Below are 72,089 nucleotides of genomic sequence, written 5' to 3'. Positions count from 1 at the left end.
ATTCCAGGTATTGTTAAAGCTCCTGAAACCACTTCCCCTGGTGACGTGTGTGCACAAAAAGATGCACACACGCCTCTGAGTCCCTTTCCCGTACCTGCTGACCTAGATAAGCGTATGTGCCTCCTCTTCCTGCCAAGCGCTATTTCCGAGTGATAGAGCCAGACGTCGCATGCAGCCATGCTTGACCAATGAATGCCACAAATGGCTCATCCAACTCATTCACCTTTACACCTGTTTCAAAACATGATGCGCCTATCATTTGCAAATGAGTTTCCATTTTTCTGGTAAATTCTGTTAATGTTTAAACGCTTTCACCTCCCAGTTTAATATATAGACGACTAAAAGTAAGCCATTTTTAGGTTGATTTCTGAAAAAGGTAAAGATTGGCTCTGTTTCTTTTTTCCTGACCAGCTCAATGTAGCAACACTGGCTCAACCAATGGAGTGAGTCTAGGGGCAGGACTATATGTTTGTCCAACCAGTGGCAGAAGGGGGAGTGTTTAGGAAACTTGTTTGAAATTATCATTATTTTTGCAATTCTATTTGATACAGTGGAACAAAAAGTCTTTAAGCGATGTATATTTAATCAATGTATATTATTATTATACACTAAATAATATGGGTATTTAACAAATAACATTTTTGTATTGTTAAAAGTATAATTTTGAATTACATAGTTTCGTTCATTTAACAAAAAATAGTCCTGCACTGTGACAAATACATTCTGATATAAGTAGAGGAAAACTACTTGGAAAAAACACAATGTGAGAAAAAAACAACAATTACAAGAGTACCTACAGATATACAATAAGTTATAATTAGGTTTAAGCATTAACAACATTAACTAACCATTATCAATATGTTTTTAAAGTCTTATTTTTAAGTATTTATTTACCTTTGTCAGCGTTAGCTAATAAAAAAACAACTGCTCATTGTTAGTTCATGTTAGCTGAGGTCAATTAAACAATATTAACAGATACAACTTTTTAATAATGTATTAGTAAATGTTATAATTACGATGTTAATATTCTTATCTATAAGAATAAAACGGAGTATGTTCTATATCTACTGCACATAAAGGCCTATTGTTTCCATAACCAAAATAGTCATTTCATTTCAGTTCTTGAACTTACTTCCTTCTGTACACCTCAACACAGTATTATGAAACCATTCTGTTAAATGCAAAACTGCTGTGAAACAAAACTGCTGATAACAACGACTGTACACAAAAGCCAATGCTGAGTTGAGCCATCAGGAGAAATGTGATCTTGACTACTGAATTAACAGTCGGATCCATTTCATTCTGCTGATGTCATGACAACAGTGCTTTTATGCCAAATCACTTAGCTTTGTAAATGAACACGCATAAAGGTGCAATAAGCAAACAAGTAAAGGTGATACAGACACAAACTTGGCATGAATGGGAAGGTGGTGTCTGTCAGTGAAAATGCCAGTTTTCTTAAGTCTTTTGACTTTATGACAGTTAAGTAACCAGCCAGAACATAGCTTTGCACAAATACAAGTGACATTTGGAAAATGGAAAAATCTAGTATACATAAATAGTTGTATGTGAATTTTTTTTTTTTACAAGTCACAATTTTTAATACAGTCTGAAGTAATACATTGTTTATCATGTGTGATCAAGAATATAAGGCTTGTTCAGAAGGGAATGACATCGCTCAATCTTCATATAGGAATTTATTTCTTAAAAATGGCCTGTTTGTTTAGTTCACAGTAACAAGCCTGTTCCACTACTGGCAACAATATGGGCAACATTCAGTAGTAACCTTTCTCCCTGACCATTTGAGCTGGTTTTACTTTAAATCTAACACATCTTTAAACGTTAACAGACTTGGATGTGACCTATATCACATAGAATTCCACAGTTCTTCTTACAAATGAACCACTTGGATATAGCTAATGACTCGTTTCAATTCAACAAAGGGCCTCTCACACATGCGTTTCCATAAAACAAGGGCCTGGTCACCTCTTGACCCCAAACTTGTCAGCGTGTTGGATTTTCCATGCTCTCACTGAGAAAAGCCCTTTCAGTTGACTTCACCGAATACTCCAATTCCAGCCAATCTACGTCAGAAGACAAGTCTTGCACAATATGCTTCATTTTTTCAATATGATATCACTTAAAGAGAAACTCCAGCTGAAACGAGAGATTACTGTTTGTCATATGTGAGATTGCAATGATCAATCTGACCCTTCATGTCATTCCAAACCTGTTTGAGTTTATTCCACATAACACAAAAGGAAACATTTGAAATATAGTCCCTGAAAATACAATAAATGGGGACTGGAACTCAAAAAGGCAATTTGAAAGTTAAGATTTAATTGAAAGTTCAATTAAAGTGGTCAGTTTGATTTGAAGCCTTTACAGCTTTGAAGTAGTATTGATGTCTGTATAATGAATGACTCTGTGGAGTCTGATCGTTTAATTAATCAGTTAATCCTAAATACCTGTTTCAATGATTCAGTCCCCTTTCATTGAAAGTGGATTTAAAATAGAGACCAGAACAATCATTCATTACAAAGAAGAAATAGTCATATTATAGTCATAATTCTGAAAGTAAAGTTTAAAGTTATGTTGTCATTTCTGTGCCATTAGTATACTTTTTAGTAGCATGCTTGTAATATGCCACACATGCGAGCTGTAAAAATACCACCATTTCTTTTTAGCACCATTAAAGATCTGACTAACCCACAAACCTTAAAAAATGTCACACATCTGACCGCAAAACAGTCAGGAGCCACAAACACCAGGAATGATAAATAAAACTAATTACTGTTTTAGTAAGCAGTGCCCTTTAGAAACTGTATCCTCAATGGCAGATGTGTGATTTGTCCTGAGCATTAATGAACAGCTGGCTATCAGAGCATGTAAGGTCAACAGTGAGGTGTTTTGCCAAACCCCTACTGTTGTGCCTAAACCCAGTTATGATCGTTCAAGCATTCACTCCGAAAGTAGCATGTGTATATTTTGGCATTTCCCTCTCAAGAATATTCCTATCGTTGTTGAAATTTGACTAAAATTTATTTCTCCTCATTTTCCTGCATCCCATTTTTGGGTTTCTAGCATACTCTTACTAACATGGACATGATTTTTAGTCTCCACTAGACTCATGTAGGACGACCCCACAAACTAAACACTCTGAATCTGAATTCAACATATCTTCAGTGACAGAAACATACTAAATAATAAATGTAATGACTTTCTTTTGTAAAATATAAATTAAGATCAAATCTGTATGCATGCATGTTTTGATATCATAGCAGCAAGCTCAGGTATTTTTAAAACATGACCCAAATGCATAACAATCTGACGTTCAGTTGTTTAGAAGGTTTTGTTTATGGCACGATTTTGGTTCGCAGTTGATGATGAGCTACCTGGAAAACAAAGCCTAGTGAGTTAAGCCTTGAGGTTTATTTTTAACCATCATCATTCGAGTCTAAGCTTCTATTGTGATCATTTTGTCTTTGACGTTTATAGTGTTTGAATATCACTGACACTGATGCCTGTGTTTTGACGTTCATGATAATCCTTGCGTTGTTATAAGCAAATGAGCAGCAATATCAAAATGAGAGTAAGCCTCCCATAACGGCCATCATATCAGACGACAACACAGGATATACAAATATTAGCTGGTACTTAGCTGATGTTGCACAATCATCCTGCAGTTTGGTCAGTTTGTGGGTTGTAGGGGGGTGGAGCGCTGGCGGTTTCTGCTCATCTTTGCATAGTCTGTGTTTTCCTGTCTTTATGAGTACCAAAGCATCTTTACTGTATTAGCACTCTATTGAGCAACACCGGTGCCACTGTGCTGTAATGATGTGAACTTAGCTAGCATAACTGTTCGCCAACCTTCCCAGAGGAAAATTATACTGCTCTGTAATAGCACAGGAGTTCTCAGCTGTTTTACTGAAGAATCAACTTTGTCTCAGATGTTTCTCCTAAAATGCCTTTGGAAAAACAAAAATACACTCTTAAAAATAAAGGTTCTTTACTGGCATCTGTGGTTCCATGGAAACTTACCATTGCATAAAGGTTTGTTAAAGTGGAAAAATGTTCTTGGAATAAAATGTTCTAATACTAAGAAAAAATCTTTTAGGAACTGTTCACTGAAAGGTTCTTTGGGGAACCCAAAATGCTTCTTGTATGGAATCAGTGTAACATTTTCCTGTTTTAAGAGTGTAGACAAATGTGACTATTGTTAAGGTAGAGTAAGCGTAAAAGCAATAATATCAACGTGGACGATGTATTTCAAATTAATTGGCATTAAAAGAATGTGATGAGAAATAATTGAGTTTATACTGAAACTTCAGACTTTAGCATTTAGGCAAATCGGAGCACAGTCCAAGACGCTGCTGAGATATGGTATAAGCGCAGGATTATCGGAGTCTTTTACTCTAGAGAAGTAAACTCTCTTTAGTCAAGAGAGGCAATTTGCTTTCCCTTTAATCTCTTTGCCATCTAGGAGAAACCATTGAGACTTTAATGAGATTTCATTTGTAATGGGTCCGTGGGCCTTCCCGTGCATCCATTCCTTTGCTTGTGGCGGGTTCACGCAGGATATATTTTATCTTTCTCTCTCCTTTCATTCTGTGTACCGCATCAACCTCCGCCCCTCTGCCCCTACTATCTCTCTACCATTATATCCTCCCACTCCAGCCACCTAAACCCCTCCCAGTGCAGGTTCCCTCACACACATGCACGCACAACCCTGTCACCAGGCTATGCCGCCCTCGTTGCCCTAATAACAATCCTAGGAATTTTAGTTAGGGCAAAAATGCTTCAAATGACACATTCTGGGGAAGGGAAAGGAAGGGGGCCTGCCTTCAGGGAGCAAATGTGTCGTTGGTTAACATGGAGCAGTGGGAGTCAAAGATCAGCAGGAGTATGTCCGAAAGGAGAATATCGACATGGGGCTTGCCATCAGAAACAGTAGCCCTGTCTCTCCATGGGGTGTGCACCTTATTCAACTCCTTCTATATTCACCAGCCAGCAGAGCGTAGCATGAACACACTATACCTAGTGTACTGCCCCATATGAGATTCAATAATATGTCACTGTTAAACATTGCACAAGCCACATCACAAGGTACGGTACATGGGCAAGGCATCAAAGATGTTTAATCCTCAATCATGCATTCGTTAGCCAATCCAGGGCTCAGGAGGGCTGCTTCAGCATCATCCCTGGGCATCACCTCACCGAGATGGAGGAAAAGACCATTCTGCAACCCGAGGTGCTAAACACGTTTATGTTCACCTTCCCAAGCCAAAAACAAACCCAAGGACACTACCAGAGAAGCTACCCTTGGTGTAACAATAGGAATAAGGGTGTGTGGAAAGAAGACTGAAAAAAAAGGAAAAAGCTTCCTCACCGTTTCACTGCTTGCCGTCCATTCACCAGCAACACTGCAGACAAACATTCGCTTGGGAGGCAGAGGGAGCGCGCAATCCGTCCCCTTAGTCCCGAATCGCCAACATCCTCAGATCCGCCTGAATCTCCTCTCACACATGCACTCATTCACTGGCACTCTTTTGTTGTGTCGTGCTCTCTCCTCCTCTTATAATTGTCGGTGTGCTATTTCTCCTCTTGTTAGCTTCAAGGCAGTTAAGAGACACTGCAGCGATGGGGGAGGAGGAGGATGTGTGTGCGCGCATGTATGTGTGCTTGTGTTCAAGTGTGTTCATGAGTGAGTGAGGGAGTATGAGAGCAACGGAGGGAGGAGTCAGTGGGGATAGAGGAGAAGAGAGGGGAAAAACAGCTAGTAGTCTTAAATCCTGAGGAAAAAGAGAAAGCAGAACGGGGTGCCGAGAGATCTCTGAAGGAGACAATACAAGGCGTATCGCCAAGAATGACGGGTATGAATAGAGAATAAGGAGGGTTATCTGTGTGATTGCAAGATATGGCAGATGTTCTGCAGCCCTGCTGATTCGCTCAGCCAGCTGCAGGAGTCGGTCCACAGCAGGGTTGGTTGCGATTTCATTGATGGCTGAAAGAGCTTGCAGGAAAATGATACAGAATGAGAGATAGAGGGAGTTGAAGGGGAGGGAGGAGATGACGGCAAGGGACCAGGAGGGGGTTGGATAATGCTGTAATTTGTTGCTTCTGTGCCAACTGTTTCTGTGACAGAAGGACCACTTCCTCTGCAGCCATTGGTCCCCTGCTTGTACAGATAGATGTGCTGACAAATAAAATATCCAGAAGTGGCTCGTGGGTGATTGGAGCATGCTCCCCTCCCGCCCCCTGCTGAGGCAACAAGATTCTGCCTCACCCCAGGCAGCTGAGGACCATATGCAGTGCGTTTGCACCTTGCATCCCAAACAACACTTCACAAATACTAACATCTACATGTCTTGTTGTACGTTTTTGGGAAATTTCGGTAGTCCATAGGCTTAGTGTGACTTAATAAGTGACAATTGATTATCCGCATTCAAGATGAATCTTATACTCCAACAAAGACCTGTTTGGTCTTTCACAAAAGATCTTACCAAGCTCACACACTCTTGGAAAAAAGTGCAAAAATTGTACCATTAGGAGTATAACAGCTTGTCACTGGGGCAGTACCCTTAATGGGTCTTCTTTGTACCTCTAAAAGGTTCATTGAAGTACCATATTTTAAGGTGCTAATATGCACCTTTTAAGGGGATAAGGTACAGGTTTGTCCCTTTAGGGGTACTGTCCCAGAGACAGGCTGTTGTACCCCTAAAGGTCTTTTTTTCTGTCAGTCTGACAAGTGACAATTGGGTGCACATGTAACTATTCTCAAATGTTCTCTACCTACATGGTGTTTTTTTTGTAGGTATCTGTGGCAAGGACTGACCTGTGGTCTATGGTCATGTGTGGGCATCAGTGGATGATTGATGAACAAACTCTCACACCTTATCCTATCAGATTGTGCCACTGCCCTGTTACATTACACAACATGGAGAAAAAAAAGACCATTAAGCTGTCAAATATATCATTGCAACGCCAGACGACAGCACCATGATTTCAATGGATAATTCACTTCAAGGAAACAGGAAATAAAAATAATAAATATCATTGAGACTAATTTGCCTAAAAATTGGTCAAAATAAACACAGTACATAATTTGTTTAGTTTTTTTTCAGTTCCCCTGACTCCTACATTTCGTCCTCCCCAATTACCTAATTTTTGGTCCAACTCTAAGGCTTTGCATGTATTATTTATGCAAAATGCAATCCCATTGCCAAAAAAATTAATTCATAAAAAAAATAAAAAATTTAAATTGAGAAATACTGATTAGAGATATTGTTCATTTTAAAATATCAACGTCAATGTGTCAACTCATCAGTATCAATGCTTGAAACATTAAGGTGCAGATAACGGAAATGATAAATTCTATAAGGTGCAACGTAAACATAAAGATATCAGTTTTATAAGAAAAAAACAGTTACTGAAACAATTTTTGAATGCACATGAACATCTCATGATCAACTTGTGTGGGATTAAAATTACTTCTGTGAAACCATAATGATCACACCACAGGGCCTCTTAAATTAGCCTAGTGTGAATGGATTTTAAGTGCTCTATGAAGTAAGAATAGGGAGCTATAATGTTTTAAGTAAGCCAAATACATGTTGTTGGTTATGCTTACTTGCATTCTGGGTGAGATGTGATGGTACATTTCTATAAACAGCTTTCCTGTGGGAGGAGTGATGTATGTGCAGTCTGTCCATGCAGGCAAAGGAAAAGTTTGGCACTTGAAAAATGCTTGGCAAACATGCAAACATTTTTTTCATGTCACACAACAGTGTCAGATTGGCCCTTGCATCTCCATGAAATAGCAGGTAACATGAGTTTATGTATAACTTAAGTGTTTTGAATCCAGCATTTTATCTGATCTCGCAATGCATAAATATTCATGGGGGCCACATTTTCATATATTTTGTTTTCTTCAATCACATATAAATAGAAACTGCATGTCTAAGCTTCTTATGCACGCTGGGATGCAGTTCACAATTGCACGAATATTGTTAAAGGTTCAATTCCGATTGGTTCAGCAGTTTATTTAAAGCTGCAGTCCGTAAGTTTTGCCTCTATGTCGCCATCTCTGCTTGAAAACGTGGAATTGCAGCTGCTTGTAGAATTATCTTCCTTGCGTGGGATGTGCTCCGGCACGGCTGCAGCGCAGATGAATCTAATGTATGATTACTACCTCCTTGTATATGGGTCTTGTGTATTGTATACTGTTTTATGCATGCTTACGATAGATCTCTAGTTAATGTAACCTCACCTACACCACACAGAATGTTATACATTACCCAGCATTCCCCATCATCCATTGCACTGACGACACACACACAGCTGATTGCACTAATCACGCTCACACCTGAGAATTATCACACAATCACACACCCTACTTAAACAATGGACTTCTTCTTCCTCTCTGCCAAGTATTGTCCTGCGTATAACACTCTCCTAGTGTTAGCTACTCTACCGAGCCTTTCTGTGTTTATGTTTAGCGCCGAGTCTGGTTCTTCGTTTAGCACTCTCCAGGTGTTAGCTGCCTTACCGAGCCAATCTGTGTTCTCTAAGTCTAAGTTTAGTTTATTTTGTGTACCGTCTCGTTTCCTGTTTCCTGCCCTTGTATTGTGGATTACCCTTGTCTCACCTTTTCAGACTCTGTGTATACCTCGTTTAGAGTTTTGCTCAGGTTATCGGACTACCCCTCTTCTCAAGCCCTCTGGATATCGTTCGCCGATCTAAGACCCACGCTTGCCCTAAGGATTACTCCGTGTCTTGCCCCTGCCATACCTGTTTGCTGTTTATTGAACTATGCCTGTTTAGATTAGATTATGGCAATTTAATTCTGCTACAGTTACTTCTGGCAGCTGATATAAATAATTGTAATTATTAGAGCTGCCCCCTAATAGTCGACTAATCGCTAGTCGACCAGAAGAGGCTTGGTCTATGGTAATACAGTAGATATAGTGCATCAGGCAGGACATCCAAAAGCTCGCCTATCATTCATCGACCTCAAATATGGCTTATCAGAATCTAAATCAGTTTTATTCGCCAAGTGTGCGCAAACACACGAGGAATTTGTTGTGGTTTTTAAGAAGCTCTTGGTACATACATGCATATATATATACACATACGTACATATATTTAAATAAGACTTAACAATAAATAATGTGTCTGAATCTGGAACAGAAGATTTATGTACATATTTGTGCATTATTTACTCTATATATACAGCTGTATAGAAAATATGCATATGTATTTACATAGTACTAGAGCGAGAGGCAATAATTAGAGATGGAGAATTAATTACAGGCATCTGAAATATGTAAGTATTAGCAACTTTACATGGCCATTCAATCTAATGTTAACCTAGAGAAATGTGCACTATTTAAGTGTTTGTGCGGAGAGTGGAAGCTGAACAGCGCTCACTGTAGGACAGATAGAGGCGCCGGTGTGGTTTAGATAAGAGTAATACACCTTTGGAATCTGTAAAGATACGTTTATTTGTGTGCACTCACAGTAAAAACAAATCACGCTTTTGTAAAATAATGAAAGCAAACAGGATGCGCTTTCTGCCTTCTTGGTCTGTGAACTTGAGCGCGAACCCTTACAGACATTAAAAATATAGGCCATCTATAGAGAGTGAAATGTCTAATTTCAAATGAACCAAATTGAAAACAAATATTCTCAGATTATATAATCCATATGAAACATGCATACAGGCGCTTCACTACAGCGGAGATGACGAGTCAGTGTTGCCGACTTCATCTCTTAAACCGAAAACAAAGAGAACACTAGTTTATCAAATTATTAAAATGTTAATGCAGTCTCCTTACTGTTTTTCACTGACACATTCATAATCATTACTTCTGCCGTGTGCTCTGGCAAGCTTTATGCGTGTGCTTGAGCGCTTATTAGGCTATGAAGGGAATTAAAGGCTCATAATAATGATTTAAATGGTTTATTAATAAATGTGCGATTAGTCGACTAATGCTTAAAATGAACGACTACTAGTCGACAAGAAAAATCCTTAAGTCGAGGGAAGCCCTAGTAAATATTTATAAACATTTCCCTTTTGAGCTAATTTGCTACAAGAGCTATTCAAGACCCATGTGTTCAGTTGCTTGCACCATGTTTAATAGTTACAAGCTTTCAATGCTCTACACAGCCACACAACCCTAATGAAATTGTGGTTGTGCTGTGTGCATGACAGATACAGGGCCCCACTGCAAGGGTTTCAGGGGAAATAGATGTCACAGATGCAAGACATGACCTCAGGCTTATGTGTGTCTTATCAGATCATAGCAAGCAAAGAATAACATTGAAAAATATTATACAAATACGGCATTAGAGTCACTTTTTTAGATATGTTTTACAGATATGTTTAGTCTCAAACTAGGCAGCGACTACTCAGTAATACTTTCATTTATTTTAATTATTTTATTTTAATTTACCCTTATTTGTTTGTTTATATTTATTAATTTATGTATTTATTTAATTTTGATGCTCATTTAATGCTTGCTGCAAGAATAATTTTTAAATAATTTAAAAAAAAACAGACATCAGGGTTTTAAGTGGACATTTTGGTACCAAAATGTTGATTGCCAAAATGTGCAAACCTCATATAAAGTGAATAGAAAGCAAAAATCTCTTACAATTTCAGTCTTGTTTAATACATTTCACCGTTATTGTACTAAACATTTCTGCATTCAGTATGTGACTCCATATCATTATTGCGGTCTCTAGCCCTCTGTTTGTCTGTCTCTCTTATTCTCCATCTTCCCCCTCTCTCTTTCTGTCTGTCTCCGTGCCTCTCTCGCTGCTTCCTGTCTCCCTAATCCATAATCCTGTGAAAATCGGTCAGGCGAAACAGGGTGGCTTTGATCAGGCTCTTATATCAACGGTGGATTCGGTGTCAGCTCACCCGGATTCCACAGAACCCTGGAGCCCTAGAGCAGGAGCTCCTGAAAGCAGCTCATCAACGCCCAGACACCATCATCCTAAAGGCCTTATGATGCATAACAACTACTGCATTTGTGTCATTTGCCATTGGATTTCTCGTTGTTATACAGACTAATTTAGAGATACTGTAATGTTTAAAGACCCCCTAAAATCACTTGATGAGTACAGATCAAGACCCTTGCTAGTGCCAAATTCATGTTCTCGGTATACTTATTCACATCATAGGGAACTGCAGAGTATGAAACACCCAAGCCTAGCATATATTGGGTACATCTAGGGCCTCTGTGTTAAATTGATTTGACTTCATTTTAAAAGAAGCTCAATGAACAGCACTTTCCTTTAAAAATAAATATATGGGTTGCAGTCAGGAACTTACAGATGGAACTGAATGCAGCCAAACAATAAACAATAAAGCATTCACTGTTTTAATAGTCACAAGATCAGATGTAAACAACATGAACGTTAACATGACTTTAAGTGTGGGGTAAATACTTACTAACCTTTTCAACATAAAGTTCAATCCAATTCCAGTTCTTCACCATGACAATGTAATACCTAAAACCTTAAAACCACGATAAAATGACGAGAACAACTTTACAACTCAAATAAGTTTCGATAATATAATGCAATTAATCTTTTCATGAAATGATAATCTTCACATTTCTGATTTAAAGCAACTCTATGTACGTTTTTTTTACCTTGAAATATTAGCTTCAAAATCATTCTGAGTCACTTTTCCCTCCAGTAGCCTATGCAAGTTTGGTGAACAGGTAAGAAATTTCGCGGATTGCTTTATGGCAGCAACAAATGCACGTGTATATGAATACACTGTAATTACGACAGTGAATTCCACTCACTTAACTGCAGGGGGCTTCAATGTCGCAAAAATACACAAAACTACATCTTCTCTCAAACCTTTAAAACTTTCAATGTTTTTTGTTTTTGTTTTTTCCATTGAAAACAAGGATCAGTCGAAATTAGGCCTATGTTTGCGATAATCTAAATTATGAGTTGATTTAGTTAAACTGTTCTTGAACCCAGAATATTCATCTGCTGGAGCAGCCAGGTGCTCTGTTTGTGTTTTGCACTGGTCTCAAACCCTTTGTGCGTCTGGTGTTGAGTAGCTTTGCTCACCCAGGGGGTGCAGACTTTCCACTTCCTGCGCAGTGATATCTCACACCCTGACGGGTAACCACGGTGCCCATTTGACATGGACAGTAACTTTATACTCACGGGACATGAAGTTAGCAAAGTCATCTTATCTCGTGAGTTAAGCACAGTATTGGGTTTGTTGTGTGTTTAAAATGGATCTGTTTTATATCAACAGTACAGTAAGGTTTTACCAAGCCACATTTATGGGCCAAATTTTTCCTGTCACAGCTTAACTGACCAGAATATTATATAATAAATATATATTCTCAGCACTAACTTCACTTTTCTGAGCCACAAACTGTTCCCAAGGTGATTTTTAGTGTATCATTTCCCCTCATTTTCACACAGGTGTTTTAGCAGAAGTAGCAAATTTTTGGAGAAATTATTTTCTTGCATATGCTCTTGTTTTTTTTTTACATAGATGCCTCTTGGTTTTGCAGGTGCATGAGAACTGTAATCATGTTCTTTGAATCAGTATAGCATGAGCATAGGTGTACCACGGCTATGCACAGGAAATACAGCATCTGATAGTCAACGACCTAGACGAGCCTCTATCTCCTCCATCTCTTTCTGATATTTCAGCAACTAATAGCTATCGGTTCCCATCAACACTGTTTTCTTAAATCAGATTGACAGCGAGCGGTGCAAGTGTACTAATGGGTATGGATGTCCAGTGATGCCTGTTGATTCAGATGAGGTCCATTAGTTCTCGTATTGTCGGCTGGTTATAAAGAAATTCATTATTTAAGTCATGACATAAAAAAGCACTCTTTCACTTTCATTTATGACCTAGATAGCATGCCACACAGTAAACACATTACCCTTCTTTTCTTCTTAATCACCTACTTGCTTTCACTTTGTCACAGTTGTACCAATGTGTCCATAGTATTGTTGCATTACAAAGTGCAAAAAAAAGGATATTAATAATATTTTTTTTAAAGCTGGTATGCAATGAATATTCACCCGATTTGTCAATGCATATTATAAATCATATTGTGAACAATTAATGAGTGTGTGTGTGTGTTTGGACGAATGCTGGACTTTTCTAGTCATTAAGTCAACTTAAAGGACCAGTTCACCCAAAAATGAAAATTTGCTGAAAATGCCTTTCCTATATCTTATAAATATCTTTTCTCACCCTCAGGCCATCCAATATGTAGATGAGTTTGTTTCTTCATCAGAACAGATTTGGATAAATTTAGCATTACATCACTTGCCAACCAATGAATCCTCTGCAGTGAATGGGTGCCGTCAGAATGAGAGTCCAAACAGCTGATAAAAATATTGTTTTGTTTCTTACAAACACAGCTTTTCACTTCACAAGACATTCATTGATGGACTGGAGTGTTGTGGATTATTGTGATGTTTTTATCAGCTGTTTGGACTCTCATATATAGGTTGTATATATTTAGGACAATGATGAACATTGCATTCACCCACACTTCTTAATCATTCACTGGCCGGATTCTCAGTGAAGCTCGATTTTTTTCTTTCACTGGCACGCCATCTAGTGGTTATAAATTATACTTAAAAGGCGCAAGAGGAAATGGTCATGTTCTTTATACACAATAAATGTCTCAAAAGATGTCCTAAGCATCTTAAATAAAGAATATTAAACTATTATGGTCGTGTCATACATTGTCTTGCATGCACTCATTCAAACATGTAAAAATGCTTCCCAAACAAAAACATCTGAGACAAGAGGTTTGAAAATTAATTTTTATAGTTCTTGAAACAATATTATTGTAACTGTAATACTTCGGATTTGAGGTTTGATGTGTAACTGTTTGTGCTACAATCAATGATTTGACGGTTTGTAGAGGATTTATTTTCAGCAGGTGGATGATAAAACAGCTTAAATAAAAAATCCCATAGACTCATACTGTATTATGTTCATGTTTTCAGTTCTTGGTAATATAAAAAGGGCAGGGGGAGTTCAAGACCATATGCAAAGCAGGACTAGATGAGACACACCTAAGAATCAATAGTCCACTGACTCTGGGCAGCGTCTCTCTCTAAGCATCTGTTGTGGTTACAAGGACAGGTTGGGAATAATCTCTGGGAACAACAGCTCCTTGCAGATTTTTGTAATCCCAGGCTGAAGCCCCCCCCCCCCCCCCCACCCCCACCCCGGGGGGATTTATCCAACTCCTCTCTATACCTTACATACAAAGACCCTGTCGTTGAGCTCTTTTACTCTGATTTGAGCTTCTGGACTGAGGAAAAAAATAACAATGGTGTGCCCTTTCCTGTAGTTTTGGCTTTGGAATTAGCAGGAGATTGCCATTGTATCCTCTTATTGACTTATTGACTGAATCACTGATGATTTACACAATGCACAAAATTTTTTCAGGAAAGGACAGCCGTAATTGGTCTATCATCTGTTTAATATAACCTCTGCCATACAGGCAAAAACAGTGGCCCATAACTAAACCTAAAACAACTGAAGCCAAAAATTTCCCGTGACCCGTGCCAAAATTGCTATTCGAATGAATTAACTCAATTGTGTTGCAGATGAAATGGCGATAATATTACTTTTGACCAACAGAACAAATAAACAAAATTACTGTTAAAAGTTTTAATAAATAAGCATGACATTTCAAATAGATTCTGCAACAAAATGAATGTAAAAAAAATATATATTTGGAACAAAACCAAACAGTCTTGTACACTAAAATAAAAAAAATAAAAAAAATTGTTTCTGGTATCTTTTGTGTGATCAATAAAAATGTGGAGCTTGCAATTGACCTTCTTATTAAAAATACAATAAAAATAACATTTAACATTACCTATATGTAAATATATAAAATAGTAAAAAATTATAATAATAATAATAATAAAGAAAAAATGTATATAATTCCCCATATGTGTAAATAAAAGCGTATATCTGGATGAATATCCATTTTAAAAATAAAATATAAACCATATTTATAAAATGAAATGCAAAAACAATAATTTCACAAAGACATGCACACCTTACAGGAACACAAAATATAAGGCTAAATATATTTGGACAATTAGGATAATTTATGTGAATTCTGCTCTCCAAATAAATTTGTCATCATAATGATTATATAAATCATTTATATAAATAATGTATTTGTCCAAATATATTTGGATAATAAAGATAATTTATGTGAATTCTGCCCTCCAAATAAATTTACCATCATAGAGTAATAAATTGTGTGTGTGTGTGTGTGTGTGTGTGTGTGCGTGTACAGGCTGTTCAATAGCGGTTTCCATTGTGACAACATGCGCTATTGGTATCAACGTGTTCAGTGAACTGGATCTTTTATATCATATCCAATAATGGTATAAATATGCAATAGTGTTCTAGTCAAGAAACTGACTTCCCTGTTCACTAAAGAAAAATTGTGACAACTAGCCCCTGTCTGCCCTGGAAAAATAGCAACAAAAAACATTAGGCCTAGATGATGCCCTAGGACAGTGGTCGGCAACACAATATTATTCTTTAGGGACTTAATGAAAAGTCTGTAATATAGCTTGGTTAAATTTTTTCATTGGTCGTGTAAAAAACAAATTTTTTACTGTCAAAAACAGCTCTTGTCAGAGCAAGCCGTATTGTGTCATTCTCCTTTAAATGTTAATGAGCTCTGCTGACTCCGCCCCTCTCTTCTGAGCTGCTCTCTGAGGGACTGTTTACTTTAGCCGCATTCATCTGAAACTTGCTAATTAGCACATTATTAGGAAAGGCGATTTGCAAAGATTCATTTAAAAAAACGTGTACTCACTTCTTCTGTAGGTGAAGCTGGATCATGAATTATTCACATGAATATTTAAATAGATCGAGGGCGTATTCCCTTCAGAACCAAACATAATCCTCTTCAGGGGCTCAGATGACGGGAGTAAATGACGACTGCCATGTTCATTATTACATCCAACAACAAAACACCTCAGTCATTCTTGTCTACATCTGCTCCGGCGGTGAAACAACTGACAACAGCTCACTCAGGGCGGGTCTGAGGTAAGACACCAGTGCAGTCTGTGCTAAAACGCTACTGTCAATCAAACTATTGTGGGCGGGGCCTCCATCCATGTGACGTCACACAGACAGGCATCTGAGATCGGCTCGATTTGAGAAAGGGGTAAAGATTTTAGTAGATTTAAAAAAAAAAAAAACACTGGGTGGATTTTTATCATTATAGGGTGGCTGTGTACACACACTGCCAACACACATTTCAGTTCAAACAACTTGTAAAAGTGCATTTAGCATTATATGACCTCTTTAAGCTAAGAGTAAGGGCAGGGTTGACCTCGTTGCTATGGATCGTCAGCATGCTTACTAACTCTGCACACAGTGATTGGCTGATAGGAGAGGTGAGGGGTCTCTGTCAGAGATTTAGAGTGGGGGTTCAATCTTCAACTGGCTCGCTGGTGGCAGCTGCCAGTCTGAGTCCGGCAGGTCACATGACCTGCCAGTGGCTGGCTGGCAGCTTGAGGCATTTAGATCTGCGAGTGTAACGCCTACCCTGTCACTCTCGCTGCAAGGAAATAGTGACACTAGTTGTGACGATATTATGATTTATGTTATGTAATTGTAACGGGGCGAACAAGACGTGAGACATGCAGATCCATTTGCAAGGCTTTATTCAAAGGCGAGGTCACAAAACAAGCAAGGTTCATGCAATGCCAAACAGGAACATCGCAGGCAAGACAAAGAGTAATCCTAGGGCAAGCATGGGTCGACGATCGGCGAACAATATCCAACAGGGCAAGGCAAAGAGATAATCCAGGAAACACGGGCAAGAATCAAAACACTAGAAAACACACAAGACAAGGCAAGACTATGACAACTAAGTGGGCTCAGTAGAGTAGCTATCGCTAGGAGAGTGATATACGCTATACAGTACTCGACCCAGAGGAACAGCAAGTCCATGGTTTATGTAGGGTGTGTGATCAGTGCAATCAGCTGTGTGTGTCGTCAGTGCAATGGATGATGGGAATTGTAGTCTGAGGTGGCGTGCAACAGTTAGTGTGGTGCAAGAGTCCATGTGGTGAGCTAGTGACCTCTGGTGGTGAGTTAACGGAAGTTCATAGACCAGATTCATGACAGTAATAACACTTGTTATGCAATAATGTAAAGCATAAAAAATACCTATTTAAAAAAGTGAATTATCCCAATAACATGAATCTTTCTCATAGAGTAATTTCAGCGACAACAGGACAAACTGCAATGCTTTTTAATAATTCAATAAAAGAAAGACAACTTAAAATGGTAAAATCACGGAGCACAGACAGTATCAGTATTTTACAAAGATAAAGACTATTTACAAATAAAAACAAGAAAAAACTATTTACAAAAGTACAAAAATTATATATTTATTAAATTATAATAAAGCCACTAAAAAGTCTCTCTATAGATATACCCACACAAAAGTACAAACAACATATCTTTATTCAATTAAACCGAGGAAAAAAAAAAGTATTACATGACAGTTGGTTTAAAGATAAAACATGAAAGACTCAGCACAAATTCGTTAAAGTTTGCGGCTTGGCCTATTTGATTAAAAGGCGAAAAATAATTCCTTGGAATGAGGGTGGGAGATGACACGTCAGACCGGAGCGCTCATTTGTGGCTGGTTGAGCATCAAGAGAAGCGTCAGTAAGCAACCAGTCTGCTTTAACTGGGATAAACCCACCTAAAACGCCAATCAAGAATAGAGTCATATGAATATATTCGTAATAATAAAATAATGTATTTCCTTGCAGCAAGAGTGAATGCGCTATACTCGCAGCTCCGCAGCGGCTGGCTGGTTGAGCGTGGCAGGTAGGAGCTGCCACTGACAGGTCATGTGACCTGCCAGTGGCTACATGCAGGGGCGTCATGCACTCATTACTTTTGAGGGGGCACGAGGGGGGGGGGGGGGGGGGGGGGGGCACGAGTGTCTTATGTTTTATTTATTTTTCCTTTTTATTCGAAACATTCCCAAATGCATTAACTATATCATGACATATCTCGATTTCACCTTTATAGATTATGTTATTGATCTGTAGTGGACGATGGTCAAAGTAACCTAATAATGTAATCTATTACCTACGCATAAAAACCTGTCTATATAATAATGCAATTATTAACTATGCATGAAAACCTTTCTGTTTACTTAATTAACAGATATGGGCATCATGCCATAATATAGTTTTAATACGACTGACTTTATATATAATGTGAATTTAACATGGAAAGTTAATGAATAAAAAGTTGTAAGTTAGGCTAGGCTACTTATCATAAGACTTTCATTGTACAGAAAGAGAGCAAAGAACATTTTCATTGACAGTCTAGAGTTTAAGCACTTCTCGAAAACTCCCTTTAAAATCACTGAAGCTGTTTACACTGTGAAATTAATCTTTATTGTTTCTAACGAGAGAATTCGCCAGAAAGAGGAATTCAGTCAGCAAAAGAGTGGAGAAAACACTGGCATTTTAGCGATGACTCATCTGAACGCCTCTGATTGGTCATTGCATTCATAAGCTCAACTGAATCGTGTGTGATTGGTTATAATGCGCAGCGCTGTAAAAACGTGTCTGGCTCAGCGCCAGCCTGGGAACACAGATTTGAATTTATCAGCTGATGATATGACGCGCTGAGCGATTTAATTACGCTGGTGTGATTGTATCAAATATAAAAATATTATTCGGCTATTTTTTGTCTTTTGGAAGTTGCATTCAAAATCCACTTGGCTCAAAAATCTGAGGGGGCACGTGCCCCCTCACTTTCAATGGGCATGACGCCTCTGGCTGCATGGTAGCTGGCAGTACACTATCGGGAACCATTGATGGCAGATTTATGTGTTTTGCTCTCCTTCCACTGTAGCTAGGTGAATAAAATTATAAGAATTCCTTGGAACGCGTTAAAACGCAGAGTTGGGATCACGGCCCTTTGGGCTCTTTATTTGGGATAAACTTCCCTAAAATATCGATCATGTAAAAGAACAGACCCATAAGAATAATCATAAAATAATATATTTATTTGTAGAGAGAGTGGTAGAGAACGCGTTAAACTCGGAGCGCTCTTGCGGCTGTCTGACTGAGCGGCCAGTGGAAGCAACAATTGGGAGGGTAATTTCTGATATCAAGAACTAAATTGTTGATATCAAGAATTAAATTGTTGATATCAGAAATTAACATTGTCACTAGTGACAATTAAATTGTTGATATCAAGAACTAAATTGTTGATATCAACAATTTAGTTCTTGATATCAAGAATAGACATTTTTACTAGTAATAATTGTATTTCTGATATGTGAAATTGGAATTTCAACTAGTAAGAAATTAATTCTTGATATCAACAATTGATTTTGAATGGCAGCCTACGGTGACATTTAACTAGTGAAAATAGAATTACAGATATCAACAATTTAATTGTTGATATCAAGAATTAAATTGTTGATATCAAGAATTAGCATTATTACTATAGTGGAAATGCAATTGCTGATATCAAGAATTAACATTTTTACTAGTAAAAACTGAATTGTTGATATCAAGAATTCATATCCTGAGAAGAAATAAAAGCTAGCCATTTAAACACTTTAATCGCGCTGAAATCCTCGAAAACATCAACCATATAAAAGTAAAGAACTGAACAGGTTCACAATAAGAAATTAAGCACAAAACATAAAATCTGCCGAACATTTATGGTTGCTTGTTAAGGCATACTGCCAGCTGCCACCAATCTGAAGATTGAACCCCTACTGGAGTTTTATTCATAGAAATATTGTAGAGCACGATGTTATGTTGCCATATCCAAATAAAGGTTTAAAAAATAATGTTAATTGCCACATTCAAATAAAGATTTTAACATGCAGGCTAAGTGTCACTAATTAAACAAATATATGTTCAGCTAATTGTCAGTCTCTTACATGTATGCTTCTTGTAGCAGATGCATATAAACCGCCTTTTAATTAACAGAGTAGAGTTATCATGGCTGATAGTAAGAAATGCAAACGTAAAATAAAACCAAACTGGACGCAAGAACAGCTTTTACTTCTTGCCCAACTGGTTAATGAAAAGGATATAATTAAAGGAAAATTTGGGGATAACCTCCAAACCTTAAAGGTGATACCATTTTAAAGGCTCATTATCATCAAATGTTTCTAAAATGTTTATATTCTGAGGCAGATTGCCGGCAACAGCCATTTTAGGATAGTTGTGAGTTGGTCTTAGTGACTTAAAAATACTATAAAATAAAAGCCATATACTATAATGAGCCACGTCCGAAAGGTAAAGGGGGGGGTGTTGCTACAATTTATAGCAATATTCTCAGTATTTCTCGGAGGGCAGGCTTTAAGTATAACTCGTTTGAAGTTATGGTGCTGCGTATAACATTATCTAGAGAAACACGTGTTAGTGATAAATCCTCTGTGATGTTTGTACTGGCTACTGTATACAGGCCACCAGGGCACCACACAGACTTTATTAAAGAATTTGCTGATTTTCTAGCTGAGTTAGTACTGGCTGCAGATAAAGTCTTAATTGTTGAAAAACAATTAATAATGAAAAAGATGCATTAGGATCACCATTCATAGACATTCTGAACTCTATTGGGGTTAGACAACACGTTTCCGAGCCTACTCATTGTCGAAATCATACTCTAGATTTAATTCTGAAATTCTGCAGCAAAGCGATGATATCTCAGATCATTATCTAGTCTTGTGTAAACTCCATATAGCTAAAACTGTAAATTCTACTCCTTGTTACAAGTATGGTAGAACCATCACCTCTACCACAAAAGACTGCTTTGTAAGTAATCTTCCTGATTTATCTCAATTCCTCAGCATATCCAACAGCGCAGAAAAACTTGATGATGTAACAGAAACTATGGACTCTCTCTTTTCTAACACTTTAGATACAGTTGCTCCTTTAAGCTTAAGGAAGATCAAAGAAAACAGTCTGACTCCGTGGTATAATGAGCACACTCGCACCTTAAAGAGAGCAGCCCGGAAAATGGAGCGCAGATGGAGGAAAACAAAACTAGAGGAATTTCGTATAGCTTGGCAGGAAAATACCCTATCCTACAGAAAAGCATTAAAAACTGCTAGATCTGATTACTTTTTGTCTCTTCTAGAAGAAAACAAACATAACCCCCAGTATTTATTCAATACAGTTACTAAATTAATGAAAAATAAAGCATCAACAGGTGTTGGCATTTCCCAAAAGCACAGCAGTAATGACTTTATGAACTACTTTACTTCCAAGATCTATTCTATCAGAGATAAAATTGTAACATGCAACCGTCAGCTACAATATCGCATCAGATAGTGCACTATAGATCCCCTGAGGAACAATTTCACTCATTCTCTACTATAGGAGAGGAAGAATTGTATAAATTTGTTAAATCATCTAAACCAACAACATGTATGTTAGACCCTATTCCATCTAAACTACTAAAAGAGCTGCTTCCAGAAGTCATAGATCCTCTTTTGGCTATTATTAATTCATCACTGTCATTAGGATATGTCCCCAAAACCTTCAAATTGGCTGTTATTAAGTTCAAGTCAAGTTGAGCTTTATTGTCATTCTGCTACATGTGTGGACATATAGTGGAACGAAATGTCGTGTCTCGCAGGACCACGGTGCTACATACTAGTTAAACATAAGATAATCATACAACAATGCAAGTATAAGAAAAAGAAAAGAAAAAAAAAAAGAAAAAACTAGAGCATCTGACTATACATATACTATAAATACTATAACTACTATACCTAGTTGCCTAGACATACACAAACTGAGACTGTACAAGACCTTTACATATATACTGTACATGAAATTGTGCAAAAAAAATAATTATATATATTTCGTACATTAAATTGTTGTGCAGATTAAAGATAAATTTTGTGGGAAGCAGCTCATAGTGCAAAAAGATTTGTAGTGCAATGCTCAAGTAAACATTTTTTTATTGAGTCTTTGTAGCAGAGTCTTTGTAGAGTGTTCATAGAAAGTGTGTCTAGTGTGCATATAGTGGGATGAGTGCGTTACTACAGGTGGTTTGTATAGCCCACTCACCTGTGTGTAGCACACTCAGAATTGCACTTAGGAAAAGTTGTCAACTGTATTAATGAGTTGGGTGGGGGGTCAGAGGGGGACAGGGAGATTGGAGTTAAGAGCTCTCACAGCCTGGGGAAAAAAGCTGTTGAGCAATCTGACAGAGCAAGCTTTGATACTCCGGTACCTACTACCTGATGGTAGGAGCTGGAAGAGGTTGTGGGAGGGGTGGGTGGGGTCTTTCACGATGCTGGAGGCCTTGCTGGAGCATCGTGCAAGGAAAATGTCCAGGATGGAGGGGAGAGGGGCACCGATGATTTTGCGGCAGTGTTAGCTGTCCGTTGTAGGGTCTTGCGGTCAGCAGCACTGCAGTTCCCATACCAGACAGTGATGCAGGTGGTCAGCACTCTCTCAATGGTGCCCCTGTAGAAAGTGGTGAAGATGGGTGGCGGGAGACTTGCCCTTTTCAGCCGGCGGAGAAAGTGGAGGCGCTGTTGTACCTTCTTGTTGAGTGACGTGACGTGACATTGGTGGTCTGAGATGTGCACCCCCAGGAATTTAGTGCTGCCGACTCTCTCCACGGTTGAGCCGTCGATGGTCAGTGGGGGGTGGTCAACAGAGTTTCTCCTGAAGTCCATCACAATCTCTTTTGTCTTACTCACATTCAGGGACAGGTTGATAGCACCACACCATTTCGCCAGCTGTGCCACTTCCTCTCTGTAGAGCGTTTCATCGTTGTTTCTGATGAGGCCTACCACAGTTGTGTCATCAGTAAACTTGATGATGTGGTTGGAGCTGGACTTGGCAGTGCAGTCGTGAGTCAGCAGCGTGAAGAGCAGCGGGCTGAGCACACAGCCTTGTAGAGCACCTGTGCTCAGTGTGGTAGTGCTGGAGGAGTTGCGGCCGACACGGACTGACTGAGGTCTTGCAGTTAAAAAGTCCAGGATCCAATTACAGAGGGGGGTGTTAAGGCCCAGCAAGTTTAGTTTGTGGATGAGCTGTTGTGGGATTATAGTGTTGAATGCTGAGCTGAAGTCAATGAACAGCATTCTCACATAAGAGTCTTTCTGTTCCAGGTGAGTAAGAGCTAGGCGGAGAGTGGTGGATATTGCATCGTCCGTGGAACGTTTTGGATGGTATGCAAACTGGAATGGGTCCAGTGTGTTTGGGAGACTGGACTTGATGTGATGTATGACTAACCTCTCAAAGCACTTCATCATGATTGGGGTGAGTGGTACTGGAATTATGGAGGTGGATTTGAGACACGTGGGGACGACTGCCTGGCTCAGCGAAGTGTTGAAGATGTCTGTTAGGACATCCGTCAGCTGTGCAGCACAGTCTCTCAGTACACGTCCAGGTATGTTGTCAGGGCCCGCAGCCTTTCGTTGGTATTAGCATAACAGTGATGTGGTCCGAGTACCCGAGGTGGGGGCGGGGTTCAGTTTTGTATGCGTTTTTCTCTGTTGTATAAACAAAGTCCAGTGTGTTGTTTCCCCTTGTTGCAAAGTTCACATGTTGGTAGAACTTTGTTAAAACTGTCTTTAGGTTTGCATGGTTGAAGTCACCGGCTATGATGAAAAAGCCATCAGGGTTATTTGTTTGTTGTTCACTGATGGAGCTGTACAGTTCACGAAGCGCGTCCTTAGCGTTTGCACACGGGGGAATGTAAACCGCGACAATAACAATGGCCGTGAACTCCCGCGGCAGGTAGAACGGTCGACACTTCACAACCATAAACTCCACCAGCGATGAACAGTGTTTTGAATTGTTACACCATTCTTTGTTGATATACACACACAAGCCACCTCCGCGGGTCTTACCAGACAGTGATGAATCTCTATCCACTCGGAAGCTGGTTAGCCCTTGCTGCTGAATGGCAGAGTCCGGGATGTTGTCGTTTAGCCATGTTTCAGTGAAAACAAACACAAAACAATCCCTTTCCTCATGCTGTGTAGACCGACTGAATTGAATTAAGTCCAGTTTGTTTTCCAGAGAGCGAACGTTTGAGAGCATGAGTGTTGGAAGAGCCGGTCTTGTGGGGTTAGCTCTTAGCCTAGCTCGTATACCTCCGTGCTTACCGTGCTTCCGTCCTCTCTCACACTGCTTGCGATGCTGCCTTGTGCGGGTAGCGTCAGTAGGCGAGGCCGCGGTCTCGAGGTCCGGCTTCAGCAGTAAACAAAGGCCTCGTAGCTTCTCAGTAGCCGCCGGCGAGAGTTGGTGTTTGTATCCGTTGCCGATATTCAAAAGACTTTGGCGATCATAGATGAGTTTTGGAGTGATTTCCTTATGAGTTAGCGGTAAACTGAAACTATTTTGACACTATTAAAAGACATAAAAGCACCGTCTTTGGGACCCGGAGTAGCCGCTGCGTCTGACCACGCTGCCATCTTGGATCCCTCTCATAAAAATAACACAACTTGACCCCAACGATTTAGTTAATTACAGATCGATCTCAAATCTCCCTTTTCTGTCAAAGATACTAGAAAAGGTAGTATCCTTTCAATTATATTCCTTCTTAGAGAAAAATAGTATTTGTGAGGAATTCCAGTCAGGATTTAGACCGTATCATAGTACTGAGACTGCTTTCATTAGAGTTACAAATGACCTGCTTCTATCATCTGATCGTGGTTGTATCTCTTTATTAGTTCTACTGGATCTTAGCGCTGCGTTCGACACTATCGACCACAACATTCTTTTAAATAGACTAGAACACTTTGTTGGCATTAGTGGAAGTGCATTAGCATGGTTCAAATCGTACTTATCTGAACGCCATCAGTTCGTAGCAGTGAATGAAGAGGTATCATATCGATCACAAGTGCAGTACGGAGTACCTCAAGGCTCAGTACTAGGGCCGTTACTTTTCACGCTTTACATGTTACCCTTGGGAGATATTATCAGGAGACATGGTGTTAGTTTTCACTGTTATGCTGATGATACTCAGCTCTATATTTCTTTGCGGCCCAGTGAAACACACCAAATTGACGGAATGCATAGTCGATATAAAAAACTGGATGATGAGTAACTTCTTACTGCTAAATTCTGAAAAAACAGAGGCGTTAATTATCAGACCTAAAAACCCCACATGTAATAACCTAGAACACTATCTACCACTTGACGGCTGCTCTGTAAGTTCTTCTTCATCAGTTAGGAACCTAGGTGTGCTGTTTGATAGCAATCTTTCATTTGAAATCCATGTTTCTAGCATCTGTAAAACTGCGTTTTTCCATCTCAAAAACATATCTAAATTGCGACCTATGCTCTCAACGTCAAATGCAGAAATACTAATTCATGCGTTTATGACCTCAAGGTTAGACTATTGTAATGCTTTATTGGGTGGTTGTTCTGCACACTTGATCAACAAATTACAGTTGGTCCAAAATGCAGCAGCTAGAGTCCTTACTAGAACCAGGAAGTATGACCATATTAGCCTGGTTCTGTCAACACTGCATTGGCTCCCCATCAAACATCGTATAGATTTTAAAATCTTGTAAATCTTACTTATAAAGCCCCGAATGGCTTAGCTCCTCAGCACTTGAGCGAGCTCTTATCACATTATAGTCCTCTACGTCTGCTGCGTTCTCAAAACTCTGGCCATTTGATAATACCAAGAATATCAAAATCGACTGCGGGCGGCAGATCCGTTTCCTATTTAGCACCCAAACTCTGGAACAATCTACCAAATACTTTTCGGGAGGCAGACACACTCTGTCAGTTTAAATCTAGATTAAAGACACATTTCTTTAACCTGGCTTACACATAACATACTAATACACTTCTATTATTCAAATCCGTTAAAGGATTGTTAGGCTGCATTAATTAGATCAACCGGAACCGGGAACACTCCCCATAACACATGATGTACTAGTTACATCAAAAGAAGAATGGCATCTACGCTAATATTTGTCTGTTTCTATTCTGTTTCTCAGTCCGTGTCCGGATCAGATGGTGGATCGGAGCCGGGAGATGATGTATGTGGCCCTGATCGTCCGCGGAGGCCGGACACCTGGATGAGCCCCGGGGACATATCCCCAGTAACCGTAGCCACCCGACCCAGTCCGTATCCAGCCCAGATGGTCACTGCAGTCACCCGATCCGGTCCGTAGCCAGATCAGATGGTGGATCAGCACCCAGAGACGACTTCTACAGCCCTGAACGTCAGCGGAGACCAGGAGACCGAGATGAGCGCCAGAGACAGATCCCCAGTGAGGACCCCGCCACTTAGACAGCCATCGGGAAAGACCACTGGAACCAGTTGAGCCCTTACAATCTGACTTTGCTGCAGTTGGAATTGAACTGCTGGTTCGTTTGACCAGAGGAGAACTGGCCCCCCGACTGAGCCTGGTTTCTCCCAAGGTTTTTTTCTCCATTCTGTCACCGATGGAGTTTTGGTTCCTTACCACTGTCGCCTCTGGCTTGCTTAGTTGGGGACACTTCATTCCCAGCGATATCATCGACCTGATTGCAAAGACACTATTTAAACTGAACTGAGCTGGATGATGACATCACTGAATTTAATAATGAAATGCCTTTAACTGAAAATCTTTTTTTAATCTTTATTTTACATTATTGACACACTATTTTCCTTTTTTGATATTGTGCAGTTGCTTTGACACAATTTACATTGTTAAAAGCGCTATATAAATAAAGGTGACTTTACTTGACTTGATTTAGGAGTCCTCTTCACTACTCCTAACGTTTCACAGATTTAGGAGCTAGTTTTAGTGCTAAAACACTTTGTGAAATACTCTTAGAGCAAAAATGTAGGAGTCCTAAATGTAGGACTGACACGCCCACTATTTTTAAGATTTTCTCCTAAATCAGGAAGTTAAGAGCTACTTTTAGCCTGTTTTGTGAATACGGCCCTGATCTCATCATCATCCAGGCTGTCTGGAATGACATGAAGAAAAAAACAAAACAAACTGAGACAGACTAAATCCAGAAGAACTGTGACAACGTCTCCAAGATTCTTCAAGAGACCTTGTAAATGTAAACTTATATTTCCTACTAACACACTACAGCAAAAGATAGAATAACTGACTATGAACCATTTTTAGCTGGTGAAAATACTAGTCTTCTAATAATTTTGACCACCACTGCATTTAATCTTTATATAGAGTGGCATTAAAGTGACGTGACATACGGCCAAGTATGGTGACCCATACTCAGAATATGTGCTCAGCATTACCCATCCAAAGTGCACACACACAGCAGTGAACACACACACACACCGTGAACAGTGGGCAGCCGTTTATGCTGCAGCGCCCAGGGAGAAGTTGGGGGTTCGGTGCCTTGCTCAAGGGCATCTCAGTCGTGGTATTGAGGGTGGAGAGACCACTGGACATTCACTCCCCCCACCTACAATCCCTGCCAGCCCGAGACTCGAACTCGCAATCTTTGGATTACGGAGTCCGACTCTCTAACCATTAGGCCACGACTTCCCCAATTATTTACATTGTTTAATAAATAAGAAAATAGAATAAAGAGGATCACAGGCTCTAATCTAACATCATTTGCAGCTTCCAGGCCTTTTTCACATTTGTTCTTTTTTAAAGCAGGCCTACTACATTATTTCAGCCGAGCCAATCATGAGAAGCGTGTCGAAGCTGCAGTACTGCATGTGACCTAGAGTGGCAGAGCCGGTCCCTTCAATCTGCTTCTGTGTGGGCAAACGCATGCACGCGCACTCCTCTGGCAGGGGCGACAGTCGCGCGCTCGCCATAGAAAACAAAGCTATCCGAGCGCTTCCATTACAAACCCAGCACACAGCTCTCTCTGCATGCATACCGAAGATGGGTTTGCAGCTCATCTGAGGGCCATTGAAAGCGGGGCCTGTTCCGAGGACAGTCAGCCAGCTAAAGTTAACGAAACGTTTCGGGGTTTTTTTTTTCCCCGGACTGCTTTTGTTTTTTAGCCGCGGCTAGCAGCACAGCCCAATCATTGTCATTTCTGCTGCGAGCTGCCGAAGGAAAACACATCGCCATGTTGTTATCGGAGGAGGCTCAGTGAAGAAGGCGAAACCGTGAGCGTGTGGAGGAGATAATCTCGTCGTTTGAGCCCAACCTGAGTCCTCAGCCGCTGCCTGTCTCACTGACTGACTGACATGGCGGAGCAGAGCTACTCCTGGTGAGTGCCAGCAGCAGATATAACCATTCAGACACAAAACACCGACACTCAGCGCACTTTAACACACATAAAGCCTCTGTCAGCGTCTAAAAGGTGTGATTTTACCTCAGTTTCGCCGTTAATACGGCAGCATTGCGTTCCGGTGTAGGTTTGAGGCGTATTTAGGGTCTAATGTAACGTTAACTTTTAATCTTAATCGCCATCAAGCCAGCCACTCATTTAATCCGTTTTACCTCACAAATAATTGATTTACAATCCTTTTGCTATAACGCATATTTCCCGTCGTGTGTGTTTATTTATGTGGTTGATTCAGTAGTGACACAAAGGGAAATGCAGTGCGCTAATATGCTAACACCTCAAGTGCAATCTGAAACATTATTAAATCAATATAATGCCATTGATTTTATCATTATTTCGTCGTTTCTCATCAAAAGCAGTGTTGTAGTAGCCGGTAATCGTAGATTGGGTCGTGCTTGCGGTGCTTTAGCTCATTAGCTGCTCTAATCCATTCTTTAAGGAAGAGAGCAGTGTATATGCAAGACACGGGCTGTGTTTCAAACCAGGGAGCTGACTACCTAGACTAACCGGTTTTGGCGTCGTATAATTCCAAATATGATGCCCTAAAATGCCCTCTAGGTAGACAGCACACTAGGTTTAGATTTGCAGGCTGTAATGTGTAATCAAGATATTCAAGTCACTGTGAACTGAGGTTTCCTCATTTTAACTCTAGGTTGATATGAATGATAGCATATGCCTCACTCTTTATCTGTGTCAGGCTTTCATTGATATAGCTGGAGATAAATTGCAAAAATGTTGCAATTTATGAAATGTTATAGACTTAAATGTTTACGTTTTGGGCCTATTTTGAGAAATGATCTAAATATAATGAATTTATGATTTGTCTTGTGCATCATATGTCTAATATTTAAAACAAAATAATTAATATTCTAAACATTTTTGTTAATTGTGTATATGTAACACACTGTATAAGTAATATATCATATTTAGTTTTTAGTATGTTCATATATTTGTTTAAATTATGTATATTTAAACTAGTAAATTATATTGTAATCAGATATTACTTAAAATATTACTGTTTAACGTGCGCATATTAGATTAAATCATGCTTTTGCAATATTACTTCATATTATAATTTTTTTTACAATATTACAATTGTTACACCGTGTCATTTATTTATTTTGTTTATTACTGTTTAACATGAAAATAACACTCACTCAGAGACTTTAGTAAAACATTTATCATATATTAATTTATTAATACAAAATAAACACAAATATACAGCAAATAAAAACTCGTATAAATTTATTTTTCTGTATTTTTGTTTATATGGTTTTATTTTGTGTTTGTAAATCATGTATTTTTCCAGCTCAGTTTTTGCTATGAAGATCGCATTAGATGCTGACATCTAATGCAATAAAAATAAATAACTAACTAACATGAAAAATGAATGGGAAAGAAGAACACGTCACACACACATATACATTAAAAAATTAAATAGATTAAATTTAAAATAAATTAAAATATATACAATGTTTATATAATTATGTATTATAAAAAGATGCAAAATGTTTACAATAAAAGTTCAAAAACAGTGTTCAGTGTTATTATTATTAATTATCTCTAATATCTCAGCTGGGCAGTTTTGAATGACGATTGTTTGCCTGTAGAATCATGTTTTTGTCGAGCTTAAGTTGTCACCCCTGTGTATTCAGCAGCTCTTGATAAAAGGAGTTGAAGTGGAATGGCATGACTGTACACTTGACTTTATCAGTGAACTATATCACTGACTTATACCTGCTACTCTAATGTACACAAATATATTACACATGTATACAACAACAGATATTTATGCAGTGACCTCTCATGCCACATAGCTAGAATTCTCATTATCAGTGCAGTCTGAGTAATTTGCGTTTAATTGTTGACCTCGTGCCATATGTGAACAAGTAATTGTCAGACACTAATCCATTTAAACGAACAATGTCAACTAAGCTCTTTTGTCCTTAATAGGCTATTGTCTTCATTCTGATGATGTGTAATTTAATCAATAATATTCAAAACGCATTAGCTTAGCATATGTAAAAGGGCACAAAATTTGGTTGATCTTTAAAATAAATTAGTCCTTTTAATCCTGTTTTTTTCTGCGTAATCAAACCATGGGTTATTCTGCCTAGAATACGTCTGTAATCTGTAGTTTAGCAAATGTTCTTGACTCTCCAATTCACGTTTGACTAATGCTCACAGAACACAAGTGTGACAACATTGCAGTAGACCATTGACTGTAGTGGACCATTTTTGCCTCTAAATAGAAAGTCTGAGATCTACAACATTTAGATGTGCTTATTTGAAAGGAAAGTGCTCGTGCATTTTGAATTGATCTAGTGAGATGTGGAATGAACAGAGCTTTTTGCTCTTGCACTTTGTCTAGTTGTAGAACTGGCTAAGTGTTACCCAGGGTTATGATGACAGTGCGAAACAAACTTTTTTGACCACCAACTACAGTGACTAGTAAATATGTTAAGGCTGTTATATTAAAGGGTTACTCCTCCCCAAAATGAAAATTTTGTCATTAATCACTTACCCCCATGTCGTTCCAAACCCGTAAAAGCTTCGTTCGTCTTCGGTACACAATTTAAGATATTTAGGATGAAAACCGGGAGGCTTGTGACTGTCCCATTGACTACCAAGTAATTACCACTGTCAAGGCACAGAAAAGTATGAAAGACATCGTCAAAATAGTGCATCTGCCATTAGTGGTTCAGTCTGAATTTTATGAAGCAACGAGAATACTTTTTGTACGCAAAGAAGATAAAAATAACGACTCCGCATCACCGTAGTGCAATTTTGGAGAGTATCCACTGAACGCAAACTCCGTATGTTGTTCTGTGTCAGCTGCACCACTATGAACCAAAATGGCAATGTCTTCATACTTTTCTGGGCCTTGACAGTGTTATTAACTTGACAGTCAGTGGGACAGTCACAAGCCTCCTGGTTTTCATCCAAAATATCTTAAGTTGTGTTCCGAAGACGAACAAAGCTTTTACAGGTTTGGAACGACATGGGGGGGTAAGTGATTATTGACACAATTTTCATTTTGGTGTGGAGTAACCCTTCAAGACATTATAAACCACAACTTGAAGTGTGAAAACTCTGCACAAGCATGTGTTCTCACCATGCACATTGATGACTGTTTTTGTCTGACTTGAAGATATAATTGTCACTTCAAGTGTGCATTTTTGCTTATACATCAAGTTTCTTGTGTCAGTCTGAGACATTTGACAGCTCACCCATCATAGTGGTTGGCTAAGTAAGGCTACGTCCACACAAAGCCAGAGCTTTCCCTATCAGATCTTTTTTTTTTTTTTTTTTCCTTCATCTCAAGAAATATCTGCATACACACGAAACCGACACAAAATGATGTAGTATACATGCCAAACTAGCATGTGGTGCTGTAATTCTGCCACAGACACACTAAAAATGGAGAAGACGACTTGGACTAACCATGCGCACGGTATACAAACGAACATGGAACAATACATTTATTAATCAGTGTTGACATAGCATTGTCTGACTAGGGTGGAGACCTGGGGTGATGACATAATCGTTTCACAAAATATATGGGCTGCATCTGAAAACTTGGGCAGGTGACTTGCTGCCTCGCTGTGTTATGAGGCAATGACTTTGCAGGCAGCGTTTTTGCATGGAGGCACCTCACGAAACTGATTTCGGACGGGCTTCTGAGGCAGCATAACGGTTTAATGATCTACAACAAAATAGAACGAGTTTTGGTGATAACTAAACGAATATTTAAATACTAATTTCTCGCTAGAATTGACATCAAAAGTGCAAAAAGTTAATCAGAAATATACATTTACACAAACTATCCACCAAATGCAACTTTCAGACGCCATCTTTAATTTTTAGCTCAACCATCACGGAATGGAACGCACAAGATTGTGGGATATCAAAGGCAGCGAAGGATACATCTATGATGCCTTCAAAAATCGATCAGATGAAGGTATCTCATGAGACAGGAAGTGAAGTTAACTTTGGATTCGGACGTGCCTCGATGCCTACCTTGGAATGTGTCCTCCGAAGGCAGCATTTTTCAGTTTTCGGATGCAGCCATGGATTGGCTGTCCACACGAAAATGCAAGGGTGGCGTTTTCAGATTCATCCACTCTGGGACCCGGTTTAAAAAAATAGCGGTTTCACGCTCCCAAACGCCAGATCCGTCTTGACGAAACAGCAATCTGATACAAAATTTTTGCATATACAAAAACGTGTTTCCTTGTGGACGAGGCCTAAATTTACCTACCACAGCACTGCACAACAAGTACCAGCAATTTTAGAAAGACAAAGACACAATTGCCGCCTTTAGCTAATAGTGTGAAGTGGGTCGCGTTAAAAGTATTGATAGTTAGGGCTGGCTATTGAAACACATTTCACAATTAGGTTAAATTACAATCTCCATTCAGTTTGATTTGGATATGTAACCGGTACAGTATACGGCAGTTTCCAACAGATAATGCTGTAAACTATACAGGAAGCCCTGTCATTTTCTATGTTACTGTTATAAAAAAACTTAAAAATAACAACTGATTTGTTTAAAACATTTAAATTGCACACAAGTCGAACACATTATTCAAACATGCATTAAATATAGAAGAACAGGTTAAGTCAATTATAATATTTAATATAATGTATGTATTTAGTAATTGCTCCTGTCTAGAGTTAATTTTGAGCTAAATATCAAGCTGTGGTCATTGAATGGGTTTTCTGTGGAAAATGCAACCTTGCGTGACACTTTTCAGTTGTTTTGACTTTTTCTGTGGTTGAAACTTATTGAGCAATTTAAGAATCCGTATCGGTTCATCAAAATGAGACTCGATTAAAATCAATATTTTCAACAGTCCTATTGATAGTCTTTTGCATGTACTTCTTTAAGAAACCAGCATTTATGATTATCAGTGCATTAACATGTTGGACTTTTCAGTGCTTATGCATGTTGTAAGGTACGTATTTCAGAAGAATGCTGCTAATTTAGCTTCAACTTGCATAATGCGACATTGTCACATTGCATGTGCCACTTTATTTGCTTGATGTGGCTAAAAAGGTGTAAACTGTGGCTTGATTTCAAGGCAACATCAACATTTAAAAAAAAAAGTGTAACGGTAGTTGTGTTTGGCACACATGCACCGAATGAATGTAGCGGATGTCTGCTGAATGTAATTTTAAACTCTGAGTATACTTAGGATGGGACCATACTGTTTATATCAGTATACTTAGATGTTGCAAACGCATCTGAAAAATAATGGAGCACACAAAGTAAGCTGCTGCAGAAAACGTACACAATCCAAGTTGTTCTAAACATGAGACTTGCTTTAAACTTGTGAGTTTGTGGCTTGCCCACCTGTCAGATTCGTGAGAGGTTTAATGCATTTGATGCATGTTTTCTTCAGTGAATGACATCTTAGGAATGTAATATTCTCAGAAAATGTTAGAAAGTCATGCTAGTATTTCCATTTCGCCTTACGGCGCACAGTAAAGCGAGTATCCATGTTTCTGATCGTATTGTGTGCAGTTTGCCAGTGTATGCTATTTTAAAATAAGTCTTCATAAACTTTCATTAAAACAAAACTAAAACTTCAGGTTATTGATTATTTATTGATTATTTTAGAAGGCTGCATTATTTGATCAAAACAGTAAAAACTAATGTTTGTTAATTATAATTGAAAAATTCTTTGAATATAATTTATTCAGGATTCTATGAGTAGAAAGTTTGAACAAGCAGTGTTTGTTTGAAATGGAAATCTTTATAAATGTTATTACTGTCACTTTTAATCAATTTAATTCTTTCTCGCTGAATAAAAGCATTAATTAAAAAAATATATAATCTTACTGGCCCCAAACTTTTGAACAGTTGTGTGTTTTTGTAACCAATTTCCAAATAGATAATTTAAATACTGTTTTAGGCTTGTTAGTGCTCTATGCTTGTTTGTGCGCTAAAAGTTATCGCATGACATTACATATTACAATAATGATAGATTTGAAAGCCTTACCAATGGGACGTGTTGAGATGCTCTCGATGGTGAACTTGACCTTCAGTCTGTATGTTTAGGTTATATTTTCAGGTTCTGATTCTTCTGGTATAAAACACTCACTTTACACCATCCAGTTCATTCCCAATTGATTAAATCTTGCCGTTTTAACTGTGCTGGATATCTTTTTTCACTCATACTTTATGGAAGTGAAATTGTTTGCGAATGCATGTTGACTTCAAGTGAAAAAGAAGCCCTGGGAATCTGTTTGTTTTGGCCTAAGGTAGACAGCATGTGTTCAGTATAAAGATCCGCTGTTTAGTAATATGACAGTAGCTTTGTATTTAATGTAATGTGAAACTTTCTATAAATGTTTTTCTGACAAACTGACAAAAGTCATAAGATGACTTTAGCTAGTGGTAGACTAATGATGAAAGATATGGACTGACAGCTGAGCGGTTAAAGCCTCAAGCAAAGCACTTAACCCTAGATTACGCTAGGGTGACTGCAGTTGCTGTTAGTGTACTGTAAACCACATACAAAAAGCCACTGAAAAGTGACAAGTAATGAACAAGGAGCTTAAACGATTTTAAAAAGCATTATACATTTTATAATATATTTAGAAAAATTAAATCTCAAACAACCTGTCATTTCAGGTCTTACTAATCGGTATCTTATTAAGCTGTCTATTTCTATTGCTGTTATATTGAATTGTTTGCTAAGATGTCAGGTTTTATGTACTTATTAACAGCCATGTTATAAATGGTCATATTGCATTGCATTTGGCCCACACTCCCACTACCACGCTGTTTTCCCTTTTAATAGGATTTTGCTATTCAGGAAGTACCATACCACAAAATCACATTTAAGGGCAAGCAAAGTCAATGCAAAAACCTATAGACAGTGCTTGAATGCAGTGCCAAGTACAGGATTTAGTTGTGTAGTATGCCAGAACAGTTTTTACCACCACACTTTTGTTATGGCCTTTTGGATTATTGGATCTACTGGCGGTTTTGCTGACAGTTTTGTGAGCCTGAGTGACACCATTTTCATGAATTTGCTAAAAGTGCCTCAAGGGAAACTTTGCCTTGACGGGTGTGCTTGGCTTTAGCGCTGTTTGTAACCATACTAATACATATTGTATTCAAATCAGTGTAAATCTTAAGGTATTAGTGGTCAGATGTGGCTGTGAAAGATAAATGAGGTAGTGAGCTGTAGAGGGGGAAGTGCCTGCTCTTGAAAGCTGTGGCACGATGCCACTTCTGCCAATCTACAGCCAATAGGCTGTTAATTTACTCAGACATGCATGCGCCAGGGCTCGCAAAATTTCAAAATCCCTGCTAGCCCTTCGGGCAGGTACTCTTCAGATTTTGATAGCCGTAAATTAATTTAACTAGCCCAAATAAAATAAAGACCATAAATCTCAATCAAAAACATTTTCAATACACGAATATCAAGGAAAAAAGTTTTATTTTACTATTTACAAGGTAGCTGCAGAATACTTAAAAATCTATTTTAAGGCAATTTGAAAAATTATTTCTTATACCATTTAACATTTAAAACTGTCTAAGGCCTTAAAAACGCTTCAATTTAGTTGTATCAAATTTAAGGACCCGTGGGAGCAATGTTCCCTCTAATTTTTTTTCCCTCAAAACTTTTCTCTATTGGGCGGCCATTTCGGGCACCTGAGCAAAAACATTCTTTATACCAGACCTGTACAGCACGCACACAAAAAAGTGTGTAACTTTTAACTTTAATGTGCTATTTATATTTGATTTGACCCTTGATGTAACTAAATGATGTACATTTTAGATTACCTGAGATTACCATTTTTACTGTACAATACACTGCAGTTCAAAGGTTTGGATCAATAACATTTTTTAAAGAAGTTTCTTAGGCTCATCAAGGCTGTATCTATTTGATAAAAAATACTGAATATTATTTCACAAAATAATATTGTGAAATATTATTGCAATTTAAAATAAACTTTCTATTTTAATATACTTTAAAATTTAATTAATTCCTGTGAAGCAAAGCAGTATTTTCAGTGTCACGTGATCCTTTAGAAGTCATTCTAATATGCTGATGTTTAATCAATGTTGGAAACAGCTGTACTGCTTTTTTATTTTATTTATTTTTTTATATATACTGTATTTTGTGGACCTGTGATATGTAAAAAAAAAAAAAAAAAGTTATAAAGAACAGTGTTCAGTCAAAATAGAGATTTTGTTACAATATGAGCTATTCAAAAGTTTGGGGTCAGAAATTTTTTTTCTTTCTTTTTTAAAGATACTCTGTCATGACATCAGCTCTATATCGGTTTGCCCGAGCATTGCTATTCTTTCCCTTTTACTGCGGCATTCAATCGAATGGCTTCCCAACTCATTTTTGTGTGCGCAAGGCCGCGGTGGAAGAAGAGCGCGGTCGCGCGCTCTCAGTTAGAGGGAACACTGCGTGGGAGCCCTGTATTTAAGGTAGCCCGTCGGGCAGGGTAGTGATACATTTTGGTAGCCCGACTGGAAAACACCATAGCCCCGGGACGTCGGGCTAGCGATTTTGCGAGCCCTGTGCGCTAAGTGAGCTATGTGACTCGGAGGCGAATGAATTGGACCCTGATGTTGAACATGCACGAAATAGCTTTTTTTTTTTCTTTTTTTTTATTGTGTAAAGTTATAACTTTAGCCTAATTGTAGTGGCAAATGCCTTTGTCTCTACTTGTAATAGTACACTGAGTTCTTGCAAGTGTTCTACTTTGTAGAGTATAGTTAAGGACTGCATATAATATTTCAGGAAAGGATATTTGACGATTAGAGTTGAAGATCAACTTTTTCTTTTTTTTTCATTCAATTACGCTTTTGATTCAGCATGTATATCAAACTGTATATAGGCCTAATAATAATGTTAAATCTGTAGCATTTTGATTGTATTGTATTTTTTGATTTCACTGAATTTATAACATTTGTCCCCTTTGCATTTTTTGCCTGTAGTAACTATATAATTACGTCAGCTTTTGCAAAACTGCATCAACAAGCCAGCGTTTTGCCTGCCAGCACCCTCTTGTGTATTTGCAGGGACTGTCTATAGCAACGATCAGCTGTTAGATTATGTGGACAGAACAGCAACAGCAGTGTCCTGAAATTACCATTGAAATGTCTATCAGGAGTCAAACTCTGAAAGTGTGTCATTGACATGAGGATTGTCCAAAGGTTGTGCATGCCTCCTTTTTTGTGTGTATGCAAAAGGTTTTTGTATGTTGCTGGTGTAAGAATGAAGCTTGAGAGTGTTCAGACACAAAATCATGTAAATCACATGAAGCATTATCTACTACGACACACCCTTAAGGGACATCTGTAGACACTTCATTCTGTCACTCTCTGTCCTGTGATATTGCATCGATATCTTTCAGCTCCTTGTAACAGTGAGTGAGTGATTACTGACTGTATGACAGCTATCAGTGTGAATGCTGTCTATATGATCGGCCATTATTGACTATATGGCTGGCCATCTGTATGATTATCATCCATTTGACCGCACATCAGCGTGTGATTACTGACTGTATGACCAGCAATCAGTGTGAATGTATCTGGCAATCACAGTACCTGTATGTATTTGACAAAGCTATTTTTTTTTTTTATTCAAATTATTATTGTATTTTTCTAGTGCTCAAATAAATCACTGAGACATACTCTCAGAAAAATGGTTGCAGGAATCTCATTTTCATGGTATATCTTCTTCAAATTTTAAAATAAACTCATGAGACTTGACTTTCAACCCTTTACTTTTCTGGATTGCTCGAGGACTGATTTCATGTATTTGTAAATGGAAAAAAAAAACATTCAGTGTGGTTAAAAAAAATAAATAAAAGCACTTCAGTGTCTATAACTTTCTTTTTGAGCATTATCAACTCTGGATGATGGATAGTATAGCCTAAAGTGTCGTCTTTCCAAAAATACCTACATTGTGTGTGTAGCACACTGTTGTCAGGAACTGTTACCGTTTTAAGTTAGGTAGGTCATTTTCAGCTGTGAGTCCCTAAATGGGGGGAGCAGGTTAACAGGAAATACCATGTCAGATGCCGCTTATACGCCACCTTTGCAGTGTAAAGGCCCGTTCACACCAAGGACGATAACTATAAAGTAGTGCTGTCAAACGATTAATTGCATCCAAAATAAAAAAAATTGTTTACATAATGTGTGTGTACTGTATATAATAATTGTGTATATAAATACACACACACATGCATGCATATATTTAAGAAAAATATTATTTGTATATTGAATATTTATATAAATATAAATTTAAATACATGTAAATTTTTTAAATATATACTGCATGTCTGTGTACATAATAAACATACAGTACACACTAGGGATGAACGATATTTATCGGATAAATTATCGACCGATATGAAAAAGTACGTAATTTTTATTGCTCCGATAAATAAATTAAATCCGATAACTAGATCCGATAAAGTATGCTTGCTGGTAAATCAATCAATCAGTCTGATTTATCTGAGATTCATCTTCTTTCCGAGTGCAAGTGATTGCAGCTTTGAATTGCAGTGACTCTCAGCACGTGTTGTGCTCATTGCGTCATCATTTGCGAACATGTCTTCGCCGGTCTGGAAGTTTTTCTCGGTGGCAGAGGATCACTGATTATAATGGGTTCTATTGTATTTTGTCGCGTCGCACCACGCCACACCGCTCGTGTCCGGTGTAGACACTGTGAAAGCCACACAGATGCACGTGAACACCAAATTCCGTTCACTTCAGCATCTATTTGTGCCGGAAATGACACATACGTGACAATGCGCAAATGGCTTCAAATCGCATCGCTTCTGCATTATAAGCGAGCTGCACGCTGCATAGCTGACACTGGAATTGTCACTTGCACAATAGAGGCAGTGTCGCATCGTTACTAAAGTTTATAAATTGCTTTTTTTCTTGTTAATTCTTGCCAGTGTTTAAACCAATCAGCGCTCACGCGCTCTCCTGGAGACTGTGTGCTCAAGCACACTCGAAGCACACACACACACAATGCCAGGTTCACATTACTCCGTTTGCAGTGCGTATGGTGTGTATTTTTCCGCGCTCATGTTAACGGATCAGAGCGTTAACACTGCACGCGGTTGCGGTCCGGTAGTGTGTTCCAGGTAGGGTGCGATCGTTTCCGCACCGAGTCTGTGCTGTGCTGCACGCGCTGAATTAAAGTGACAGCGCTTTGTTTGTGGTAAATATGAACATGGATGGACACGAAAATGTAGTAATTACACTAAATGCATATAATTAAAGTCTATGTTGCAGAGTCATCACAGGTGGCTTTTTGGCTATGTTTAAAGGAAAAGAGCACTTTTAGATAAACAAGGCAATAATAGATGGCACTCATGGAGGTATGGAAAGCAAAATTCAAAATTGCAAAAGAAAATTCAGTCGAGCTGACTGTTTCTGCCAGTCATAAGTTAATTTAGAATGTTTGTAATAACATAAGAAAAGTAGTTTTAATATTTTGCCACTTGCTTGAGCAACTTAATATAAATCTAGAAGTAGCCTAAATGCAAAAGTAAAAAGCATTGAATAATGTGTTTCTTATATTTATTGCTTTTAAACACGTCTATAAAGATTGTATTACTGTAAAAGAAAAAAGAATCACAATGAAAAAGCATTTTCAGTAACAATGTTTGGATTTGAAATCAAAATGATGGATAAATGTTGTGTTTGTGGTAAATGGATGGATCAGTGGACTCCTGTAAGCTTTTTCTTTTCTTTTTTATTAATTATAACATAGCAAAACAGGCAGAACAATGACCACATATAATCCACAAGTACATACCAACATAATCAACAGCTTAAAAAAAAAAAAGGTTCATGTTGACCTGCCAAGGTTTTGCAAAAAAGGATGTGAAATTCTGGGACCTACATATTTAAAGAAAGGAGTCCATATCTGATAAAGCACATCCATTTTCCCTTTTGACCAGTAAGTAACACATTCCAATGAAAGAAAATATTACTTTATGCCACTCCGACACTGTCGGTGGTTTATCAGAGATCCATTTAAGGAAAATACTCTTGCGAGCAGCATAAGTAAGGAGATTAAACAACTTCCTGTCCGAAATGCTCTTTATATTCTTATCAGCAACACCTAACAACAAATAAAGTGGATTATTTTTTGGTTGCATCCTGTATTAAATATAAGACTTAGTTTCCTACAAATCTGTACCCAATAATCTTTAATATGCACACATTTCCAAGTGCAGTGAACAAAGTCACCCTCTTCAATTTTGCACTTTAGACAAAATGGAGAAATATTTGGATTAAATTTATGTCTGCGTAATGGAGTAATTTGCAAACTATGTAAAAGTTTGAAATGTAGCTCATTAGTTCTATTACAAATTGTGTGTAAGCTTTTCTGCAACGATTGCACAATTGTAAAAACAAAAATGCACTGGATGATCAAACATTTAGGTGAGGAAATATATATTTTTGAAAAATTAATAACACAGATTAATTGGATTTAATTTATACATTGAAGACTACGCAGTGTTATTTAACATTTGATTATTCAACCAGTATACCTGAATACTGTTAGACTTAACAGGAAAATATAAAGCACTATTTATTTAATTTATATCTTTGTTCTACTATTTTTATCTATGTTTGTAATTTGATTTTTCTATGCTGATTTACTCGCCTACAAAATCGCCCCAATCATTTATTTATTTATTTTTTAATATAGCTTTTCAAGTCTTTTTTTCATATCGCAATATACACTGAACAAAATTATAAACACAACACTTTTGTTTTTGCCTCCATTTTTCATGAGCTGAACTCAAAGATCTAAGACTTTTTCTATGTACACAAAAGGCCTATTTCTCTCAAATATTGTTCACAAATCTCTCTAAATCTGTGTTAGTGAGCACTTCTTTGCTGAGATAATCCATCCACCTCACAGGTGTGGCATATCAAGATGCTGATTAGACAGCATGATTATTGCACAGGTGTGCCTTAAGTTGGCCACAATAAAAGGCCACAGAAATACAAAAATTGCAATCCGAGTTTTTTCCAATATCGTGCAGCCCTAATATGCACTCACGTTTAAAATTTGACCACAATACGCTTCAATTTAATTAGTGTTTGTTGCAGAATATTTTTTACTGTTGTCTGTTTGTATTTCCCCTTGAAGGTCTCACCACACTTAAGATTGTGGGAATATAGAATAAAAACATGCTGCAGAAGGAAATCTGAGGTGCATAATGTAGGTTCTAAGTTGCTAGGTGGTTTCTAGGTGGTGGCTTACTAGCCTAAGTCGAAAGAGCCACCCCAAGTCTATAATATTCTAGTCAGGTCCTTTCTTTCATGCAAGTCTTTGCTTGCCTTAGCAAACACCACTAATTATGTAAATAGTCTATTTAACCTCAGGAATTCGTTCTTAATGGAAATTGCTAAATAACCACATTTAGGTCTTACATGTGCGGTTTTCTTTCCCAGTGGGCACTTGTGATTCTGAAACATTGTGGCGATAAGAGCTCAGTTAAGCAGTTTTATAGGGGTTTAGGGGCCAGACGGCCCTCACAGGGCCTGTACACATTAGGCATGGAACGATAACCGGTTTCAAGGTATACCGCGGTTTGGAAAAGTCACTGTTTCAAAACCACTAAAATTTCCCATTATACCATTTCTGCGGCATGCCGGGTTTTTTTGGGGGGGGGGGGGGGGGGGGGGTTTACGTGTCGTCAAAGACAGAAAGTGCAGGACTCCCTCAGTTGTGAGCAGTGAAGAGGGAGTCACACGACCCCTCCTCCTCCGGTTGGTGCGAGCAGTCAGTGAGTAGTAGGATGTAGCATTTGGACCAATTCAGTCACACATTTATTCATTTTATTTAATGAATAATCCTGCAAACCTTCTCATTCAACAAACAATCTGTGAGGGTCTATGGACCTTTCCCCCCTGAAAGAGCACCCTAAAGGGCTCAGTTACCAGGGCAACCATCTGATAAGATGTGATGTGCCATAAGAACGGACCCTTCTGAAACCCACGCAATGCCCATACAAACAAAACTTTCCTCCTTGTCACTCATAGACAAACCTTTCTACAGATAAACATGCATCCCAGGACATTGTGTGTACGATTTTAACTATCTTGTCTTTTGCATTGTATTTTGTTTTATGCATGCTTTATGAGTGAAGTACTAGGTAATGTAACCCCACCTATATTGTGTCTCCTACCAAATTAATGCTCATTTGATTATGCACACTTTAATGGAGAAAAATGGAGAAAAAACAAGGAGATTTTGTGTACGAAAATTTGTTGTTTATACTACTTATGCACACATCCTCGTACCACTTCAAACTTAATCCGGGAAAGGTGAACATTCCTGCATCATAACTTGGGCTGAAAAGTGAAGCCACTTCACTAATTTGTGAAGCTCAATTATCTTTTGCTGCACATCAGAAATATATTCTTTGTTTTTTCTCATTGTGATGGATGATTAAGGGAATTTGGGCTTTGTTTTCCCCCCTATTTATATTTCTGTGAAACAGGAAGCCATGGCTGGATAATTTCATGTTCATAATCACCCTGGAGTTCTCAAAATTGTGAATATGAATGGGAATATACTTCAGAGATATCTTACTCATAAGAATTTCTAGGGATGCCAGTAATTGTGTACAAGGTGTATTTGAGAAACATTTTTCATAATGATATTTACCGCCATTTTAAATTCTTATCCAATGAAAGGTTAGATTTTTGTATTTATATAATTTACAGCCTCCTTTGATCATATTTACCAAGGGTGCTGATATTTTTGGCCATGATTGTATAAATTAAATCTAATAAATCTGTTGAAGCTACAAAAGTGATTTTTCTGTGTTTTGTTGTTTGATTTAACATTAATGGCACAGAAAGCCTTAAAGATTAGATTAAACTCCTGTGAACCAATATACTATCCATTTTCTTTATCAATTGTTTACCTTCACCTAAGCCATAAGAATGGTGTTTACAAGGATACTTGCAGAGACATGCATTTTGATAGTTTCGCGCGTATGTGTCATTTCAGGCACAAATAGACACAGTGAACGGAATTCATTGTTCACGTGCATCTGCGTGGCTCTCACCGAGTCTACAACGGACGCGAGCAGCGTGGTGCGACAAAATACAATAGAACACATTATAATCAGTGATGCTGTCTTCACTGGATGCGGTGCGACTTCCCCGACAGTAAACGGTCACCCCAACAGTCACTTTGTCGTGTCCAGTGTAGACAGATTTTAGCTGTTGCAGCGTGGCGCAACATGACAAATGTTGCCTCCGATGTAGACACGGTGCGAGAGTAAATCCCTTGTCCTTTTTATGATGCACTGAGACTGGCCGGCGTGATGTGATATGTCGTGAAAACTAGAAAATTAGCTCAAAGTGAGATGAACATAATTAATCATAACGGGTTATCAATTATATTCATCCTCAGGAATTAACCGTTGCATTAATAGTACAATAAAATGATTTGTTAGTCCCCAGTACGGACCGTTTTAATAATCTATTGATTCTAAGGAAAATTATTTCTCTTGCCACGAAAAATTATTTCCTTACTGATACATTGCTCACAGAGCATGTAACAAAACCGGAACGTTAAAGTGACCTTGTTCTGTGAGCAGCAGACAGACAACCAAGCATGAATACATATGGATGTTTATTAAACTACACTACAGGGGAACATGCAACATCGAACTATACACAAACATACATACATTAAACATAGATGCCAACGCGAGAGAGTAGAGTAGAGTGTAATGTAAGGATTTACCCATCAGCTAAGCACAACCTCTTAAGAACATCAGAGAATCGCATCACCTTAATTAAAAGGGGTCGAAGCCTAGAAGCGCATCTAAATAGTTAACTAGCAGTTACATGCATTGGTTTTTGTCGGTGCTGAGTAAAGTGTCCTAGTTCATGTATAATGCGTAGATTCTTGATGAATTCCTTTGGGAGTGAAAGCTTCGTCATTCCAGCCATGGGTTGATTGGTCCGAAGTGAATCGACTAAGTTACTGAACTTAAAACTGCCAGAAGCTCTGATTCCCCCCGAAAGGGGAGTCGTGACTTTTTAAGACAAAAGGTCCCAACGACCATCAAGGATCAGAAGCAGATGTTACAAAACAATCAGTATAAATATAACGATCAGTATACTAGAAACTGCATATCCTGCGACGTGACCATTGCAGATGTGCATATCGCACTCACTGCTGCTGGCGGGACATTATAAAAACGACGAGCTGCTCTTGACAGTCGCGGTAGCATCGTGTTGTTTCCACCAGCGCGGCAAATCCTTTCATCGCCATAATAATTTATGGATATCTAAAATATAAAAATAAGGAGGAAGCCTAAAACAAACCCGATGCCCAGCCCACGTCTGAGCTATGATGTTAAAATTGTCCTGAAGCCGTAACTAAAAGTCCGGGCTGAAATATGGGGCTCTAAAAGTGCAGCTTGTTGTGTTCAAGCGGCAAAAATACACACAAAATGATGTTAAAATGGCCATCCTGGCGAGTATCCTCATAAACATTTTTTTTTTTTTTTTTTTAAGTCAATGTAAACTGTTGCAAAAGAGAAAAGTTTCCAAAATGAAATTCAGGTCCTGCGTTTAACCGAGTTAAATGATAATATTCAGTGATGTGATGTTCTCTGTGTGGAGTAAAGGTCCTTACACACCGAGTCAGAAATGTTCGTATGCATTTTTTTTTTCGTTTTTTGCGTGCAAAAATTTCAGATGAAAATTTCGGACTCTGTTTGCAAGGACCTTCTCGTCTGGCGCAGTTTCAGCTTGTACTAAAACAAGAAAGCAAACAATAGCATTAATAGTCATTAATTTTAGTTAACATATGCTACGATAATTTGAATAGATTTTTATTCTTATTGTGAAATAATGGAACATTAGGTCATGAATATCGTCTCAAAAGTCATGGAAAAGTCATGGAAATTTATTGGTAAAAATGTGTACGAACCCTGCCTCTAGCCCCAGCTGGCCCGCTTTGGCCCAAGGTATTGGCCCCGAGAAGGCACCAACAAGGCCCGATCAAGCCTCGGAAGTGATGGTGGAAACGTGACTGGTCTTGGCACACACTAGCACGCCCGCTTTTGGCCCAACAGTGGAAACGCGGCTAATGTTAATCTGGAGCCCTGTATAGGTCTGTCCTGTGTTTCAGGACCATTACGTACAGAGCCGAGGTTAGGCTTTTATGTGACTGCTAATAAAAAAAAAGTGTGTCGTTTGAGGATGTGGTCAGTTCTCCGTCCTACTTTTTCTTGCTCTTGTTTTCCTTATTCATACATACTTCATAAATGCACACAATCAAGTCCACTTTTGTTCGCAGCCGCACATTATTTATCCAGCAAACAAACTGTCACTTTCTCTCTATAATCGTATTTTAAGAGTCACCTCAGCGTACAGCCTGACCTCTTTCTATAAAAGCTTGTTATTTACAAAAGGCAAACGCAGGTCTCAAAAGACGCTCGGCGGAGCTCGGGGAGAGTGAGAATGCCGTACCTCGAGACGTTTCTCATACACTGCTCTGTAACAACTGGACTAGACTGAGCTTTGATTCATGTTTCACCCACTCACTTGCATCAATAACTGACGGCTTGAGTTCATAAGGGCGAGAATAGTGTGAACCAGGAAGGGTCAAACAGGATGACGATCTTTGTGTCTGTTGTACGACATTTCCGGCCTGGCACCTTTCGTCTTATTTTTTTGTGGCATACAATAATTGGAAACTTCCTGTGTCTTTTCAGGGCGTACTCCCTTGTCGACTCCAGCCAGGTGTCAACCTTCCTCATCTCCATCCTTCTCATCGTCTATGGCAGCTTCAGGTAAGCTCTTATCTCTTCCGCTGCAGACCTGGAACCAAAATCTTGTGTTTGTAGATTGTGAGTGTTTTATGTGTACAACCATAATCAGTGTGGTATTCTGTTATTGTTCTGAGCATTGTTGAATTGAATGTCATAAAATGTCACTAAATATCTTGACTTATTAAGCTGGTATATTAGCTTGTGTTGAAATGTTAAGCATGGCTTATAATTATAAACTAATAATCAGTAATGTTTAGTTTCCAAAACAGTTTTAGTTTTTTTTAGTCAAGCTACTGCTACAGTCAACTCAAGCTACTGTAAAATGTTCATTTCTAAGAGACAAAAAAATGTAATGTTATTAAAAATGCAGCCTGCACTGCAAATTGTACTGAAGATATGCGTCATCAAAGTCAGCCAACACACACCTGTTTCATGATTTAAACAATGTCACTCATTAGAACATGATACAAACTAGGAAATATATATCTGTTAAGATAAGTATTTTGTTCTGGAAAAATTACTGGACAAGTGTAAAGAATTCAAAAACATGAAGAACGTGAAGTTTTGACCATAAAGAGCAGTTTAAAACCACACTTAAAGGGGTCATATGACGTTGCAAAAAAGAACATTTTGTGTATTTGGTGTAATGCAAAGTGTTTACGTGGTTCGACGTTAAAAAAACACATTATTTTCCACATACTGTACATTATTGTTGCTCCTCTATGCTCCGCCTTTCTGAAACATGCCGATTTTTACAAAGCTCATCGTTCAGAGAAGCGAGGTGTGCCAGCTATCCAGTGCGTTGTGATTGGCCGAATACCTCAAGCGTGTGACAGAAATGTTACGCCCCTTACCATATTGTGATGCCGTGTCCTGGTGCGATGGGACTAAAACAATAACACCCACTATAAACGAGGCATTTGTTGCATTCAATGAGGACATAATTACTGATTATAATGACTCATATGGTCTTTTTACACGTTGCACCACGCCGTGTAAGCATAACACCATGTCTGCATTTGTGATCGTAGAAACGCTAAACAAGCACTACTCTACACTGCTCAAAACTCGCATTTGAATTGTCAGTAGCAAATTCTTTAAATATCGAAACGTACTTGCAGGCTGTGAGTTAGAGGCACCAGACTGTCCTTGCGACGTTGGAATGACCCCACTTTGTAGTGTTCACAGCCATTCATAGTGTTCACATTGTAGGCTACTCTCTCCCAGGATCAGGAAACAGTCGTCCGTAAAATGCGCTGCACACACTCGAATATGTGTTGTACCGTTCTGGAACAGTGTTGTAAATATAACTTAACCACTGATTTCTAGTTGTGTACTCATTTGGAAGGCCAAACAAAGTACTTTCGCTTTCACAACGAAATGCACAGCGTCTCCACGACATGGTGGCGGCATCAACAATACTACAGCGAGAATAAAAGTTATGCCGCCTTTCATTGCATATACGTTTGGCCGGTGTTATGTAAATCTTCACACACCATGATGTAGACATATGGGGGCGTGTTTGAATGAGCTGTTTTAGGAGGGCGTGGCAGAGTCTTAACTTTTATAAAGAATATCTCTTTGGGTTTGAGACTTTAATCTTTGCAACTTTACAGATCTTAAATATGCACAAACAGCTTGTAACACTCCAAAGAGAAAGGAAAACATCATATGACCCCTTTAATGGTATGATTTCAACAGGAGCAGAAATCTGCCTTTAAACACTTGAAATTTGTCATGATATTTATTGGTATTGACTAGGGATGTGCGCTACGACTAATTTGACTGTCGTTTAAACGGAAGTTTTTTATCCAACTGGTCAACTAGTGTAAAAGCTAGAAACCCCCAAAAAATGACAAAAGAAAAAAAACCTATATATATATATATATATATAGGTTTTTTTATATATAAACCTATATATATATAAAACCTGATATATATATATATATATATATATATATATATATATATATATATATATATATATATAACAGCCGACACTTGCATGCCTCGCGTTATTTAATTTTAAGCGGTCGTTAAACAGGAAAAAAAGGAAGAGCATGCACTCAATATATTCAGATTGGCTGGAGCAATGCAGAAATGGAAAATCAATCAATAGACTGACAGAATTCTTAGATATTTTGATATAGCCTAACGTTAGCCAACATATTAAAACACAAGTCAAAATCAATAGGAAAGTTTATCAAGGAATAGCATTAAAACGGCTTTTAAAAATGTACTTCATGTTGGCTGTATTGTCTAAAAAAAAATCAATACTCGTTTTGCTTACTCGGACCATGCGCATTTGTTCATTGAATTTAACATGTAAACGTGGTCTGGCAAAAGACGGGACTAGAGGCGATTCTGCACTTGAAGAAAAAAAAGCGCTCGGCAGGAGCTGAAGTCACAGGCACGCAGAGAGATAATTATAAGCAAGCAGACCGTTTCGAAACTGTTTTTCGTTCGAATTTCGTTTTCTGGAAATCCCGCACCACCACCGAAGTGGGTTTTCATTTAGAGGAATAGATGGCGCGGATGGGATCGCGGACTGCAGCGACGGGTTGTTGTGTATGACATGATTGACATTTGCTGGCTTTGGCTAGCCTCCAAGTTAACGCATAAGTGCCTGTTTTACGCATCGCTCCAGTAGAGTTATTGTAAGTCAATTTGATATTACACAGTTTACACACAACTTTTCAGTTTCCTTCTAATTCAAAATAATCCCACGCCTTGCTGGTCTTTCACGTGGTCATTTTGAGCTCGCCACAACTGACATGAAGAAAACGCATGCGAGGTCTGAGGTAAAAATGTAGTTTCCGCCCAAATATGCTTTTTAAAATATTTATACATTTAAATATTTTATGTATTCTTTTTCAAAAGTTTATTTTAACTTATTTAAAATGTTTTAAAAGTAAGTTAAAATTTGAATGAAAACAATTATTTATTTATTTTCCCCGTGTAATCGACTATTGTTTTCAGTGTTGACTAGCAGGAGCTGTACCGTTTAGTCGACTAGACCCGCACATCCCTAGAATTGACTGATATGAAAAATGTTGTTTATTTTTTGGGAGGCCATATCGCAAAAAATAAATTACCGTTTTTTACCATATTACCATACCTAATTACCGTTTTTACTGTATTTTGATGAGCATAAGAGGCATCTTTCAGAATCCTAGACTCTGGGGGTACAATGCTGTTTCATGCATTCAGAGTTGTTTACACTGTTAAAGAGTTGGATTCTCATGCTAAGCATGGACAAAGTTTTAAAAAAAAGTATTTGGACGTATAACAGTATTTCTGTGCCAAAAATCGTACTTACAAATTTCGGAGAGTTTTTTTGGATCGTGGCTCTTCATGAAGTAAACGAGGATGGAACTCCTTATATAGGCATTTGTCCCAGAAGAACGAGCCCGTGCACGCATTGACCAGAGCGAGAGCGCGCCACGTGCTTCATTCGGCTGCACTGCCTGCACAGGACTCGCTCGGGAAGAATGTCTCTAAAGAAGTGTGTTTTTGGTTGTAAGTGAAAGAGAACCTTGTCCAGCTTCCCGAAGAACCCAACTTTCCATAAACAGTAGGGATGCATCGATCCGATACTCAAGATTGGAATTGGCTCCGATACTTGCATTTTCTGCGGTTCGGGTATCGGTCAGACGAGTCCTATATTATGCGTATACTATTGTGTTTTTGTTAAGCCCCATCATGAAAGCACAAAAACATTATAAAGCACCATAAAGTCTAAGTGTTCTGAAGCCGTTTCATAGTTTAATGTGAGGTACAGATGAATATTTAATCGCTAAATTTAAGTTCCCGTAAACTGTTCTCACCGTTGCAGCTGTCTGTCATCCTCCATTCAGCATTCAAACTGCGTGTCGTGGTCGGGTTACAACAGTCAAAACAATTAAACTCTCTTCAAGAGCGCTCTTTAACGGAGATTTGAAACTGTAAAAAGAAAAGGCTCAAACTATCGGACAGATTTAATAAACTACGCATCAATATCTCTTTCCTTTTGTGCTTTGAACTTCTCTATGCGGTGCGTAGCACGCTGTGACTCTGTGTTTAATTGTTTAATCTGTGTCTTTTAATTTTATAGTTTATATTTATTAGGGGTGTAATGGTACACATATATGATGGTTCGGTACTTACCTCGGTTTTAACGTGACAGTTCGGTATGATTTTGCTACAGCAGGGGGAAAAACTAAACTTTTTTTTTTTTTTTTTTTTTTTTTTTTTTTTAATAATAAACAGTGGTTTACTGCGTAAGTTACTCTTTTTTTAAATACATTGTTATATTTTCAGGCTGTTAAATTCTCTTAGTGATAAAAATCTTCCTCGGCTTTTGTTTAAAACTATAGGGAGCCCTTTTACATTATAAGGTTACAATTAGGCCTAACAACTTAACCCAAACTTAAATTTAATTACTATTTATTTTTAAATAGATGATCAACATTCAACATATGCGCAAACATGTAAATTGCACATAATGCAGTTTTTAAATTAACTTATAAATAAAATTTCTAGGCTTAAAATATATTGTTACAAACTGGCTGTCATAGCATGTTTCATAACAGATTCATTTAAACATACATTAAATAAGACTAACAGGTTTAGTAAAATATGAGTTTATGGTGTAATATTTAATGAAATGCTCCTCTCTAGACCTAATTTCTCTAGTGAACTAACGAGCTGTGGACACTGATGACTTGCTGAGATAAATGAAATGTTACGTGACATTTTATTTCCACGCTGTTTTGTTGATGTCTTTCCGAGGTTGAAACACTAATTGAGCAATTACATGAGGTTTGAGATGTTCAGTCATGTTTATTTGCGTTAAAACTAGTAGTAAAGAGGAAGGAAGGACTCACAAGTCTGCGGCGCATCACTGCTCAGACGCAGGAACCGGAGCGGACCACGGCCACTCAAGTCAATGCTTGTGTTGGGTTTATACCGGCACGTTTCTGAACCGTCCCAGAAGAGGCTCTCCAAAGCGTTTCTACAGCGATCTGTCGTGCCACATCAAATACTATCAAAACGCTATTTATTATTTGAATTTCCTGAGGAAAAAAATAAAATTTTGTATTCGTTCGGGACACATCCGTACCAAACCGAAAGCCCCGTACCGAAACGGTTCATTACAAATACGTGTACCGTTACACCCCTAATATTTATATATAGATACATTTACTTGTTTTCATTGATGTATTTTACAACAATACAAAGAGCAATGTGTAATATTTTACCAGATTTAGTCCTACACTTATTCACTTCTATTTTTTCCCCACTAAATAATGTTATTTCACTAAATGTTTTGATTTTATAAGATTGTGCACTCATGATTTTTCTAGAATAACTTTTGCTGATAAATTATCCACTAACCTAGTTTATAATGTTTTTGTCATAGATTATGATTATATATTTTTTTCATTTGTTGTTTTTCATTAAAATGAAGTTATTTTAGTAGATTGTGTTTAACACCAAATAATGACGATCAAGACAACACACAGAAGTATAGAAATTATACATTGATTTAAAAAAAAAAAAATAATAACTGCTGGTATATGATCAGATCGGAATCAGCCGATACTCCGAATATTCTGGATCGGATCTGAAAAAATGGTGTCATTGCATCCGTAGTAAACAGTGGATGCAGTTAGTTTTTCCGGGGCAGAAAAAGAGTTTTTCAAGTGTGTTTGTTGATAAACATTTTATAAACAAGGCCCAGTTTGACGCTGGATTTGCACATTGGTTGATACTGAAAGATGGAGCAGTCTCAGTCATAAAAGATCCCGGTCATGATTCAGAACTGCAGACAGTAAGTGAAACGGCATCAAATGTCTGTTTTGTTGGCGATTGGAGCTAAAGTGCTAGTCACTCTTTAGCTCCACCCACGGCGCGCCTCCAGGAGCTCGGCTTTTTTAGGAGAGAATCGTAAAGCTGTGTCTTTCTTTTATAAATATGATGAAACTTAAGACTTTTTGGAGATATGAAGGATGCAATACTACTCTAAAGGTACTCAAGGTTAACATGAGATTGGGTGAAACTCTTTAAATTATATATGCTGTCTGTGACTTGTCAAAACCAATAATATCAAGTGTAAAACTCCTGCATCCTAGTTTTGCCTGCTGTTGGTTCACTGAGGGGGCAGAGAAATTGAGGTTTGTGGGTAAACGGGGTCTGTCCACACAGGTCATTAAACATGGACTGTGAGAACCAGGAGAAGGACAAGGATGGAAACCCCATCGCCACTGGCTCCTTCAACAATACCAACTCCAACAACAGTGAGTCCTCAACTAAGCGAATTAAAAACAGCTTTAATTACTTCCGCTTCATTAATAACACTTGAAATGGAAGGTGAAGTGCATTATAGGTAGGTAAGATGCTGTTCTTAACAGAAGCTGAATCATCTCATGCATTTGTACAGGTATTCAGACCATAGACTCCACACAGGCACTGTTCTTGCCCATCGGAGCCTCCGTGTCTCTGCTCGTCATGTTCTTCTTCTTTGACTCTGTTCAGGTGGTGTTCACCATATGCACTGCAGGTATGTGCCGCACACAAACACACCAATGACCTTCCACCGCTCCTTTCTCACACACTGACCTAGTTTATACGTCGCACTGTGTCACTGCGCTGTGATATGCTTGAGTAATATTTACGTAATTCTTTGTTTTGTTCTGTTTTCACAGTTCTAGCGACCATCGCGTTTGCTTTTCTCCTGCTGCCGATGTGCCAGTATCTGACCAGGCCCTGCTCCCCACAGAACAAGTAAGAAATGTTTACTAACTCGTCAGGGTGGTTTACAGTTAACTGCAGTTACCTCAGTTCATATGTCAACAAACCGTGTCTTATTGAGATTCAAATTATTCAGATTGAAATCTTACATGACATTCATTTCTGAAACATTAATTGTGTCCCTCAGTAGCATGTGTATGTGAAATCTAATGATAAAGAGCTGATGCCAACATATTAATAAATAATTAAAAAAATTATCATTTAAATTTTTGATTATTATTATTATATTTATCATTAATAGATATATTACTCGCACATTTTTATTTATAATTATAAAAAAAAAAATATATATATATATATATAATTATTATTTTATTTTATTTTTTTTTTGGAAAAAGATTGAGTAACTTCATTTTCTTCTTTTATTTATTTTTTTCTCATTATATGGATACATTTCCCATTCCCAACTTATGACAATTTTATTTTGTTAAAATAACAAAATGAATCTCTTAAAGTAATAATAAAATACTGAATAATTACAAATATCCATATTGTGATCCTGTTCCAGTAATAAATGTCAAAGGATGGACTATTATGGACAAATAAAAGGCTCCTCTTTTGGCCATTATTTTAATCCGTTAGGTTTGTCAGCAGTGGACACAATGTCACACATTTTAGTTTTTTTAGTTTGAAGAGTGGCCTAGAAATGGCACAAATCTGAAATATCTGAATCATAAATTTACATCCAAATTTTAGATCCTAAACTTTTTATTTCCAAATGGTGTAAAGGGGGAAAAAAAATGTAATGTGGTTTCAGACATATGGACCCTAGTGTATAAAAAATTTATTTATTTAGCGTATTGGCTCAACCAAGATATTAACTCTTAAAAGATATTTGTTGGCTGATAGAATGCTAAAAATCTTCCAAAATTGGCTTTTAAAATCTTTTTGACACGGACAATGAACCTGTTTGTTTGCAGGGATTTGCCTTGCGGCTTCACTCAATCTCACAATGTAATCTAGAATCAGTTCAGTTTGTTTTGGAACAATCCTCTTGTGTATTAATGGACAACAGTGTTAGAGATCAGATGCTGGGGTGTGAAAAAGAGAACCTGATGTCTCAGCCGTGTGACGTGTGCTTGCTAGTGTATTCAGAATGTGAGCCAGCATGTCTCTTGTCTCCAGGATCTCGTTCGGCTGCTGTGGCCGCTTCACGTTGGCGGAGCTGCTGTCGTTTTCCCTCTCTGTCATGCTGGTTCTCATCTGGGTGCTGACAGGCCACTGGCTGCTCATGGACGGTGTGTCAGCATACTGTTACTTTGTGTTTGTGTGTAGGAAGAGAATGTAAACACGTCCTTTGGTTTACCTCATACCTCATGTTGTGGTGGTATTTTTCTCTGAATCATGTTTTTATGTCCTGCAGCTCTTGCCATGGGTCTCTGTGTGGCCATGATCGCATTTGTGCGACTGCCTAGTCTCAAGGTGTCGTGCCTGCTGCTGTCGGGCCTCCTCATCTATGATGTGTTCTGGGTAAGCAATTAATGCAGTAAGCCATACCGGTTCCTAGGGATGGGCGTCAAGTCTTCAAATCACGCCATTGTGTGATTTAATGGCACTGTAACCGTTTATATGCTACCAGTACTAAGGTTTAGACATGTTTGTATGCCCTAAAAACCCGTTGATCTAAAGGCTTTTTGCTTGAAATTGGCATGACAGATCTATCTATGTTCTAAATTGCAATGTTGTTGATCTTACTGTGAATGATTGACCGGTTTTTTATTTTTTTAAGTTTTGAGCTTGTAATTTCTATTTCTCAGTCTAGCGGTAAAATGCCAAGCTTTTCTCTAGTGAACTATATAATTTAGTTAGCTTTTTTATGCATTTATTATCAAATGCATTTTTTTTTTCAATGAAGATTTTTACTCTTGATCTATGTCAAAAGTATTAATTTGTAATTATTAATTTTTAAGTCTATGACGAAAAATGTTTGTTGACTAGCTTTTTCTCATGACTAAAATGAGACGATAATAAGGTCAATAGACGACAACTGCGACTATCAACATGCAATATCGTTGACAATAAAAGATAACACTAAAATTTATTTTAAAAAATACAAGCTTTGCCAAAATGTTTTTATTTTAGAAGAAATAGACAAAATATTCTGAAAGCTTTCGTGTATGTTGTTGCCAGATATCAAGAGTTCAAATTCCCAAATCAGAACTTCTCTGATAAACAGATACATTTTCTGGTGGTTGCTGATTAAATACACTTACTCAGCCACTGTTGTTTTAAAATAGAGACATTATTGCAATTTGGAAATATTGCATATAACACATAATTTGGATTTGTTTTTTTTGTTGTTTTTTTTCTTGGATATTCAGTGAAAAAAAAAAATATTGGTAATGGCCGATTTTTAGATAAAATTATAATAATTATTATTATTTTAATTACAATATTTTTTATGTATTTCAGTGTAATCCAGTAACTATTCCCTTTTTTGAAAAATTGGAACTAACTGTATTCAAACCAAACTTTATAATTATTCATAAACAAGCCTGGCATAGATTGAGTAAAAAAGACTCAAAACGCTAAAACTAATATTATAACATGGATAGTCCTGACTCTACATTTGTTGTGAAATATACACACGTCTTCATAGGGCTGCATGGTTTCGGGGGAAAATATCTGATTATGAAATTTAATTTAATAGCACTTTAGAATTTAGTGATTATATATCAAGATTGCTATAAATCACGGGTTCCCAATTCGGGCCCTCGAGGTCCACTTTCCAGCAGAGCTTAGCTCTAAGCCTAATCAAACACACCTGAACAAGCTCATCGAGGCCTTCAGGATCACTAGAAAGTTACTGGCATGTCTGTTTCATCAGGGCTGGAGCTAAACTCTGCAGGTAAGTGGAGCTCGAGGGCCAGAGTTGAGAACCGCTGCCATAAAATAAAAATAATAATTATTACAAATGAATGATTTCTTAATTTCTTCAAGCTATATTGTGACTTATTTCTGTTTGACTTCAATTAATCGTGCAGCCCGACATCATCATAGTCTTTGCTTTCAGAGTAGTGCTTCATAGGAATTCAAAGCTTTGCTTGCTAACAAGTTCTTCCTTATCTTGACTTGTTCAGAAAACATCCTGCTTTTTATTTTCACATTCTTACATGTTTTTTGTCACGTGCGAATGATTAAAGCAGTCTTGCCCATTTAAGACTGACACCTATCTATTATCATATACTGCCATGCCAGTCCACCCAGCTGGTGCCATAAAACCTGTAATTGCAGCTCATGAAATGGTTACAGAAGTATTCAAGGAATCGTGTAAAGGCTGTTTCCTTATTTGCTTGTGAGTAGTCATTTAACAGATGCTTTATGTAGACAAATGCACCTGGAGAAATCTGGGGTTAAGTGCCATTTGAATGCAAACCTGTGACCCTTTGGTTGTCTCCTATATATAACATCAAATCATTTTTAATTGCAATTCTGAAACGTGTTCCCCATCCCTCCCCTATGCTGACTGTCGAGACATTTTTGTCAGTGTTTCAAATCACTCCAAATACGCTTACACAAGCCTGACATCACTCTCTCTCAGCTTCTTAAAACAGCAGGGCAAGCTGGTCTGTCCTCTGACTCATCTCCCTCATCTCCTGCAGGTCTTCTTCTCCGCCTACATCTTCAACAGTAACGTGATGGTGAAGGTGGCCACGCAGCCTGCCGACAACCCCCTCGACGTGCTCTCACGCAAGCTGCACCTGGGCCCTGGCATGGGACGGGACATCCCCCGCCTCTCTCTGCCTGGAAAGCTGGTGTTCCCCAGCTCCACCGGCAGCCACTTCTCCATGCTGGGCATCGGCGATATCGTCATGCCAGGCCTGCTGCTGTGCTTCGTGCTCCGATACGACAACTATAAGAAACAGGCCACCGGAGAAGTGCCAGGTCCTGTCAACATGTCTGGCCGGATGCAGCGAGTTTCCTACTTCCACTGCACCCTGATTGGTTACTTTGTTGGTGCGTATCGCAACAGTATCATCTGATTACACTCTGCCATTTAAGACTGGTTTGTGGTTAATAGTTACGGCAGTATTACATTTTATTAGTGCTGTCAAACAATGAATTGTGATTAATCTCATCCAAAATAAGTTTTCATTTACATAATATTTGTGTGTACTGTGTATATTTATTATGTATATATAAAAACACACATTATATATTTTGAAAATATTTACATGTATATTTTTATATTCGTATAGTTTGTTATATATAAATATATTTAATATAAAAACATAAACATTTTTCCTTAAATATATACATGCATGTGTGTATTTTTATATACATAATAAATATACACAGTACACACTAGGCGTGTAAGAAAATATCGATACACGTGAGTATCGTGATATTTTATTTGGCGACACTGTATCGATTCTCAAAAATGGAATATCCCCACAAAATTCATGGCAGTTGTTTCGTTTTGAGTTCATATCCCGACCGCTAGATAGCAGTCTTCATCTCTGAACTTAAACAGTGACAGGAAATACTAGCATTCGGGCATGCCACTAATGTTAGCGTTAATAGTCTATTGTTCGCTGACAGTAATGGAGTATGAAAGAATTGTTCCAGTTCCGGTTTCGGTGTACAAAGCTGAAGTGTGGTGTCATTTGGGCTTTTGTCATAACGTCCGCCCCAGGACCACGGCATGAGCGCCACCTCGGTTCCCCCGCTTGCCGCGTCCCGTGTGAAGAGCCGTCGTGCAGGACGCGGCGGGCAGTAGGGTCGCTGTGCGGCTGCAGTTTTCTCTTGTGTTGGGGGCGTTTTGTGCAGTTGGGGTGGTGCTCGCGTCGCGGTCTCGGCAATTCCACGCGGAACATAAATATAAACTGAAAAACCTGTGAAATCCAAGTTGAAAGGTTCTGAGAATGTTCAACATTGTATTTGTTTTGTTTTAGAATGGTTTTGTTTTCTTTAGGAATCCTGCAAGCACTTATTTTTCATTGATACTAAGCAGATGTAATTTTTTGTTCAGATCAAATGTTATGACATTGGTGGTCTTATATGGTCTTTTTATAAAATACATTTTATACATCCATTTAACTAAAGAATCCTGCAAGCACTTTAATTTTCCCCCCTTTACTCATACTGCACAAAAAGTGGTTCAATAACGTTGAATGTTACAGGGACTGATTATTGCAAATGCAGATCCCACTGTGTTCTTGTTAAATATTTTTTATTTATTTATTGCTAAGATTTGCATATGGTGGTGTGCTCTTAATGACAGCTTTCCTAAAAATATATCCTATTCCTAAAATAAGAAATATCCCACAGTATCGTGCTTACAGTATCGTAACATATCATATCGCAACCCCTGTATCGTGATACGTATCGTATCGCCAGATTCTTGCCAGTACACAGCCCTAGTGCACACAAATATTATGTAATGAGATTTGTTGTTCCATCTATCGGTCTATCTATTGTTCTTCTGATCTGTCTGTCATTTCATCTATCTGTCTATTTATTGTTCTTTTAATCTGTTTGTCGTTTTCATCTATCTATTGTTCTTTTAATCTGTTTGTCGTTTTCATCTATCTAGTGTTCTTTTGATCTGTCTGTCGTTTCATCTATCCATCTGTCTATTGTCTTTCGATCTGTTGTTCCATTTTTGTCTGTCTGTCTAGGGTGTAACGGTACGCGTATCGAACCGAACGGTTCACGGGGCAAATTCCAAATGGAAGTGATCATCCCTATTCCCTTTGGAGTTAACCGGGCATGTGCGTGGCATTGTGTAGTTGTTTGGAATGCACTTGGCAAAGGAAGAGACATAATTTCCTCATCATCTGCAGCTGGGATGTTCCCGTGACAATGCAGCACGGTGTCCGTCAGCGGATGTCCCTGTTTTAATGGCAAAATGTCTTTTTATTGTTTTTAGCATAACTGTTGCAAAAGAATATATATTTTATATTTTAAAATGTTTTTAAAGTTTTTTTGCTATATAATATATAAAAACTTTGTATAAAACTTTTTAAAATATAAAGTGTATATTTTTTTTTAATGCCGGTGTCCATCAGCGAAACTGCTGATGCACACCGTGCTGCGTTGTTATGGGAACATCCCAGCTGCAGATAATGAGGAAATTACGTTTGCCAAGTGCATTCCAAATTACTACTTAATGGCACGCACGTGCCCTGTTCACTCCAAAGTCCCCACTCCAAGGAGATGGGGATGATGACTTCCATTTGGAATTTGCCCCGTGAACCGTTCGGTTCGATACGCATACCGTTACACCCCTTCTATCTATCTGTCTGTCTATCTGTCTGTCTATCTATCTGTCTGTCGTGCCGTGAAAAGGTTTTTGCCCCCTTTTTGTTTTAATTTTTTGCATATGTCACACTTAAAAGATTCAGATCATCAAACAGATTTTAATAGTACACAAAGATAATGCAAGTAAATACAAAATGCAGTTTTTAAGTGATGATTTCATTTATTAATTGCCCCTTCCTGTTAAATCATGAAAGAACTGTGATTAACCACATTATTTTAGAAAGCCGAGTTAAATTTCACTAGCCAAACCCAAGCCTGATTACTGCCAGACCTGTTGAATCAAGAAATCACATGAATAGAACCTATCTGACAAAGTGAAGCATGCTTAAAGAGCAACACATCATGCTGAAATCTAAAGAAATTCAAGAACCGATGAGAAGCAAAATAGTTGATATGTATCAGTCTGGGAAGGGTTATAAAACCATTTCTAAGGCTTTGGGACTCCAGCGAACCACGGTCCGAGCCATTATCCACAAATGGAGAAAACTTGAAACATGAGACAAAAGTTGAACTTTTTGGAAGGTGTGTGTCCCGTTACATCTGGCGTAAAACCTGAATGACTTGCCATATTTGATGGAACCTTGGATTCTGCATTCTATCAGAAAACCCTGAAGGAGAATGTCCGGCCTTCAGTTTGTGACCTCAAGCTCAAGCGCACTTGGGTTATGCAGCAGGACAATGATCCCAAACACACCAGCAAAACAAAAATAAGGTTTTGAAGTGGCCAACTCAAAGTCCGGGCTTAAATCCAATTGAGATGCTGTAGCATGACCTTAAACAGTCCATTCATGCTCAAACCCTACAATGTGACTGAATTGAAACAATTCTGCAAAGAAGAGTGAGCCAAAATTCATCCACAGCAATGTGAAAGACTCGTTGCCAGTTATCATTGCCAGATTGCAGTTGTTGCTGCAAAGGGTGGCACAACCAGTTATTAGATTTAGGGAGCAATTACTTTTTCATGTAGGGCCACGCAGGTTCGGACAGCTTTTTTCCCTTAATAAATGAAGCATCATTTAAAAACTGCATTTTGTATTTACTCGGGTTATCTTTGTGTAATATTAAAATTAGTTTGATCTGAATCTTTTAAGTGTGACAAACATGCAAAAAATGAGAAAAAAAAAAAACCAGGAAGATTGCAAAAACATTTTCACGGCAGTCTGTCTTTCTGTCTGTCTAGGCTTTGTCTGTTTTTCCATGTAATTGTCTATCTCTGTTTTTTTTGGTCACCTATCCATCAATCTGTCTATTTTTGTCTGTCTTTCCAGCTCAGCTTCTTTCTATCCATCTATTTATCTTTCGTTTGTTCTATCGTGCTGTCTGTCATTCCATCAACCCTTTCTGTTCATCTGTTGTTTTGTCTTTCTATCTATCTGTCATTCTGTCTGTCTGTCATTCCATTTTTTTCGTCTATCATTCTGTCTGTTATTCCATCCTTTTCTTTCTATCCATCTGTTGTTCCATCTATCCATTAGGGGTGGGAATCGCAGGGTACCTCACGATACGAAATAATCATGATACATGGCTCACGATAACGATACAGTGATTCTGCGATAATTTATATATTTCTAGAAAATCCTATAATGATACATCATGATATCGGTCTAAACAAAATCCTAAATTACTATCCTAAATTCTATGTGATATTAGTAATTTTCAATACTATTTAGGGCAGATAGGGGGAATAGTATGCACATTGGGACACAGGGATTGTGTGATTATGAGGCGCCGGGCTAGACAAAAGTGAAGCGAACGCGGAGAGGGAGCGCGAGTGTGTCCGAGAGAGAGAGCGACAGTGCGTGAGAGAGATGTATACTCATATGTGATAAGGGTACAGCGAACCAGTGCTGCCAGGGTTGCGGTTTTCCCGCACAATTGGGCTATTTTGAAAATACAGTCGCTGGAAAAATTACAGAGCTGTGGGTTGCGTTTTTTTTGGGCTACTTGTATAATGTATAATCGCAAAAGGAAATTATTACAAACACTCGATGGTGGTTTAAAGTGAGTTCTGAGTAAAAGTGTACCATTAATCTCATAAATTGTCTTATGTAGCATGACGCTAATGTTAGCTCTAATGCACCTCTCAACACAGTAAACAAAAATAAGCATATATATATATATATATACACATACACACACACACACACGCATACAGTCGCCTCCATAAGTATTGGAACAGTAAAGACAAAGTTGCTCTGTTGGCTGTGGAATCAAGGCATTTGCAAAGATGAATACGAGACAAAACTACAGAATGTCACATTTTATTATTAGCCGTTTCAACACACGTGTTTTACCAAATAAAAAGAACAGCACTTTTAAGAGTTCATCTCACTCATTGATGTGAGCATAAGTATTGGGACAGTTGAACATAAGGCAGATATAAAAGATTAAAAGCTATTATTTAGTTGCAGATCCCTTGCACGAAATCCCAGCAGTGAGTCTGTGACCCATAGACATCACCAGACTCTTGGTCTCATCCTTTGAAATGCTTTTCCCAGCCTTTAATGCAGCCAATTCCAATTGTTGCTTGTTTTGGGGAGTTTCTGCCTTTACTCTCCTCTCCAGCTGGTGAAATTCATGTTCAATCAGATTTAAATCTGGAGATTGCCCAAGTCAATCTAAGACTTTCAAAATTTCTTTGCCCTTATAAATTCCTTGACTGAACTGGCAGGGTGTTTTGGTCATTGTCCTGATGCAATATGAAGCACTTCCCAATGAATCTGGTGGCATTTTCTTGAATATTGATAGGCAAGATGGTTTTGTACCCTTCCAAATTCATTCTGCTACGGTCATCATACATACAAGTCATCAGTAAAGTTGAGAGGGTCTGTTCCAGAGGCAGCCATGCATGCCCATGCCATGACACCACCTCCACCATGCTTTACAGATGAGGCTGTATGCTTGGGATCATTGCAGTTCCCTTTTTTTCTCCACATTTTTGCTTTCCCATCACTTAGATAAAGGTTCATCTTTGTCTCATCGGTCCATAAACGCATTTCCAAAACTCTTCTGGCTCACCTTTGTGCTTTTTTGCAAACTCTAATCTTGCCTTTCTATTTTTGGTGCTGGTCAGAGGTTTGCATCTTGCTGTGTAGCATCTGTAATGCTGTGTCAAAGTCTCCTGAGGACAGTAGATTGTCAGAGCATCACCCCAGCTTTCTGAAAGTTGGTGATTTTACAGACATTGGTTTTAGCATTCATTTTCACAGCTTTTATGATTTGTCTGTCATCAACTACTGTTGTTTTCTCAGCTTATCGGGTCTTTGTTGGTTGCTGGTGTCGCTGGTGGTTTCCAAACTCTTGATTTCTCCATGCCCTTTGTTTTTGCTAGAGCTCTAACTGGCTTCCTCTTTTCTTTTAGCATCCAAATTGTTTGCTTTTCTCTCAAAGTCAGCTCCCTCATCTTCATCCTGGTTTGTGTGTGTCATCATCGAATGCAAGATTCAGAATGCAGAAGTAATGGATATAACTGATACGACACATGACCTGCTTTTAATATCTGAAGAATTAATGCAACAGGACACAGCTGATCACTTGTGTTGACCTGTGAGGCAACTGTTCCAATACTTATGCTCACATCAGATAGAGGGATGAAACTCTAGAAGTGCTGAACCTCTTAGCTGGTAAAACATCGATGTGTTGAATCACCCAATAATAAAATGTGACATTCTGTAGTTTTGTCTCATATTCATCTTTTAATCATATTTGTAAATGTCTTGACTCCACAGCCAACAGAGCAATTTTGTCTTTACTGTTCCAATACACACTGTATGTGTGTGTGTGTATATGACCCAATTGACACAATTTGCGTTTCATGGTTGCTCCGAGTCAGAGCACTTTTGGAAAGAAGCTGGAAATGGCCCAGCTGCGATTTCCCTGCATTTTTAAACACTGTGAACAGTGAAATCTATTTAGAGCACCTTATTGTTTTAATTAAAATATCGATATTTGGCGGCAGCTATCGATTCTCGTATCGCATGGAGAAGAATTGCAGTATATCGCCATATCGATTTATTGTCCCACCCCTACTATCCATCTGTTGTTCTGTCTTTTCATATCTTTATCATTCTTTCTGTCTGTTGTTCAATCTATCGATCTATTCCATTTATTCTCCATTCTATCCATCTGTTGTTCTGTCTGTCATTCCATCTATACTTCTGTCATTCTGTCTTTCTGTCCATCTGTTGTATTTTTCTGATGGTCTGTTTGTGACACACTAAACTAGGCATTCCAACATATGTTAATACTAAAAAAAGTTGACTACTTTATTAAATTCTACTGACAGGGTTTACTCTTATGTGAACAGTAACTACATTAACCTTAAGAACAATATACAGTCATTTGTAAACCAAATGTTTTTGATTCATCAAAAGACTCACAAGAGTCATTCATTCTGTAATCTGACTACACTTGTTGCATTGTATGAAATATTATTGACTGTGGTGCTGTTTGATGATTCTCTCTGTTTCCGTCTCAGGTCTGTTGACTGCAACCGTGGCCTCTCGTATTCACCGTGCGGCTCAGCCTGCCCTCCTGTACCTGGTGCCCTTCACCCTGCTGCCTCTGCTCACCATGGCCTACCTGAAGGTGCGTCTGTTTGCACCAACACCAGAATCTCCAGAGGGAGGCTAGGGCCTCATTTCTAGGAACGTCAAAACAGTGTCAACTTAGAATTCATAGAATTGCTGTTCCCTCATTGCTCAGAAAGTCGACATCAGGTCATTGTCGTGTTATTTGAGCAGGGTGTGTGCTGTATCTGTAACACTGCGCTACATTATTTATGTGCTAGCGCACACACCTGTGTGTCTCTCTGCGGGTACTTCGCATTCCTTTTATTGAAGCGTCAATTGTATGCCGGTTTCTTTTCACTGTGGCAGATGTTTTGTTCTGCATGTGTTGTAACATAATCTCATAAATTCTGAGAAGTGCTGTCGCGATAGCAACAGCCTCTCTTTTCCATAGAAACGATCAATTGTGGAACGTTTGTGGAAACGTTCATGCCAAGTCAAATATATAGGATGTTATTTTAATCGTTTTGGACATGCGTTGTCTCGAAGCGCTTTTGTTTGTGTCAAGGTATGCTGAAGTACTTATTGGACGTGATAACCAACAAGATGTTTTAAAATCTGTTAAAGCACATTGTGTGTGCCTAAAAATAAAGCAGGGAAAAGCAAATTAAGATTAGCAAATGGAATTCCAAACACATTCTGAAACTTGAAACTCCCACAGTGTGTGTTTTTCCATGTAGGACCACACGGTTTAAATTGTTGACCTGTATTCTGTTGGTATAGATGTTTGAAATATGAAAGTATAAATAAGGTCTTTTGTTATTGGTTGAATGGGTTGGTAGTGAGGTGTGTGTGTGAATGGGTGTGACCTACATGGATTGAACAGACGTAATCATAATGACGTAAACACAGCTGCACATGTTTTGCTATTTTCGTCAGCACTTCTGCACAATTTAACATGCTTCATTGAAACATTTATGACTGTTAATAGCAATCTCAATGGCTGTGCAAACCCAGTAAAGAAGGTGAGACAAAATAAAGGTTTTGCCCTTGTTGGCAAATTGAAAGTGTGAATAGGCGTTAACAAGATGAGGAAGTCATTATATTCACACTGATCAACACAGGTTTGTGCTGTTTTATAGAAGAACAGTATTGATGCATAAACACTTGTTTGCACAAGCCTCTTGTAACTATAAGATTAGCGGTCAAACCACTGACACATGAAAGCGTGCTGAGTGAAATGTCACAGTTTTCTGTAACTTCCTGTAATGCAGCTGCAAACTCGCTGACATTTACTGTATTAATCTAACTGTATCTCATATTTTTGAGCTCTGATATGTTTGTAGTTTAATGCTCTGCTAATGGGTCAAATGAAAGAGCAGGAATGATTGACACTGGGACATTGTGTTACCACATGCATCAGTCTATTCACATAGACAGAATAATTAAACAACGCACTTTATTCATCTTATCAAACGCATTTCAGACCAGATATAGTAGATAGGAAATTATTTTTTTATTCGCTAATTTATAATAAAATATATTATTAATTGAAATGTATTATATACTATATATTTATTAGGAAGATCAAATAAAAAGTAACAACTTTTATTAGATTTGTATTCTATTTTTACTTCAACAATATTAATCTTTCTTACATTTTCTTTTAATAAATCTATTTAGTTTTATTCAAATAATTTGTGTGTGCATTTAAACTAATTACTGACCTACACTTTTTTTTTTTTTTTTTTTTTTTTTTTTTTTTTTTTTTTTTCCTCCCCCCCCCAAATTCTATTTTTACTTTAATAAAAAAATTAATTTCAGTAGCCTATATTAAGTTTGTTTTATTTGTCGGTGTCAATAGCCTCGACGTTAGTGCGCTGACATAGTGCAACTGCGCTCCTGTCTCGAGGTCCTTTGCCGATCCTGCCCCGTCTCTCCGCCCAATGCTTCATGTCTCCTCTCTACTGTCCTGTCCCAATAAAGGCAGAAAACGCCCATAAACAGCTTTTTTTTGTTTTATTTACATTTTTTGTACATAAAGGCACCCATTAAACAATTTTTTTATTTATATATACTCATAGGAACTTGCATCACCGTGGGGTAGGGGTGCACGATATATCGCATGCGATTGTCATGCGCATCTCGTCAGTAAAGCCGGTTCTGTGATTAGTACGGTAATAAATCTCCATCAACTGTTTGCATTTAATACACAGAGCCATAGTTCACCGACAAGCTATGCAATTCGCGCTCAGAATCGTGGATGAATCGCCTGCGATATTGAACGTGATATTCCATAGCTTGTCAGTGAACTATGGCTCTGTGTATTAAATGCAAACAGTTGATGGAGATTTATTACCGTACTAATCACAGAACCGGCTTTACTGACGAGATGCACATGACAATCGCATGCGATACATCGTGCAGCCCTACCGTGGGGACTTAAATTTAGTTCCCCATGGGGAAACAGGCTTGTAAATTATACAGAATGAAGGTTTTTTTGAAAATCTAAAAATGCACAAAGTTTCCTGTAAGGGGTAGGTTTAGGTGTGGAGCAATAGAAAATACAGTTTGTACATTATAAAAACCATTACGCCTATGGAGAGTCTCCACAAGGATAGCAAACCAGATGTGTGTGTGTGTGTGTTGACCTATTACATTTTTGAATGGGTCCATATTTTATTTTCATGCAGAAAACATGTAAATAACAATGTAGATTATGCAAAAGGAATGAAATGCAATGAAAAGTATAAGAATTATTATTTTTTTAAGTATAATATGATAAAATATTTAATAATGGTAACAAAAAATACAAGTTGTTGTTGTTACTCATATTTGAGGGTTCCATGTTACCAACATTACATTTACATTTAGTCATTTAGCAGATACTTTTATTCAAAGTCAACAAAAGAGCAATGATATGCAAGTGCTATAACAAGTCTGTTAGCGTAACATAGTACACATAACAAGTTTTTTTAATTATATGATAAATAAAACAAACCGATAGAATAGAAAAAGAATAGAGCAAGCTAGTGTTAGAGGCCTTTTTTGCTTTTGTTAATTGTATAATAAATAAAAAGAAAACATAGATATAATACAAAAAAAATTGAGAAGCTAGTGTTTTTTTTTTTTTTTTTTAAGAAAACAAGCAGTTGGTAAATGAATAGTGCATTACATTACTACTATTACTAGTACTATTATTTTTTTTATTATTTATATTATTACTTTCATTTGCAGTTCCATCTTGCCCAACATTAAGTTTTAAAATAATGACCTACTACTACTACTATTATTATTATTATTATTATTATTATTATTATTATTATTACTACTACTACTACTGTTGTTACTACTTGCGGGTTCCATGTTACCAACAGTGTAATTTAATGTTGGAAACTACTACGATTTATTTATTTTTTGTCATTTATAGTCATTTTTATTACTGCTGTTTTATCATTTATTAAAAAATTTTTTTTATTATTATTTAATAAAAGACTCATTGGCCATCAAGAGAGAAGCTTATTAATATGTGGATGTGTATTAATCACTTGACGCGCTCTTGGTATGAACTGGTGGTAATTCTGTCCGTGTCTTTCAGGGGGACCTGCGGCGCATGTGGTCCGAGCCCTTCCACACCAAGTCCAGCAGCACCCGCTTCCTGGAGGTATGATGCTGCTCCGACCAGCACAAGTTCCCACCGTCCCTCCGTTCCCACCCACCGGAGAGTGAGAGAGAGAGAGGTCGAAAGAGATGAACTGCACTCGTCTTCTCATCATCCCTCATTCCCGTTGTCATCCTCCAGCCAGTGGATGAGCAGCTGCACGCGGACTTCACTGCCAGATGGATTCATGCGCACCTCTCGTCTCCATTCATACTCTCTTGGTCTTTTTTTTTTTCCCTCTACCTCTTTTCCTTCTCAGCTCCATTCCACCTTTATCACACCACCTTTCTCTCTCTTGCTTCTATCCCATCATCCCATTCTTTCCTGTTCCACCGGACTAAGCCGCATTTTACCGGATCACTCATCATCTGAATGTGAACCAGAGCCCCTTTGAGCTCCAAGTGTGTTTCTATTTGTACCGTTTGGCACCATTATGGATTTACAGACTATTTCTTTATTATTTCCTGCTCTAAACAAACTGTGGATGAGGAACGTAGATTCTGCCACAGCTTGGGATGACGGTGACCCTATAAGGGACCAGCACACAATAGAGGACAGCGTCGTTTTCCCCTTTCCTTCCCTCGTTCTCTCTTCCTCTTTCCCTTTCTGATAAAACCCAACCCGCATCCCTCCCTCTCGCCAGATTCCCTCTCTAACAGCCCCTCCTTCGCAGAAACGTATTTTATTTAGAAAGATTTTATTCTTGGCATATACAGAAATGATGCATTATAAAATGTGGGGGCGAACAGCTCTATGTATATATGTGTACACATGTATTAGGGGTTATCATGTCGAAGTGCAAGTGTGCGTGAGATCGTGTGCGTGTGCGAACGAAAATGCATTGAAACAGGAACCGGTTTTCATTTCATTATTTTTAGATCTCAATGCGCATTTTTCCCTCAAAAATTATTCTGCCTAGGTCACTTTTGTTTTTCTTTTTTTTTTTTGTCTCTTCTGTAAAATTAATTGCAATGCGCCATTCAATTCGGCTATTTGAAGACAAGAGTGTTTGATGAATGTCAAGACAAGAGTGTGTGATGAACACGTTTATGTATGAATGTATGCCGTCGCCTCCACGGGCTCTGGATGGACCACTGAAGGCGAGCTCTTATCATGCTAATGGAGGGAAATGTTTAAGGATTGTAATAAGCTCAGTTGTTTAAACAGGCTGATTTTTTTCCACTAGTATTTCAAGCATTAATGACTTCGTTTGTAGTCATTCCTTTAACCCAATTGGCTCTGTAATGATGAAAGTGTAATTGAGGTGCAAGATTGGAGAGAGAGAGAGAGAGAGTGTGTGTGTGTGTGTAATGTTGTAGAAAATAATGCATTTTGCTGGCTCAGTCTGTTGAGGTTTGCTTTTTTGTTTTTGTTTTTTTTACCTGTTACCTGTTTTTTAATCTGTTAGTCGTCTGGCCTTGCATGTCAATTGTACAGCGTGTCGTTCTTCAAAGCTGCGTTTTCCAGGGCAAGCGCGCTAGTGCGACACTCTGAAACTGAGACGCAGACACGGGGTCGTGGACGAAGAGTCGCACAAGAGAATTTATGAACCGGAGAGGGGCAACGAGCCTGGACCGCTCTGACCCCGCGGCCGGCCTGGACCTCGCGCAAACATTGGCACTGCGTTGCCTGAATATTCAGTATGAACGTTTGAATGGCAGTGGGACACTGTTAACCTGAGCATCACGGACATCGTTTTACCCACAAACCTCCTCCTCACTGTCCCTCTGCCACCCTTACAGACATTACAAGAGAGAAAAAAGAACAATATAAATGACGATCATGATGACTGCATTGAAAGTAAACTCAAATGTTCATTTTTTTTAATGGAAAATTGCATTTTGTTTTTGTTTTATCCCATTGTTTGTATTCCCCCCCCCCCCCCCCTCCCCAAAATGCTGTGGATTTTCGTTTTGTATTCGATTCTTTTTTTTCTCCTCCGTCGTCCTCCCTCCTGCAGAGGGCGCTATGCTCTGTTGGGCGATCAACATTAACAGCCAAAAGGATTCTGTATAAAAAAAATTGAATAAATTAAAGTGTAGTGAAATGTGGATCCAAATGAGCTGTACTGAAGACATTTCAGCTCTCATAACCTTCCCTTTCTTCTTAGTCAGGATTCTGCTGTAAATAAACATGACTCTAACTGTATGCGCAAGTGGTCTCATTTTCATTTTTTTTTTGTTTGTTTTCTGCAGCAAAGAGACATGTCCTTTCTATTATTACTGTTTGCTAAAGAGGACGTGACTGCTGCTACACTGTATATAAGTCATGACACATTGTTACAACGCATCACAATAGTTTGGGCAATTTTGACTTTTGTAATTTATGAAATTCAACTTAATTTTAAAGCCGGTTTAAAGTAATTTAAGACCAAATGACTAATATACTAATTTATTTGATTATACCTAAAAGATTTAAGGCAGATTTTTTTTTTTTTAACATTGCGTTATATTTGATTTCCATTCATGCTTTTGCTACTAATAGGCTACTACTGCTATTATTATTGTTGTTATTATTACTCATATTTGCAGGTTCCATGTTTCCGACATTATTAAAATGTGGAAATCCCTCACAGTTTCACAGACATGAAATGGTTTGCAGATCATGAGAATATCCTACCGACTTGAGCTGAGCACAATAATCACTAATAACTGGATGATGGTAATATTACAGTTTAAAATAACTCGTGTGTTATAATTTTGATGGCAAAGCTGAATTTGTGTTGCACAATCCTTCAGGAAGCACTCTAATATGCTGATTTGCTTCTGAAAAATATTTATTATTAATAATTGTTGTGGAAATGTTTTCAGGAATCTTTGATGACTAGAAAGCTGAAAAGAAAATCTATTTAAAATAAAAATAGAAATATTTTGTAACATTATAAATGTCTTTACTGTCATTTTCGGTCAATTTAGTTCAACCTTGCTGAATTAGTATTAATTAGTAATTAGTGATGTGTTAATTGGTATTTTTTAAAGCTTACTGACCCCAAAATTTTGATTAGTAAGTAAAAATTAAGTTAATGAATCTTAAATTATACAATGTCTTTAAGATTAACTGGAGAACGCAGTTGTGGTTTTTAGGGTTTAATTTTTGGTGTTTAAAAATGATTTAAAAGATTAAAAAATTATTTAAAATCATTTTTAACTAAATATTTTCACACAAAGTGAATGGTTTGAGATGAGCATATATTTGTCATTTTTAATCTAAAAACGCTAAAAAAAAAAAAAATACCGCAAATATGTTGAATTGAACTGTTACATATTTGCTTTGCATGTGGAGATTGTGACGGGGGTTTCTTCTTCTTAATGTTATTCTTGTACATTAAGACATTATTTGAATGAAACTTGTAAACCAGTTTCTAGTTGAATACAAGCTAGTGGTCGTTTTTGGTCTAGTGTGCCCTTCCAGCTAATTACTTAAATGTTTTAAAAGGGTTGTTTTAGAAGTTATTAGAGAGATGCTGTATAAAGCCACACTATTGATAAATGTATCTTCTGACGTTCGCTTTGGTGCCACACGGTGGCGCTGTGACCTCACTGCAGCTCAAGTTATTCTGATTCTATAGACATTCATTTTTATTTAATAGTATTTCCATGATTAGAATAAGTATAATAATAACCTACAGTGACACTAAAACCAAACATAAAATATGGAAAATATAACCAGTTTGTGTTAAGATTAAAAGCTGTATTAATCGTAAATTAATAAAGAAAAAATCTTCTAGAATATCCTCCTTAATCAAACACACACCTGTCTTTAATAATTCTCCATTCTCGCGTGACCGCCAGGCTGAGGTTTTAATATGATTGAAATTTTGAGAAGAATCAAACTGAAAATAGTGTAGGCCTATAGTTGTCTCTGCATGTTAATTAAGGTAAGGACAAAGTATTCTAATATCTCTAAAAAAGACACACGTCACACTTAAAATAATCATTTTAACCCTGTAAAACATGAATATTAAATGCATTCTTGTGTGTGTGTGTGTGTGTGTGTGTGTGTGTGTGTGTGTGTGTCTGTGTGTGTGTGTGTGTGTGTGTGTGTGTGTGTGTGTGTGTTATTGGTATATTGTTATTTATATGGGCAAAAAGTACAATCAATTTTTATAATGTTGCGATGTAATTTTAAGAGATTTTTACAAAATCAGCAAAGATTTCACAGTAAGACGACACATGTAGCACAATCCAAGGAGGATGTTTTTAGTTCTACTAAAAGACCTTTTAATTTGCTGAAAAATGATCAGTCAGATGATAGAAGGCATGTAGTAGATTGTGTGCAGGCTCATAATTTAGAGTCCTTAGAAGCTCGCAGTATTGTAGGGTTAATCTGCTGGCCTTTGAAACCTCTTTCAGGGCATCAGCCAGGGCTGTGGGTGAGGGGGGTTATTGGGGGTCGTTAAGGTCAAGCACACTGCGGCTGTGGAATCTCTAGGGTCCACCCCTGTTCACGTATTGGCCAGAGCACCCACAGGCTCTGCAGTCGGGATGGCCATGCTGGATTCCACTGGGACAGTGTGGATTGTCACATGTTATCTGTGGGGAAAATGGCTGAGCCGCAGTGCAAAGTTAACTGGATGTTGAATGGGAAGAACAGATGTCATTCACTTACATATACAGGCAAGTGTTACATTAAAGGAAAGTCAGTTGTTCCGTAATAAAGTGCTGGAGCGTTTTTAGAAATGCTAGATTGTTTGCTTCTAATGTTACAGAAGCATTTGTTTTAGTATAAGT

General features: G+C 38.0%; 2 protein-coding genes across 2 annotated transcripts in view; one reads left to right on the top strand and one right to left on the bottom strand.

Annotated features, from left to right (window-relative positions):
• Window positions 1-5,690, bottom strand: part of LOC306864360 (guanine nucleotide-binding protein G(z) subunit alpha) — a 56,361-nt gene extending 50,671 nt beyond the window's left edge. The window contains exon 1 of the mRNA XM_079408349.1: window positions 5,390-5,690. The gene's annotated coding sequence lies outside the window, so the exon portion shown is untranslated. The remainder of the gene's footprint in view (window positions 1-5,389) is intronic.
• Window positions 5,691-27,787: 22,097 nt separating this feature from the next.
• Window positions 27,788-69,512, top strand: LOC306863956 (signal peptide peptidase-like 3). The gene is made up of 10 exons (XM_079407586.1): window positions 27,788-28,236; window positions 46,078-46,155; window positions 52,321-52,412; window positions 52,556-52,675; window positions 52,821-52,899; window positions 54,052-54,164; window positions 54,290-54,396; window positions 56,529-56,883; window positions 63,668-63,777; window positions 67,297-69,512. Exons 1-10 carry the CDS (start codon window positions 28,214-28,216, stop codon window positions 67,366-67,368), a joined length of 1,149 nt encoding a protein of 382 aa, XP_079263712.1. The 5' UTR covers window positions 27,788-28,213; the 3' UTR covers window positions 67,369-69,512.
• Window positions 69,513-72,089: the final 2,577 nt, after the last annotated feature.

This window comes from Barbus barbus (genome assembly GCF_936440315.1).
Source record: "Barbus barbus genome assembly, chromosome: 45".
Taxonomy (NCBI): domain Eukaryota; kingdom Metazoa; phylum Chordata; class Actinopteri; order Cypriniformes; family Cyprinidae; genus Barbus; species Barbus barbus.
This window is presented reverse-complemented; position numbering and strand designations above follow the sequence as displayed.

Excerpts from the sequence above, each read along its gene's own strand:
- LOC306863956 (XM_079407586.1), top strand. The coding sequence starts at position 28,214 with ATGGCGGAGCAGAGCTACTCCTG. Across the intron at positions 52,900-54,051 it reads CCCTGCTCCCCACAGAACAA|GATCTCGTTCGGCTGCTGTG; the intron begins GTAAGAAATGTT and ends TCTTGTCTCCAG. Across the intron at positions 54,165-54,289 it reads CCACTGGCTGCTCATGGACG|CTCTTGCCATGGGTCTCTGT; the intron begins GTGTGTCAGCAT and ends TATGTCCTGCAG.